This window comes from Schistocerca americana, chromosome 4 (assembly GCF_021461395.2).
Source record: "Schistocerca americana isolate TAMUIC-IGC-003095 chromosome 4, iqSchAmer2.1, whole genome shotgun sequence".
Taxonomy (NCBI): Eukaryota; Metazoa; Arthropoda; class Insecta; order Orthoptera; family Acrididae; genus Schistocerca; species Schistocerca americana.
In genome coordinates this window covers 523,176,367-523,248,455 of record NC_060122.1, presented here as the reverse complement: position 1 = coordinate 523,248,455, position 72,089 = coordinate 523,176,367, and the positions used below count along the sequence as shown (strand labels likewise).

Genomic DNA, 72,089 nt, shown 5'->3' with positions numbered 1-72,089 from the left:
TTCTGATTGGTCAGTTTTATTTAAAGCCAATAGAAAAATATTACTCTCCCGCGTTAGTCCGCGCTTTTCATGACTAACCAATCAACAAATAACATACTTTCGTTTTATCGTGCACTCGAATTAGCTTTCCTTTAACCATAAAGTTACTTAACATATTATGATACAAAATTGCCCGTCGTCTACATTCACACTGTCTTAAAAAAATTTCTCACTCTAGTTCGTACAGCGTTTGTCAGTATAACACAGTATAACAATGATCTACATATTTACTTTAGACCACATTCACACATCTTTCACACTACTAAAAACATATACAAAACTGTACAAACATAAATAATCAAAAAAGTCTTCAAGAAATTAACATATCATTTGACAAAAACGTTCTCTTGACCTGTTGTTTGAATGTGTTTCTCCGTTGCTGTAAGTCAGTAGATGAAGATTAGAACTTCGTACTCGACTGAACCCGCTTCAGATCATCTGACACTGTGCACGCATGTGTCATTTTCCCGATGTACAGGCTCCAAACAGGAGCGATATAAAGGCGCCACGCCTCACACCCCCTATGATCATAAAGTTTTTCTACAAAAATTTTAGAATTATACAAAATTATCGATCCTGGTTTCAAATTTTAAACCTTTCAAAACATCATAAGAATGAGAAATACAATTTTCTTACACCAAACTTGGCAGTTTACAACTAACCTAGCCTAATCTATTGATTTCTTTATGAAAAATCATTTCGTACTTGACAAAACTGATACAAATTTTCAACATTTTAATAACTTTTTCATGAAAGTCTTTTGAAGTTACCTTCTTTTCCGCTTTTTTATTTAAAGGCAAGGCGATCTGTGTCCTTCCATTTAATAAAAGGGGCGATATAAAGGCGCCACACCTCAGTAGAACCAACTTAACTACGTATAAAGTCATTAAGAATCGACTGGCGTGATTAAGTATCTCAGGGCATAGGGAAATTATTCTGGATGAACGTAGGTGTGGACACACCAACTTATATTTTGTGTGTGGTAGTGCCACTGATAGACAATGACGAAATAGGAACATTGTACACATGCAAGAAGAAAATGCGGATCATATGATTACTGTTAGTGTGGATAATTTCTGTGCCAGTGAAGTGATTTTGGCAAAAGGCTTGCTAGTTGCCAGTTTGGACGTTCTGGATGTGAATGATTTAGACAGGTTAGTTGTGGACCTCAGCCATAAGTAAACCACCAATACAGCTGCTTTACAGGCAAAAGTTGAGCATCTGGAAAGAGAAGACAGGATGGCCATGAAGAAGCTATTGGTAAATTTGGCAGATTTATTCAGTCCTAGTGGACTGTTGCTGGCTACCCCCCTTAACACAACACAGGATTCTGATTGGGGAAAAATGTCCTGTGTATTGGAAACCATACAGAATAGCACACCATTTACTGACAATAGTGGAGGAATTTATTAATCAGCAATTGAATGATGGCATAACAAAAGGGAGTAATAGTACCTGGGAACCAACAGTCATTATTGTACCTAAAACGTCATCAGATGGTGAAAGGTGGCTACACTGAGCCACAGCGCCAGAGATTGCGCCAAAGAGTATTATTCCGCCGCCTCCACTGGCAGTGCTTGTCGAGAACTCGTAGTACTCAGTGCTTGCTGAGATGTCGTAGTGAAGAGTTCTTGTCGAGAAGTCGTGGTGGAGAGTGCTTGTTGAGGTGTGGTAGTAGTGAGTCGGTGTTGATATGTTGTAGTAGGGAGTGCTTATTCCATGTTTTATGTAGTTGTTTGATGGGCTAGACAGCAGATGTTGTTCGAATGGAGATATTGTAATGATCAGAGTGCTTTTCGTCAATATATATATCAAGGTAAAAAAAAAATTTTCCTTTTCTTTTTATTATCTCAATGTCATAAATAATGCGTCATTACAGGTTCAGTCAACAAAGCATCTGGCTTAGAGTGTAATTCTGGTTTCCTTGCGCAATTATAGTATTTCTATTTTTTTTAATTACTTCAGTATAAATGGTATTTAAAATTTCTTGTCTTGTTGAAGAAGAACCGTGCCAGATGAGTACGTTGAATCACACTCCCACACACAGAACAATTACACTTGTGTTTTGGTTTCGTGGGTTTTATAGTTGCTGGGGACTTAATTAATTAATTGTGTTAACGAAAATTTTCTTTCATTCTTTGTTGTTATTCTATGCAGTCAGATTGCGTACAAATACTAGTCAGGGCCAACCGGTTACGAGATCTCGTAATCGGACAGACAGCTACTAAATCAAAAAATTAAAATTATTTGCATAATACACTCCTGGAAATGGAAAAAAGAACACATTGACACCGGTGTGTCAGACCCACCATACTTGCTCCGGACACTGCGAGAGGGCTGTACAAGCAATGATCACACGCACGGCACAGCGGACACACCAGGAACCGCGGTGTTGGCCGTCGAATGGCGCTAGCTGCGCGGCATTTGTGCACCGCCGCCGTCAGTGTCAGCCAGTTTGCCGTGGCATACGGAGCTCCATCGCAGTCTTTAACACTGGTAGCATGCCGCGACAGCGTGGACGTGAACCGTATGTGCAGTTGACGGACTTTGAGCGAGGGCGTATAGTGGGCATGCGGGAGGCCGGGTGGACGTACCGCCGAATTGCTCAACACGTAGGGCGTGAGGTCTCCACAGTACATCGATGTTGTCGCCAGTGGTCGGCGGAAGGTGCACGTGCCCGTCGACCTGGGACCGGACCGCAGCGACGCACGGATGCACGCCAAGACCGTAGGATCCTGCGCAGTGCCGTAGGGGACCGCACCGCCACTTCCCAGCAAATTAGGGACACTGTTGCTCCTGGGGTATCGGCGAGGACCATTCGCAACCGTCTCCATGGTGCTGGGCTACGGTCCCGCACACCGTTAGGCCGTCTTCCGCTCACGCCCCAACATCGTGCAGCCCGCCTCCAGTGGTGTCGCGACAGGCGTGAATGGAGGGACGAATGGAGACGTGTCGTCTTCAGCGATGAGAGTCGCTTCTGCCTTGGTGCCAATGATGGTCGTATGCGTGTTTGGCGCCGTGCAGGTGAGCAACACAATCAGGACTGCAGACGACCGAGGCACACAGGGCCACCACCCGGCATCATGGTGTGGGGAGCGATCTCCTACACTGGCCGTACACCACTGGTGATCGTCGAGGGGACACTGAATAGTGCACGGTACATCCAAACCGTCATCGAACCCATCGTTCTACCATTCCTAGACCGGCAAGGGAACTTGCTGTTCCAACAGGACAATGCACGTCCGCATGTATCCCGTGCCACCCAACGTGCTCTAGAAGGTGTAAGTCAACTACCCTGGCCAGCAAGATCTCCGGATCTGTCCCCCATTGAGCATGTTTGGGACTGGATGAAGCGTCGTCTCACGCGGTCTGCACGTCCAGCACGAACGCTGGTCCAACTGAGGCGCCAGGTGGAAATGGCATGGCAAGCCGTTCCACAGGACTACATCCAGCATCTCTACGATCGTCTCCATGGGAGAATAGCAGCCTGCATTGCTGCGAAAGGTGGATATACACTGTACTAGTGCCGACATTGTGCATGCTCTGTTGCCTGTGTCTATGTGCCTGTGGTTCTGTCAGTGTGATCATGTGATGTATCTGACCCCAGGAATGTGTCAATAAAGTTTCCCCTTCCTGGGACAATGAATTCACGGTGTTCTTATTTCAATTTCCAGGAGTGTATTTAATTAAGCCCCCATGCACATGGCGACCGCTGCTTCGGATCGTCCCTTGGAATTATTCTGATTGTAAAAATAGCAGACAGTAGTATTGTCGTAGTAATTTGTAGTTTAGTAATTGTAGTCTGTTTTGCATGTGTAGATTTGGTAATTGTCATTCTTCTAATGGTATTTCAGAATTTAATTTTGTTGTCTTGTATACGCGTTTGACAATTTAGTGCAATTATTTCAATTGTTTGTTAATCGTGTTTGAGGGAAACATTTAGTGTGAATGGTATTGTTGGAGATGAGGAGTCATTGTGTGTAATTTTCGTACAGTGTCGAGTTTTGTATGTTTTGTAAATGATTACGCGATAGATGAAAAAGGCAAAAATAGTCAGAATGACGAAATTGTTGACATGGCGAACTCGCCAACACAGGAGAACAGGATGATGAATAATGAAGTGGAAAACAATTTAATAAGTCGGGAAAATAGTCCGGAACCATTTCAAAATTTTTCTCAATCAGAAAATTCACAGAATACGATATTAACGACAGAAGATTCTGGAGTAGTATCGAACACAGATAGCTTTACAGCGATGACGAAGGAACCTGGTTTTGCGGGAAATGTTAGGGGCGAAAAGAATTTCGAACCAGTTACTATGGAGCAGTTGATGAGTGCAAAATTAAATTTGGGATCACGGTTAGAAACCGAGATGGAAACAATGGAAACACAGTTAGGCTCACGAATAGGGACATGTGTCAAAAACATGAAAGATGAATCAAACAAAGAAATTAGAGAAGAAGTGCAACCAATTTTGAATGCTCACAACAATAGTTTAATTTCAATAGAAATTAGACAAGAGGAACAGGACAGAGAACAGGCAGAAAGAGATCGCGTGATAGTACAGAAATTTTCAGAGTTAAATTTACAACGTGCACACGATAAGGAGGAAATATATGAGAGAATCGAGGAATCCGTACCAAATGACAGGATAAATAACCTAACACAACAGTGTGAACAGTTAACTACTAAATGTGACAATACTGAAACCCGAGTCGCGACACTTACGAAAGACGTAAATAAACAGAAAGAACAATTAGGTGACTTATCGGAAAGAGTTGAGGAGATTTAAGATAAACTGACAAGTCTTAGCTTAAATGGGGACAGAGATTCGGATGATACAGCTCCATTACCATTTGCAGAAACTGAAGAGTATCAGAACATAAATAAACATGTTGAAAATCAGGGAAAATTTAATGAACGCGTTAAAAGGGAAGTTGAGGCATTACGAAAGCAAGTCAAACAAATTGAAGGCGAAATCGTAGGAAAAGACAACAGAAGAAATTTAGAATCGCATATAGTAGAGGGCTTTGAAGAAAATAATTTATTTCATTTACGGGATGCAACAAGAGAGCGCCAGGCGCGCGAACTTGACAATAATCGACATTCGGACTGGGACAGACGCGGTAGGTCTTTGTCGCCACGAGGAGAAAACTATAAACACTTCTTAACTGTTCGGAAATTTAAGATCTTTCGCAATTCTAAGAACGACATACATCCATGTGCATGGTTAGATCAATTTACGTACGCACTTCCACCAAATTGGCCACTAAGTCACAAACTGGAAATTATGTGCGGCTATTAAAGTCCTCAGGGGATTCACTACACTAAGTGAATATGTGCCGTAGCGCGCATAGGGCCCCGAGATGTAGTGGTGCTATTTCCCTTTTAGTTTTCTGCACCGCTGCCTACTCTTTTACTATTCTTTGCATCGGTCAAAACAACTCTTCGACTATCAATCTATCTAGAGAGTCGGTAAAGATTGACCGGATATGACTATTTTACCCAAAAGTGATTTCGGAAATTACCATTTGGACATACTATATCTTAATCAGCATTCATTCGTAGTTTAAACGAAATTTTACCTGTCTATCTTCGTGACAATATTACTTCATATGTTGATGTTCACGATATTCTTATTGCTAAACGTTCTTGGAATGAACACAACAAAATTTTGGATTCATTATTACGTATTTTTGTAAGAGTTGGCATTACAGTGAACTTGAAAAAAATCTGAATTTGGTCGTTCTCAGGTGAAATTTCTCGGTCACATTATTTCTACAGAAGGTATTCTTCCTGATCCAGAGAAACTAGACGCTATTCCTAATTATGCTGTTCCTACCACAAAACGTGATGTTCGTAGTTTCCTTGGTGTCTGTAATTTTCTTAGACGCTTTGTTAGATTGGACAATTTGGCCACACCTCGTTTTTGCGAACTATCTGGAAAGTTCTTTTTGAATGAAAATCGGTTGACAACTCTGTTTGGTTAGTTTGTATTCCTGATGAGTGGGTTAATAAACTGATTTGGTGTACACATTTCAGTTATGCACACTTTGGTCCCAGAAAATGCTTTCATAAATTACGAGAAAATTGCTACTTCAGTAATATGGAAAAACGTATTCGATCTGTTCTTGCCAAATGCAAATTATGTCAATAGGCTAAGCCACCAACTATTTCTCACAGAGCACCGTTGTTTCCTATCATTCCAGCGAAATGAAAGGAGATGGCTGCAGTCGATTTGTTCGGTCCAGTGGTTCGTTCTACTAATGGTTTTGCGTACATTTTCGTAGCAGTGAAACTGACGTCAAAATATGCGTGTTTTACACCTTTACGCAAAGCAACAGCTCGTTCAGTATCTAATGCTTTCATCAAACATTTTCTTAAAGAAGTGGGTCATGTTGATAAGGTTATATCAGATAATGGATCACAGTTTCGCTCTAAAATTTGGCTTCGTACTCTACGGCGTCGTAAGATTAAACCAATCTTCATTTCACTTTTTCACCCTCAATCTAACGCTTCAGAGAGTTGGATGAAGGAAATCAATAAATTGCGTCGTCTTTATTGTCATCAGAATCACAGAACTTGGGACCAGTATCTTCACATTTTTCAAAACATTCTGAATGAACTTCCTAATGACTCAACTTCTTTACTGCCTATACTGATATTAAAAAACAAAGCACTGACAAATCGCATTTCTGAAATCGTTCCTTTTCCGCCTACACGGAAACTGCGGCATTCTGAAGTTGTGAACCTGGCTCTGCAAAATATTGCATCTGCGGCTGCTAGAAGAGAGAAATCAGCTAAGCGTCCTAGTCGTTTAAAAATTTTGTCAGTTGGTCAAAAGGTGTCAATTAAGTCTCATCGTTTGTCTCACAAAGGAAAAGGCTTGTGTCGCAAATTTTTTCTGCTTTATAACGGTCCATATAGAGTTCGCAAAATTATTCATGATAACACTGTCGAAGTAGAAACTCTTAAATCTCGACGCTCTAAGGGAATACATCATATATCTAACGTTAAAATTTTTGTGGAATGACATATTTTCGAGAAACCAATATACGAGGGGCGTTCAGAAAGTAAGCTCCGATCGGTCGCGAAATGGAAACGACTACGAAAATCCGATAAAGCTTTGCACAGATGTGTTGGGTAGTGTCTCTAGTATAACCCCAGTTAGCATCACGTCGCTCTTCTCATTTCTGAGCTCGCAGTGAGTGCGTAAAGATGTCTAGAAAATAGTGTCTGCCGCCAAGTACGAGGGCCTGGTGAGAAATTTCGCCTGAAGCTATGCAGCTAACATTACATAACTGTCGTGCTGTTTCTTCTTCAAGACAATTCTCAGCCGCATTCTGCAGGGGCAATGAAGATGCTCCTGCATCGTTTTCAAATGGAAATGTGAGATTACCCACAATACAGTCCGCAATTGTCTCCCCCTGAGTTTCATCTCTGGTCACATGAACCGCTGTCTTTGAATACAACATTTTGACACAGACAACGAGGTGTAGGCCAGCGTGGAGAATTGGCGGAAAGCACTGGCGGCTGCCTTCTATGATGAGGCTATTGAAAAGTTGGTACAACGCTATGACAAAAGTCTAAGTCAGAACGGCGACTACGTAGAGAAGTAGCTGAAAGGTGTAGCTAATTGTTACAAGTAAAACATTTCTGATGTTCACTGTGGTTTCAATTTGGCAATCAATCGGAGCTTACTTTCTGAACAGGCCTCGTATACGTAAACATGCAGAGAATACAAGGATACCGCGCTGTGTTTTGGCAGCGGCACATACTCAAAGCAACAGTCAAGTCTGCGCGCCGCAAAAGGCAGTCGTTGACCGCAAACAATTACTTCCTACGTCACGCGCCTACAGCTGATTGAGCGCTCAGTGCGAATGCACTGACAGCCGTAAACAAATACACAGTCTAATTTCTCCGATTAAATGCAGTATAAAGCTATAGTGACTTGATAAATTATGTTATTAACATTCAGTATTTTTCAGGATACGGTTCTATAAAATATTTAAGAACTTCAGGTAAATTCTGTGCGTGTCCGACGTTAACACGACTTGCTATCGAGAAAATTTCAGGAAGAATGTAATTTCGAAGAAGAAACTAATATACTAAAAAGGTAACTATTAATTGAGTTTATTTTTCAGGTAACATATTTCCACTTAGGTACGTACTTTAGACGTAATTTGCTGCTCGCGATTACGTGATTCAGACTTTGTGCTAAATTTCATGTTCTATGAATTTACGTGTGAAGCGACGTGCTTGCGTACATTAACTGATTTTGACAGTGATTGATTAATGAACAGGGTTGTTAATTATGTATATTATGCATCGCTTGGCTGCTATGCTTTTTCACTGATGTCACATTATTTTTTTGTTTTATTATGTGCCTGCTGTGCTTATTTATTTAAATTATAATTGTCACCTGATTAATTGTGCTGACTGTGATTATGTATGTAGGTTACACTTTGTGATTTATCTGCTTGCGCCTTTATGTTTACTTATTAAGATTACATATGAACATTTATTTGCTTATGCTGATATGATGCTAATGATCTGTTTATTATGTAAGATATATGTTTGCTGCTGTGTGTATGGATTGCATATTTATACATTTCTGTTTGTTGTCATAACTATTCCTTAATTTACTATATATAGAAATGCTGATATACATTGTACGAACATGGAGTTTAAGTTACACTATGGTATTAATTATTGTTCGCTTGGCAGAGCCTCGTTGTAGGGATTGCGCTGCATCCACTTGTTGACATTCTGTTCTCTACTGGTATATTTACTCGCTATTGCATGTTTTGCTTACGCTCAGTGCCTTATATTTTTAGGATAAGAAAATGAACTGCTATAATTCGACGAACGACATTAGTACAAGAAACTTCATAGAAGTCACATGAGCTGGAGGTTTTATGGAAGCTGTATAAATTTATGCTAATAGGAAGGAAGCTAACGACATGACATACCAACACTAGGCTTAGACCATTGACAGTTATTACACTGCATTCTTCGTGAGCAATTGAAATAGGAAGTGACACTTGACACAAGAAATACTCCACATGTATGTTTCTGATTTGCCATGATTCTTGAAGTGGTGTACACACTATGAAATATTACTATCACTCATACTACGTAATCGTACTTAATTACTGAGAGTTATTCGAACTAAAGGCTGTTAGAGGTCATGTATGCATTTCTTTTGTTTAATGATGGACAAGGTAACTAAAATGTATTTTATAATTCATAATGAGTAGAAGATTTGGCTCAGGTGGACTACACAGAGGTTGTGTGTGGACATTGTGTCTTCGGATTGTATGGGATGATGAACTGAAGTTTGCACTAGGTTTTTATCTGTACTTGTTCGAGGAGACTGACTAGAGGAAAGAGTTGTTATGGAAGTGAAATGATATTGGTAATAAGGTTTATATGTATCGACGTATTGAAGAGGTATTGAGATTATGTGAAGTTGATGATTATTGAAGTTTTGGTGGACAAGAGGTAAGGTAAATGATATTGATGATAAGATTTATATGTATCGACGTAAGAGGTATTATTGAAGTATTGAGATTATGTGATGCTGATGATTATTGGAGTTTTGGTGGATAAGAGGTAAAGTAAGTGAGGAGCATATTTTTTTTGTTGGTTTATATGGAACAAGGAGGATGAAGATGGCATACTAGAACACTCAAGTAGAAGGAAGATTGTCTACACACACACTTTGTTAAATCACTAAGCAGTATATACTTTTTTTTTGAGAGAGGAAGCAATTGCATATCTTGGCTCACTGACAGTTGTTCAGCAACCGTACATTTTGATCTGGCTTGGCAAACATTGGTCTTGACATGATGACTATGACATTGACTAACTATTATTGACTGTTGTACATTGCTGCCACTACTACTTGATACACATGATGAACATCAAATTTTGACAGAATTGCACTTACACAGTTAACACTATTCAATTACACATTAGTACTTAATGTGGATGAAAGATGAGTGAGTGTGTATTGTGTGTTTTCCCTTCCTAATCCCAGAAAAGTGGTACCGACTTACCTCCTAAATATTATTTTACTTGTTTGTTGTGGCTTGCACTGACACCCATAAATATTATAGGTTTACTGATATTTGTGCATTTGTAATAGTTAATATGACAATTATCTGATATCATTTGTGTGTTTCTTATAATTTGTATGTTTAGTGTAAGAGTATTGATAGTAATTTTGTAGAAGCAATTGTGTGTGCATTCAAACTGTTGTTCACACCTGCACCTGTTCAACATTGATGTGTGACACTTAGAAATGTTTAATTTCTGCTGATGAACTGTGTGATTAGTGATAGTGAATATCATGTCTGTTACCTGCACTTTTTCAACATAATGGGTGCCACTTAGAAATGATTAATTTCTGCTGATGAACTGTGTGATTAGGATAGTGAATATTATGGACTGTTACTTGCACTTTTTCTACATGATTGGTGCCACTAGGACATGTTTAATTTCTGCTTATAAACTCTGATGAACAGTGTGATTAGTGATAGTGAATATTATGGACTGCTGTCTGCACCTGCTCAACATTGCTGGGTGCCACTGATGAAACTGTTTCTACTGACATAATGTCACTTGTTGCTGTCTGCACCTGCTCAACATTGCTGGGTGCCACCGATGGACTGCTTCTACTGAGATGATGTCACTTGTTGGTGTCTGCACCTTTTCAACATTGCTAGGTGCCACTAACGGACTGATTCTACTGAAATAATGTCACTTGTTGGTGTCTGCACTTGTTCAACATTGCCGGGTGCCACAGATGGAATTGCTTCTACTGAAATAATGTCACTTGTTGGTGTCTGCACCTACTCAATATTGCTGGGTGCCACTAATGGAACTGTTTCTGCTGAATGATGTCACTTGTTGGTGTCTGCACCTGTTCAACATTGCTCAGTGCCACTGATGGAACTGCTTCTACTGAAATAATGTCACTTGTTGGTGTCTGCACCTACTCAATATTGCTGGGTGCCACTAATGGAACTGTTTCTGCTGAATGATGTCACTTGTTGGTGTCTGCACCTGTTCAACATTGCTGGGTGCCACTGATGAAACTGTTTCTACTGACATAATGTCACTTGTTGCTGTCTGCACCTGCTCAACATTGCTGGGTGCCACTGATGGGCTGCTTCTACTGAGATGATGTCACTTGTTGGTGTCTGCACCTGTTCAACATTGCTAGGTGCCACTAATGGACTGATTCTACTGAAATAATGTCACTTGTTGGTGTCTGCACTTGTTCAACATTGCCGGGTGGCACAGATGTAATTGCTTCTACTGAAATAATGTCACTTGTTGGTGTCTGCACCTACTCAATATTGCTGGGTGCCACTAATGGAACTGTTTCTGCTGAATGATGTCACTTGTTGGTGTCTGCACCTGTTCAACATTGCTCAGTGCCACAGATGGAACTGCTTCTACTGAAATAATGTCACTTGTTGGTGTCTGCACCTACTCAATATTGCTGGGTGCCACTAATGGAACTGTTTCTGCTGAATGATGTCACTTGTTGGTGTCTGCACCTGTTCAACATTGCTGGGTGCCACTGATGGACTGCTTCTACTGAGATAATGTCATTTGTTGGTGTCTGCACCTGTTCAACAATGCTGGGTGCCACTAATGGAACTGCTTCTACTGAAATGATGTCACTTGTTGGTGTCTGCACGTGTTCAACATTGCTGGGTGCCACTGATGGACTGCTTCTACTAAAATGGTGTCACTTGTTGGTATTTGCACCTGTTGACCATTGCTGGGTGCTACTGCTGGAACTGTCAACTACTTGTTTTTTTTTTAATCATTGAAAGCATTTTATGTGAACATTTGTATAAACTGATTTTTTGTGTATTGTGTAAACTACTATGTAAAGTCACATGTATGAAGGTATTTGTATTGCTTACTGTATTTTATATATTAGGTTATTGAAAGGTCAGTGCAAAGCCAAAATTTTATCTAATTATGTGATATTTACGTATTAATATTATCTTTTATTTTTGTCTGTATTTTTGTGGACGAATTTGGTGGTATTTTCACCACCAATACTGGCAAAAATACCATCAAATTCTGGCCTGTGGAGGAGGATCATACGAAAGGTGGCTACACTGAGCCACAGCGCCAGAGATTGCGCCAAAGAGTATTATTCCGCCGCCTCCACTGGCAGTGCTTGTCGAGAACTCGTAGTACTCAGTGCTTGCTGAGATGTCGTAGTGAAGAGTTCTTGTCGAGAAGTCGTGGTGGAGAGTGCTCTGTTGAGATGTGGTAGTAGTGAGTCGGTGTTGATATGTTGTAGTAGGGAGTGCTTGTTCCACGTTTTATGCAGTTGTTTGATGGGCTAGACAGCAGATGTTGTTCGAATGGAGATATTGTAATGATCAGAGTGCTTTTCGTCAATATATATCAAGGTAAAAAAAAAAAAATTCCTTTTCTTTTTATTATCTCAGTGTCTTAAATAGTGCGTCATAACAGGTTCAGTCAACAAAGCATCTGGCTTGTGTTCTTGTATAAGAGTGTAATTCTGGTTTCCTTACGCAATTATAGTATTTCTATTTTTTTAAATTACTTCAGTATAAATGGTATTTAAAATTTCTTGTCTTGTTGAAGAAGAACCGTGCCAGATGAGTACGTTGAATCACACTCCCACACTCAGAACAATTACACTTGTGTTTTGGTTTCGTAGGTGTTATAGTTTCTGGGGACTTAATTAATTAATTGTGTTAACGAAAATTTTCTTTCATTCTTTGTTGTTATTCTATGCAGTCAGATTGCGTACAAATACTAGTCAGGGCCAACCAGTTACGGGACCTCGTAATCGGACAGACAGCTACTAAATCAAAAAATTAAAATTATTTGCATAATATTTAATTAAGCCCCCATGCAATGGTTACAGAAAGTACAGATTTTGTTTGGGGTTATCTTTGTTTAAATGCCACAATGATTATTGATGCATATCCAACAGCAAAAATTACTTAGATCCTGGACAACCCGGGACAGTGCAAATACTTTTCCTTGATAGACATGGAAAGTGCTTACCATCAATTGGAGGTAGTGGCAGCAGAGCAGCCAAAGGCGGCGTTCATAGTCCCTTGGGGCCATTACAAATACTGGCGAATGCCATGTTGTTCAAAAAATGCACAGGTAATGTTTCACGATTGCTAGCTGGACTGTTGAAAGTTTTAATGCCTTGTCTGTGCATGCTGTCATCTAGGTGCAAATGCATCTGGATGACAGTACTGTGTTTTCCAGAGATAAAAAGGAGAACACACAATGGTCGCATTCCAGGTGCCTAACTTAGAATATCTATAAGTGCCATTTTGTCTTAACCTAGGAAAATGGATGGCTGAATGTCAATCGGTGTTCAAAAAATTGTAGGAGATATGAACAACCAGCCCCGTATTAGTATTTCTGAATTATGATAAATAATTTATTTTGCCCTGTGATTCATTCAACTGGGCAATAGGGCATGTTTTAAACCAGGAAATGAAGAGGGAAGAGCACCCAGTGGCTTACTGATGAAGACAATAAAAGAAAGTTAAAAAATTATTCGACCACAGAAAAAGAAATGTTAAGTTTGATGTATGGTGCACATATTTTAGGTGCTATCTGTACGGCAGGATGTTTGAAATATTAACTGACTGCATGGCACTGAAATGGCTATTATGTTTAAAAAATCCTTCAAGCAGGTTGAGTCAGAGGGCGTTGAAGTTAAATAAATTCGGCTCTGAGGTTGTTGCTAAACTGAGTAGAAAGCTTGGTAATAAATATGGACTAAGCAGGAAGATTGGTGTCATATGAATACTTGGTGATAGCCTTGCAGAATGTCAGAATGCATACTATGTTTAGGTGTGAGCTATTAAAAATGTAGCCTCAGTTTTCTGATTACAATGACTTATTATTGGAGAACAAAGCTTGGACCACACACCATGGTACCTACTGCACTAAAAGATGAAGACTGTTAAAGGAAGAGCACGACCACAATTTATCAAGACATGGAGGAGCCAGAACAATGGATCATAGGGTAGTCGAACAACACTGGTGGAGAATGAGGAAACAGGAGGTGTTCCAGTAGGTGGGAAGTTGAGTGCCATGTGTACAATGTGCAGACTTGAGTCATCAGCATGTACTGCTTCAGGGATTACCAGAGGCATTCAGACCAACTGAAATGATTGGGATGGACATTATGGGTCCATTTAGCCATATGCTGGTGGGTAACTGATACCTTTTGACTATTAAAGACCATTTTTGCATTATATCAGAATGACTGCCATTCGAAATCAGCAAGCGATTACTGTAGATTAAATGATGGTGAATAACTGGTTTCTGAAGTTTGGCATCCATGACAATAATTACGGATTGTGGCACCAATTTCATGTCAAACCTAATTAAACAACTGTCTAGTAGCAGTACAGTATTCTGCCTTATGGCAGGTCTTGTCATGGGTTAAGTCACTACCACTTTTGTCTGTCCATAGCCAGTCTTTTCATTTCTGAATATTTGTCTCCTTTGATATTGTCCATCATTTCTCTTCTTAATACTTCCTCATTCCTTATTCGGTCTTCCCATTTCACTTTTTTCATTCTTCTCCATATCCAGATCTCTAGTGCTTCCAATCTTCTTTCATCTTCCTTCCTCAATGTCCAGGTGACTGCACCATACATTGCAGTGCTCCAAATGTAACATTTGGCAAGTCTTTTCCTCAAAACTTTGTTTAGTGGTCTGCAAAATAATTTCTGTTTCCTCGTGAATCCTCCTTTTGCCATTGCAATTCTTTTCCTAATTTATGTTGAGCAGTACTTATCATTCATTATTACACTTATGAGGTAATTGAAGTTATTCACTTGGTTTCCTCTCAACCTATTTTCATATGTATTTTCCCCCCTTTCCTCCAATTACCATGCTTCTCGTTTTCTTCTTGTTAATCTTCATTCCATATTCTTCTAATTTTGTGTTTAGATCATCTAACATTTGTTCCATCTCTCTCGCACTCTCTCCCATCACAACCATGTTGTCTGCAAATCTTATACGTCCACCCTCTGACCCCCTATACAAACTCCTCTACCTCCATCATTAATAGTTTCCTTCAGATAGATTTTGAACATTGTTGGTGATAAACAACAACTTTATCTTACACCTCTACTCAGTTCAATTTCTTCACTTATCACACCTCCTATTCTTACTCTTGCTCTCTGGTACAAATATAAATATCTAATCAGCCATCTATCCCTCCAGTCAACTCCATGTTTCCTTAAGATTTCCATCAGTTTGTCCCATCTGACAAAGTCAAAAACCTTCTCAGGATCAATGAACACAACATGCACTCTCCTTTTCTTCTCCATGTACCTCTCCCCTATCACTCTCAGTAGCCCAACGGCATCTCTAGTTCCCACTCCTCGCCTGAAACCAAATTGTTCATCTCCTTTTACGCAATTCAGCTTCCCATATAGCCTTCTGTTGAGCGTCCTCAACAAGACTTTGGCTGCATGCAATATCAGGCTCACTGTTCTATGTTCCTTACACATTTTTCTGTTCTTTTCCTTTCTACAGGTATTAAGATACTTTCTGGAAAGTTTTTAAGTCATTTTCCTGTCATGTATTTATGATTACACAATTCAATCCACACCCTTTACCCTTCTTTCTCCAATGACTTTAACAGTTCCGCAGGAATCTTATCAGTTCCCATTGCCTTTCCATTTTTCATCTCCTTCATAGATGCTTCAATCTCACTAGTTAGTATTGCATTTCCTTTGTCATCATCTGCAACTTTATCTTCGTCTTCTACCCCAAGCTCTTCTTCACTTGGTCGTCTGTCTGCAGCGTATAGACATTCTATATATTCTTACCATCTTCTCATTATTTATTGGGGTTCATTCACGATTTTACCGTCTGCTGCGTCTACTTCCTTAAGTCTGTTGTTGTTTCTCTTTTCCCTGAATGTCAATTCCATTACTTCTTTGTACACCAAATCATATTTTCCTTCTTTCTCTAATTTCTCTATCTTGTCACATTTATCTGTCAGCCATTTCTCCTTTACTTTTTCTGTCTCCCTTTTTAATTCAACTACAGGAGGTTAATCCTGTAGTTGCGCTTCCTTTCTTCTGCGTTTACAGTTCTCCATTTCTTGCAGTCATTCATCTTGGTTATCATATCTGGTGTTACACATTCTTTCTTTACCTTTTTCCTCTCCTTGACTCTAAGCGTTTCCTTAGCTGCCTTTCTGATCGCATTTTTAAAACGATCCCATCTTCATTCTGTGCATTCCGCTTCATATCCTTGCATCATGATTTCACAATATGCGTTCTCTAATTTCTCACAGTTACCTTTGTCTTTCAGTTTCTCAACATTAATGTGCTCTCTCTTCTATCCTCTCCAAGTTATTTTCAATTTAACTAGAACCTCAGCTACTACTAATATATTAGCTGAATAAATATCTGCTCTGGATAACTTTTGACACTCTTTAGGCAATTTCAGTACCTTTGTTGTATCATTATGTAATCAATTTGATATCTTTTGTTGTCAGATCGAGATATCCAAGTATACCATCGTCTTTTGTGGTTATAAAATAGAGTATTTCCAACTACCATTAAATTTTCATTGCAGTTTTCCAAGAATATTTGCCCTCATTGACTTCTTTCTCCCATTCCAAATTTTCCCAGACCTTTTCCTTCTGGTCCTTCACCAAAACCATGTTACAATTCCCCATTATAATAATTAATGCATTTCTTTTCTCTCTCCCTAAGTTTTCTATCTTCACATAACATTCTTCTACCTCTTCATCTGAATAATTACATGTTGGCATATAGATCTGGCTGATAACTAAGTCTTTTTTTCCTCTCAGTCTCTTCATCATTATTCTTCCACTAACATATTCAACCTTGATAACTGTGACCTTCAGTCTTTTACCTATCAAAATTCCAACCCTATACATTCAATTTTTATCTTCACCTGAATAGTAGAATCGTACGTCGGCACTTTCTAGTTCTTCACAACCACCCCCTCTCATCTCACACATTCGGAGTACATCCAATGTGTTTCTTGTCATTTCATGTTTAGCGTTTTCTACTTTCCCTTCCTGGAGAAGGGTTAAAACGTTCCAAGTCCCAATCCTCAATAAGTCTTCCTTCTTCTTCTCATTCCTTCCTTTTCCATTAGCCATAATCTCTGGAGTCCTCGTTGTATTCCCTTCCTTGAGATCCGATTGAGGGGAAGCTTTACCTCTGGAATATTGTACAAAGAGGTCCATCCCATGAATGTCTAGGGAAATAATTCCAGTGGTGGTTTCTCATTGCCTTTCACTGTCCTCCACATTCTGTCAGCTCGCTGACCCAGTTTCCCGCTGGGTTGGTTACCCAACCTTCCACTGAGTTGCTCAGTAACATGGGTACCACGTGTTGGTAGGATTGTGGAGAATTGAGATGAGAGAGGCTAAGAGAACTGTCTTGTTGAGTTCTTATATCCGCACCTCACCCCAATTTTTAGCCTGAGCTGTAGCAGCGACTGGCCCAGGTCATCTTCCGTACACAACTGTGTAATCTGTTACATATCTGAAAACCAAAATCTAGTCCATTGCACCCACAAGCTAAGGACTGAATGCACTATCAAAACCATTCGTAAGTTGCTGTGCTATTACATCAACAGTCACCAAAATTACTAAGATGTTTATCTACTGTACTTTGTAGCTAGATATACTTGTTCTCTCGCCATAAGAGGTGGTGTACAGAAGGAAGAGTAACTGATTAGGAACTTTCCCTAAACATTAAAAGAAGTACAGTAACGAGTGATAAAGGCAAACGCTAAGATAATAGAGTGCCAAGAGGAAATGGGACAGATTAGCCATAATTTGCTAAAGTATAAGATTGGCCAGCGGATGATGTTAACAAGCTCCCATATTTTTTACATGATATCAAGAACCATTCGAGGTTCTGGAAATGGAAGAAGAGGACAAAAAGCGTGTACAGAAGCTGGTACATTTGTGCAGGCCATACATGAGATACCTCTCACACTGATGTCACGCAGTTAAGTGGGTAGATTGATTTGTGTACTTTGAGGACATTTGTTGCGTGTAACAAATTATGGAACCCATGGTGAACATGAAAGTAGGTTATGTTGTGTTCATGTAGTGTTATTATTTTGCTGCTTTTTCGGCATGTAGAGATTGGTGTTTTCACTTTGATGTATTTTGTAGATGTAAGCATGGTCGGGATAGGGAGGGGGGAGGAGGAGGAGGAAGAGATTAATATTTACGTCCCGTCGACAACGAGGTCATTAGAGACGGAGCGCAAGCTCGGATTAGGTAAGGATGGGGAAGGAAATTGGCCTGCCTGAAACCATTTAGGGAAATCACGGAAAACCTAAATCAGGATGGCCAGAGAACCGTCGTCCTGATAGGGAGGGTATTGTGTAAGTAAGGCGAGGGTATGTTAGCGTAACAGTGTGGGTTATATCGTCGTTGGTGTGTAACGATGAGGCACGATCATCTAGTCGTTTCAAGAGTGGGCGGGAGGATGAAGTGGTTTCATTTTACCTGGTGGCGTTCCCACCAAGGCTGACCGCGGAGGTGTTCAATGTGAAGAGTTTTATTTTCCTGCATTTCATTGTTGCGTGATGGTTAGCAAGAGATGTATGCGATTTAAAACAAATAGAGGATTTTCCTGTTGTAATGTGGATTCATGAGGAGCAATGATAACTGTTACATTTGATTTTGTGTATTTCTAAGGTGAATATGCTTGTTTTGCTTCACCAGTTTATCTGGAATGATGCTTGTTTCGTTGAAAGTAATTGTGAAGACGGGCATATAGTGACGTGGGAGTAATAGGGAACAGATTCTGTATATACTGATCCAGGTGGACCGCACTGACCCAAAGGCGTGCGAGATACAGTGGTTTTTACAAAAAGCAGATGCAGTAGGATGCCAAATGGATATCCTGGGACCGCGCATTTACTACCAAAGGGTTGGCATGCAATGGATCTATTCCGTGTCCATCTGCAAAACAGTTGTTGTAAACTGTTACGAGCAGGATCGCCCTAAAGGGATGATGAGGCTAAAACTATGAGGCAGTAGTTTACTGATTAATGGTACAACCTGTGACGTAGCAGGAACAGCTTTCCGTGTTCCAGCTACTATCACTGCGACAATTAAGGTGGATGTTACGTAAACCCTTGCTCTACTGGTCGGATAATCCTTTGGAGGTACTAACAATCCAGAAGTTAACTTACCTCACCAACGTCTTGTAACCTGATCTTCTCCATTCACTGGATGAACTTCAATAAACGGAAAAAGGACGCATTATTGCTGTGCAGATGCTCCAGAATGTACAGCAGTACCATGAGGAGCAACGCTGTGAAGTCATGACAGTGGGGTGTTTCGGTATCTGGTGCCATTGCTGTTCTGAGTCTACTTTGTGTAACGTGTATCTACTTTAGGCGGAAAACTGGCTGACCACTTGAATTTCCAGTGCATCAGTTGGCAGACTGGCCTTAATATTGGCAAGTACTCCCTCATTTAATAAGCGCCAATGAACAACAGACTTCACACTGAATTAGAGAGAAAAAAGAAACAGAGAATATTGTATGTGTAGTTTAAATCATGAATTTTTCAGAAATGTAAGCAGGCTGCAAGGTGAGAGGAGTGTTGCCTGATGCTTTCATCTTGTTAAGCGCACAGATCCTGTGTCTATTCTGCAGAATGATATCGCAAGGAGTATGTCGCAAGTGAACTCGGTAACTAGGTGCATGGTACAAGTACACATATCCAGTGCACAAGAAGACATATTCAGCGCACTAACATGACTGAAGACGCCATCCAGTGTTTCTGAAAGCACTGACACAGTTTCTGGAGAAGCTGACAAATAGGAAGGCGACGGGAAATATTGTCATGCTTTTCCAAAGATTATGTCCAATAGCTCCGACCTTTTATGATTTAGTGGCCAAGAGCATTACCGTTTGGAGAAACACTACCCAGCCCAGTTCATATGTTCACTCTCAATCTGAGCAGTACACAGTCGGTACCAGCCGCTAGTCACTAGTAGAGTTCCATGTCTGCTCGCAATCCGAGACTGACAGCAAGCTGCCACCATGGAACTTTGCCACCATCAGCTGCTGGTCACTGTCTTAGCCAAGTCTGAATATTGTCGACTTGGCACCTTTCCACCGTCGGGCCACTCACTGGAAGAGTACCGTCTGCTGACGCCTGCCTTCCTGGTGGGCCATGCGTTCGAGTCTGGGCCACCTATTTGCCCAGTCACCACCACCTGTTCAGGCACACTGTCGCTGTTCATCATCCTGTACAGGTATTCACTATTGCTGTTCACCATCCAGTGCAGGCTTATGCCATCATCCCAGGCATGCCAGAGGCTGGTGTTTGACTCCACCTATTACACTGTATGTTCTCTCAAGCTGCAGAAGCAGGTCCACAGCCGTGACCACTTTCCTCTGTCCACCATTGGTAGCGTCCACCCCACGTCAGTGCCTCTGTCGCCACTGTGCTGAGTACAGCACCCAGCTATAAGCTGTGATATTCCAATATTTTCGTGTAGTGTGGGAGCAGACGACATTGTGCTGATCAAAACATCAATTTAACTGAAAGTATTAGCCATCTGAAGATGGGCATTGTAGCCCTCACCAGGCATATACCATCATTCCAGCCATGCCGGAGGCTGCTGTTTGACTCCACCTGTCCCAATGTATGCTCTACCAAGCTGCAGAAGCAAGTCCACGGCTGTGGCCACTTTCCTCTGTCCACCACTGGTAGCCTCCACCTCGCATCAGTGCGTCTGTCGGTACTGTGGTGAGCACAGCAGCCAGCCATAAGCTGCGATATTCATATATTTTCGTGTAGTATCGAAGCAGATGACATGCTGCTGATCAAAAGATCTATATAACTGAAAATATTAGTCATATGAAGATGGGAATGATCTACATCTACTTACACACTCTGCAATCCACCATACGGAGGGTATCTCGTACCACAACTAGCATCTTCTCTCCCTGTTCCACTCCCAAACAGAACGAGGGAAAAATGACTGCTTATATGCCTCTGTACGATCCCTAATCTCTCTTATCTTATCTTTGTGGTCTTTCCACGAAATGTTAAGTTGGCAGCAGTAAAATTGTACTGCAGTCAGCCTCAAATGCTGGTTCTCTAAATTTCCTCAGTAGCGATTCACGAAAAGAACGCCTCCTTTCCTCTAGAGCAGGGCTTCCCAACCTTTTCAGCTGGTGGACCCCTTCTTCAGTCGAAAATCCATGGCGGGCCCCTAGTCAGTCAAGAGCATAGTAACTTATAAATTTCAGAGCGAAACCCAAGGGAACTGAAAGCTTCTTAATACAAGTTCCATGTTCCCAATGACCCCCTCCCCCTCCCGCCCCCCCTCCCCCGAAGTATCAATAGTCTTTGGTTTAGAGATGAATGAAAACAACTTGAAAGTCAAAAACCGACTTATGAAATAGGTAGCGCACTGACAAAGCAAGTTTAACATTCTATGATGCCTGGGACCGCATACGTACCAGCGAGCTCTGTGATTGGTCGACAAAGCTCGCTCCTCGCATTCGTAAAAGGTTTCAGCGCGTCTACCGCCGTGAGCCGGCGCACAAACGACCCCCGTATTGTTGCGAAACAATCAGAGAAGCCGCATTCTCCAGCACTAAACTGTGTATGCGTTCTCACTTAGGAACCGCAAAGGCTGCTTGGGAATACGTCCTGAAGTAAAAGTACACATGTTTTTCACACGAAAAAAAAGTGTTGAATTTGATTTTCACATTTTATTCAATAATTTTATTCATTATTTTACGCGAATAGGTGAAGGGAGGCCGCGGACCCCCTAGAAACAGCAGGCGGACCCTTTAGGGGTCCGCGGGCCACACGTTGGGAAGCCCTGCTCTAGAGACTTCCACCCGAGTTTTATAAGCGGTCTCCTTTACAGATGAACCAAATCTTCCCAAAATTCAACCAATGAACCGAAGACGACTATCCGCCTTCCCCACAACTGCCATCACATGCTTGTCCCACTTCATATCGCTCTGCAATGTTACGCCCAAATATTTAATCGACGTGACTGTATCAAGCGCTACACTACTAATGGAGTTTTCAAACATTACGTGATTCTTTTTCCTATTCGTCTGCATTAATTTACATTTATCTATATTTAGAGTTAGCTGCCATTCTTTACACCAATCACAAATCCTGTCCAAGTCATCTTGTATCCTCCTACAGTCACTCAACGACGACACCTTCCCGTACACCACAGCATCATCAGCAAACAGCCGCACATGATAGCCAGAAACCGGTTATGGCACTAAAATAAAACATCTAAAAAGTGTTTGACGCTGGCTGTGTCATTCATTAAATACACTACTGGCCATTAAAATTGCTACACTACGAAGATGTCGTGCTACAGATGCGAAATTTAACCGACAGGAAGAAGATGCTGTAAATTGCAAATGATTAGCTTTTCAGAGGATTGACACAGGGCTGGCGCCGGTGGCGACACCTACAACGTGCTGACATGAGAAAGTTTCCAACCGATTTCTCATACACAAAGAGCAGTTGACCGGCGTTGCCTGGTGAAACGTTGTTGTGATGCCTCGTTAAGGAGGAGAAATGCGTACCATCACGTATACAACATTGATCAAGGTCGGATGTAGCCTATGGCGATTGCGGTTTATCGTATCGCGACACTGCTGCTCGCGTTGGTCGAGATCCAATAACTGTTAGCAGAATATGGAATCGGCGGGTTCAGGAGGGTAATACGGAACGCCGTGCTGGATCCCAACGGCCTCGTATCACTAGGAGCCGATATGACACGCATCTTATCCGCATGGCTGTAACGGATCGTGCAGCCACGTCTCGATCCCTGAGTCAACAGATGGGGACGTTTGCAAGGCAACAACCATCTGCACGAACAGCTCGACGACGTTGTTTTCGAGTGAATCCAGGTTCTGTTTACAGCATCATGATGGTCGCATCCGTGTTTGGCGACATCGCGGTGAACGCACATTGGAAGCGTGTATTCGTCATCGCCATACTGGCTTATCACCCTGCGTGATGGTATGGGGTGCCATTGGTTACACGTCTCGGTCACCTCTTGTTCACATTGACGGCACTTTGAACACTGGACGTTACATTTCAGATGTGTTGCGACCTGTGGCTCTAACCTTCATTCGATCCCTGCGAAACCCTACATTTCAGCAGGATAATGCACGACCGCATGTTGCAGGTCCTGTACGGGCCTTTCTGAATACAGAAAATGTTCGACTGCTGCCCTGGCCAGCACAGCACATTCTCCAGATCTCTCACCAATGGAAAACGTCTGGGCAATGATAGCCGAGCAACTGGCTTGTCACAATACGCTAGTCACTACCCTTGATGAACTGTGGTATCGTATTGAAGCTGAATGGGCAGCTGTACCTGTATATGCCATCCAAGCTCTGTTTGACTCAATGCCCAGGCGTATCAAGGCCGTTATTACGGCCAGAGGTGGTTGTTCTGGGTACTGATTTCTCAGGATCTATGCACCCAAACTGCGTGAAAATGTAATCACATGTCAGTTCTAGTATAATATATTTGTCCAACGAATACCCGTTTATCATCTGCATTTCTTCTTGGTGTAGCAATTTTAATGACCAGTAGTGTATCATTAATGGCCACGGAATTCACAAAATCCGGCATGGATATTATTAAAAATAAAATTTTGTTATTTGTCATCCTTTGGGTGTTGCAATTTTAATAGCTAGTTGTGTGATATGGTATGTTTTTATGACATGAAATGGAAAGAGGACCGAGAGCCGTGCCTCCGCAGAATTAAGGCAGTGAAATGGTGCACTTGATGCTCGAGAAATGTTTCGTACAAGCAATGTTACATGCTGTGGAAGGTCTGACAGCTGCTCTTTCGTTTTCACGTGGCAGAGTAACTTATTTCGCGACTCGAGAGCCGCGTGTTCCTGACGCCAGAGTAATTTTCCCAGCAAGGAAGCAGTGACAGCGAGGGTTTCGCTGCGAGCGTCGTTCCGACAGTCGCGCCGCGCGCACAGCGCGCAAGCCGGCCAACGGGCAAGGCGCGCCCCCTCTTGTGCAGATCTCCCAGGAGGGAAGCGCCGCGGCGGGTCTGCGGTGCGCGAAAAATATGGCGGCGGCGGCGGCGGCGGCGGTGGCGGCGGCGAGGAGTGACGAGCTCTGACGCCGCCGGCGGCGCGGCCTTCTGGCCGTGACGTGGTTCGGTTCCTCCCAAGGAGCGCAGCGCAGCGCAGCCCTCCCCCCCCCCCCCCCCCCTGCCGCCGCGGCAGCCTCCGACGCCGGCGTTCACGCGCCACTGGTCCTACAAAGGCGGCCTCCGGCCGGTCTTAGGGCGCGCGCAGCTTAATACGGACCGGCCCGGCGCGGCCCGACTTGAGATAAAAGAGCCAGCCAGCCGGGCACAGCCCCGGGGCCGCAAGCCCTTTTGTAGCAACTCAATCCGCCGTCACCGCCGCCGCTGCTGGAATTAGTCGGTGTTAGCGGCTGCTCTCTGCCAGCAGCGGCGCACAGTCGACCCTCCCGCCAGATAACTTGCAAACTACGCGCTGCTTCTTTGCCGCGCCCGAGGAGTCGCGCGCCAGATCCGACGCCGCCAGCGCCGTCCTGCCAACTCTCGTGCAAGAAACAGAGACAAAGAGAGAAAGAGAGAAAGAGAGAGAGAGAGAGAGTTCGGCAATGACTTCGCTTCGTCTCGTGTGCAAAGTATCCGTCGAAAGCTGCTGCCTGCGACGATGTGGACAGAGCAGGCGGAACCGCTAGTTTCCTACTCTGTCGCCGCGACCCCGTAAAGTGGGCGCGCCGCAAGTCTCTGGAACGCCGCTTGTTTCTTTGAAGGCGAATAAATGAGCGAAGCAATTCCTCCGAGGCTGCGGCACAAAGGGCGACACGGAGGAGATGAGCAGCGGCAGCAGCCGAACAGGTTGCGAGGCGAAACCGCGCCGCGGCAGTCGCAGTGAGGAGGCGGTTTCGTAAAAGATGGTCGACTTCGTTTGCAAGTCAGATTCCCGCTCGCTGCTGATGGCTGCTGTATATTTATAACGCGGAATTCAGGCAGTGTTTCCCTCTTCCGTCGACTTGTCTTTGACAACTTGTGTGTACTACCAGTTCGCTTTGTGTTTTCTTACTTCAGACGGAACGGATTTGACTTCCGCCGTGCGACAGTCTTCATTATGCTTGCAGACGCAACGAAAGAAAAGTCACGGCTTGTTAAGCCAGCGTACGCATAATTTGACTTAATTAGTGAATGTTAGAGAGAGTTCGGTTCCGTCCCGCAATTATGTGATGGGAGCGAGACAATTCTGTTTTAAGAAACAGTTCAACTTATTTCAATTTTCTGACACACCTACGCTTACAGCGAGCCCATGACTAAGGCTGAAACTTTATGCTTAAACTTGATTACTGGAAACCGTGTGAGATAAAACCTCTCTCTACCAGTATCAAATCAAGTACTTTTAAATTCCGATTATAGCACCGCCATCATATTCTGGTCTACAGAACTGCATTAGCTATTGTACTTTTGAATACGAACATCAGTTGTGCAAGTTACTTTTAAAGTGTGTGATTCCAGTTACACTAATCTGAATCTGACTATATGTAAATTAAATTAAATACAAATAAAATAAGGATATAAGATGAACATCAACAAAAGCAAAACGAGGATAATGGAATGTATTCGAATTAAATCGGGTGTTGCTTATGCAATACGATGCGCCAGAACCATACACCGAACATAGTGCTCTTCTCTGTCGGTAGTGCCACTTGTCGGTCCGGAGCCCGATCTTGTTGCGACCACGCTTTCTCGTAACCACATCTGCTAGAAATTATGTACAGTGTCTCCATTCCTGCAAGTATTTCTTCAATATCTCAGAAGGAACATCCAGCCCTATTACGCTACCTCGTACAAACTCAGTGAGGTGCTGATAATGACCTCTTTTACGCGTTACCGGTAGTCTTGACTAACATCAACTCACCACGTTCAATCTCAGAGGTAAAAGTTACAGCGTGTATTTAAAACAATCCTGATTTGCATCCGCATACTGGCGCCGCTAGCACCACTCTTATGCGACTGGCGCGAAATATAAATAGACATCGTCTTTCACATGCAGAAACAGGACTACCAGCTTTCATTTATCTCGCACAACCCGTTCTTGGTGCTGTGATGTTTTTCATCAGTGTAATGCTTAACTTACGTAGAATTTACTCTTTTCCTTTCTGATGAAACGCTTTTTACTGAATGTGGAGCGTGAAGAATAATAATTAATATTCTGATAACATCACTGATAATTCGCGCTGAGTACCGAAACGTAAATATTGTTACACACTATGTAATCTTTACTTGGCTAGCGCTTGCAGCAAATAAAAATGTAATGTAAGTTATCTTTTCCCAAAAGTGTCATCTCCCTGTAAAACCATTTCAAAAATGCAGCCTCTATATTCAATCACTCCAAGCATCTCAAGTAAAATTCATTCTCAAGTCCGTCGTCGAAGCTTCTCACTCAGCGGCGATTCAATACTCTCTCTTCACCCGACTCACTCACTCGCTCGAGCTCTAGTAATAACACAACCACTAGTAGGCAAAGGACCTACGTATCACTCATGTTTTCAGGCATCCAAAGACGCTCGTAGTGACAAACGTTTCAAACAAACTGCCATTTATTATGACAGGTACACCTTACACAGTGTGTTTGACAAGAAAATTGATATACATTCCCACCGTAAATAACCTTACAATGCCAAATAAAGAAAAACCGTTTACAGAAACATAAAATAGTTATCGTTTCAACACTAGTCCAGGCATCCCAAGGAAGATCAGAGGACTTATCCAAACAACAGATGTGCACTAAGCTGCTATAAATCAGCAGTAGTGGATTTTTTTTGTTTACTACCTTCTGCGCGCATATACATGTAAGTTGCTAGGCAGATGAATGTTTCTCACAAGGGTCTTATTTGTAACGTATTTTAATATATACCTATATCGCGGTTAAGTTAAAATTACACGTTCCGTAGCAGTAGTCAACACGATTTGTGAAGACCACTGTGATACTGTGGTATTTAAGAGGTGGGAACAAAAGAGGGGGAAGATAGAGGCGGGTAGAAACTGGCAGATTTACTGCTATATCTGGTCCACCCACATTAATGTCACACCATCTATGTTCGACGTCAAAGTGCAATAACCACTCACAGACGACAGGTGGCAGCGCTAGTAATGGGAGGGATATATTAAGTGTGTCGGGTGACGTGGTGAACGGTGCAGTCACTGGCGTAACGGCGATTTAACTGACGTCCATAAGGACATGATCACTGCCTTTTGGGCCAGCGAGTTGGGGGGGGGGGGGGGGGCAGTATTTTATAAGCTGTTCGCGTGCCGCCATGGTTAAAGTACACCGTGGATGGCAAAATGGCGCTGTGCAAAACTGGTACTGAGGCAACTGTGGTGCACCATGGGCCATAGCTGATTGTGGTTAACGACGGCTGCGAAAATGTGTACAAGCGAACAGACGTGCAACTGTTGAACGGTACAGTCACTGTCCAGATGAACCAAGGGGCTACCAACAGTGTCTCCTCAACCAACCTTCAGCGAACATTGATGTGGGTGGGCCCCACAGCAGGTATCTGATTCATGCTCCCATGCTGTTCATCAGCAACGAAGGCTAGAACTCTCACGTCAGTACCGCAACTGGACGTCCACTGAGTGGCGACAGGTGGCCCTTTCAGATGAATCACGTTTTATGCTTCATCCAACAGGTGGCTATTGGCGTGCATTGTGCGAAACGTCTGAAGGCGAAAACTGTCAGAAGGGCTGTCGTCTGGGGAGCGTTTCAGTGGCATTCTCTGGATGATCTACTCATTCTGGAAGGCACAATGGTTCAACACAAGACTGCTTCTGTCCTTGGGGACCGTGTCCACCCCTACATGCAGATTGTTTTTCCTTAGCACGATGGCATCTACCGGCATGGCAATACAACACGTCACACAGCTCGCAGTGAATGTGCATGTTTCGAAGAGCAAACCGGGATGCGTTTATCGTACTCCCCTGGTCAGCAAACTCCCCGGATTTAAACCCAATCGAGAATCTTTGGGACCATCTCGACTGGGGTGTTCACGCCAAGGATCGACAACCAAGAAACCTAGTGCAGCTGTCCACGGCAGAGGTGCTGGCATGGCTCCATTTCCTTCTCAATATCTTAAAGAGTCTCACTGACTCGTCTTCTGATTGTCTCACAGCGGTCTGCGCTGCAAAAGGTACTTACTCAAGCTTTTCACATATGCTCTCATTAATGTGACTTGGTTGGGTTGTTTTCCGGGAGGAGACCAGACAGCGACGTCATCGGTCTCATCGGATTAGGAAGGATGGGGAAGGAAGTCGACCATCCTCTTTGAAAGGAACCATCCCAGCATTTACCTGGAAATCCTGCAGGGAAATCACAGGAAACCTAAATCAGGTTAGCCGGAAAAGGGATTTAACCGTCGTCCTCCCGAATGCGAGTCCAGTGTGCTAGCCACTGCGCCACCTCTCTCGGTTAAATGTGACTGCACAGTGTATTAGGGTGATTGATAAAAAAAAAAAAAAAAAAAAAAAATAAAAACCTGAACGCTTTCTGATATAGCCACCATAGAACTAGCATCATCATAAATACACTACTGGTCATTAAAATTGCTACACCAAGAAGAAATGCAGATGATAAACGGGTATTCATTGGACAAATATATTATACTAGAACTGACATGTGATTACATTTTCACGCAGTTTCGGTGCATAGATCCTGAGAAATCAGTACCCAGAACAACCACTCTGGCCGTAATAACGGCCTTGATACGCCTGGGCATTGAGTCAAACAGAGCTTGGATGGCATATACAGGTACAGCTGCCCATGCAGCTTCAACACGATACCACAGCTCATCAAGAGTAGGCGTATTGTGACGAGCCAGTTGCTCGGCCACCATTGACCAAATGTTTTCGGTTGGTGAGAGATCTGGACAATGTGTTGGTCAGATCAGCAGTCGAACATTTTCTGTATTCAGAAAGGCCCGTACAGGGCCTGCAACATGCGGTCGTGCATTATCCTGCTGAAAAGTAGGGTTTCGCAGGGATCGAATGAAGGGTAGAGTCACGGGTCGCAACACATCTGAAATGTAACGTCCACTGTTCAAAGTGCTGTCAATGCGAACAAGAGGTGACCGAGACGTGTAATCAATGGCACCCCAGAGCATCACGCCAGGTGATACGCCAGTATGACGATGACGAATACACGCTTCCGATGTGCGTTCACCGCGATGTCGCCAAACACGGATGCGACCATCATGCTGCTATAAAAAGAACCTGGATTCATCCGAAAAAATGACGTTTTGCCATTCGTGCACTCAGGTTCGTCGTTGAGTACACCATCGCAGGCGCTCCTGTCTGTGATGCAGCGTCAAGGGCAACCGCAGCCATGATCTCCGAGCTGATAGTCCATCCTGCTGCAAACGTCGTCGAACTGTTCGTGCAGATGGTTGTTGTCTTGCAAACGTTCCCATCTGGTGACTCAGGGATCGAGACGTGGCTGCACGATCCGTTACAGCCATGCGGATAAGAAGCCTGTCATCTCGACTTCTAGTTATACGACGCCGTTGGGATCCAGCACGGCGTTCCGTATTACCCTCCTGAACCCACCGATTCCATATTCTGCTAACAGTCATTGGATCTCGACCAACGCGAGCAGCAATGTCGCGATACGATAAACCGCAATCGCGATAGGCTACATCCGACCTTTATCAAAGTCGGAAACGTGATGGTACGCATTTCTCCTCCTTACACGAGGCGTCACAACAACGTTTCACCAGGCAACGCCGGTCAACTGCTGTTTGTGTATGAGAAATCTGTTGGAAACTTTCCTCATGTCAGCACGTTGTAGGTGTCGCCCCAGCGCCAACCTTGTGTAAATGCTCTGGAAAACTAATCATTTGCATATCACAGCATCTTCATCCTGTCGGTTAAATTTCGCGTCTTTAGCACGTCATCTTCGTGGTGCAGCAATTTTAATGGCCAGTAATGTATATTACTGCATCTGAAAACTGCAGAATCATGAAGGAAGTATACCAATCTGCAGTATATTTAGAGACGTGTAGAATAAGGATACAAGTAGAGCTTTTCGTAATTTGCTTAACAAAAATATCAAGATGATTTCTTTGAAAGGGCACAACCGGCTTCATTCCATCCTTCCCGAATTGGAGCTTTTGCTCTGTCCCCAAAACCACAATGTTGAAATGTAAACGTTTTTCCTTCTTACAGGAGTTCCTAGGTTTTGACTCCTCTGTCAGGTCTATTTTAAACAGAATATAAAAACACCGAGATTGTAGGCTTTTGTGGTACGTAAACAGTTAACAGCATAGCTTACTATTTGTTCCCTGTCCTGACAGTGCTCCAGGTGTTGGAGCCAAGGTGTTAAAAAAGAGCTTTTGGAACTATCTGCTATAAGAATTCGTGGTGGCCCGGCTCCTGACTGAGTTATAAATAAAGACAGCTATTTTCAGATCAGTAAAGTAAGAGATCAATTTCTCAATCAGTTCAAACATGATATTAATCAGTTCGATGAACGACTCATGCCACGTTAACTGAAAAAAACTAAGATAATACCATGAAGAAGAGCCTCCTCTGCAGCAGTAGAGTCCCGTGCACAGCGGAGGCGGCAGCATAGAGGACTCAAGCTCATGCCTGATTGCGCTCTTCCCATCCACTTCTACAACGAAGCCGGGTCTACTGCTGTAGATCGTCACAAGGATGCCTCGGATGCATGAGGCTATACTCATATACGGGCATTAAAAATCGTATCAGAATGACAAGGAATCAGCTTGCCGAAATGTTGGACCAGTTGGACAACAGCACCAGGCTGAAGAACTGAGAGCAGTTCATGATCATTATACTGAAGTGCTCACCCTTCGAGTCAGGATTTTTAGTGTGCATAGAAGCTCAGCAGATGAGCTCGTGACGCTACTGTTGCAGGAGGATGAGCTCGGCAGCTAGTGCGGATGGCTGCCACATGTCCTCAGGCAGCGGTTCCCAATCATTTTAGCTATGCGGACCACCTATTTTGTGAAAAAAAGCTAAGAGACCCAGTAACTAAATAATCAAGTAAAAATATATGCACACACGAATGTTTAATACTTATGACAGTAGCCTAATTTGTAAACTATACTGTACAAGGATTGAAATATACCGGTATATATATATATATATATATAGAAAGATAAATTTTTATTGCATTCATAAAACTCAAAATTAAGTGGTAAGAGTTAAAAAGAACTCAGTCGATGTTTGGCCCCGCTTGTCCCCACTACCGAATCTGTATCTGGATTCAAACTGTTAATTTTAACCTCAAATCAATATATACTACATGCAATACCTTCCTGTACTGTTTTTTGAAAGTAAAGTTGAAAAGTCTCGTTCAGACAGATAGGTTGTCGAGAATCTCATCAAATGTCTCAGAAGAAGTTTGGCATTGTTGGGCACTCTTGCCGAACACTTATAGATCAATCGTGTTGTTTCAGAACACGATTTTAGAGTCTGGTCATGTGACATTTCAGCTAACGAAAGTATTCTTCACTAGATGACATTTTCAGTTTTTTGAAGGAATCTTCTTAAAGGGATTTCTGATACATTATATTTCGTTCTCATTTTTAGGAAAGTAGTTCCTAAAAAGAACATGAAAAGTCTTATAAACAGCTTTAGTAAGTCTAGTTAGTTGATTTCTCATTCGTATGAACCAGCAATAAAATGAATGATCAAAGTTTAGGACAAATACCTAAAGAAATTTATTATTAGTTTTAAAAACGGAAGTGTTTGAAAAAGTAACTGTTTTGGTTAAAGCTATTGTTGAAAGGAAATTAGTACTTGCTATTAAGCCTATTAAAATATTTCCATAAAATTTAGAGAAATATATAATTTTAAATTACCTGAAGATTGACGTCAAAGATATGAGGAGATCTATTATGGATGTAGCTGTTGTTTTATCGATTTTAACTGCGCTGATTTCGCGAAAATCGTGTAAGACTGAAAATACGTCGAAGGAATCTTTTTCCACTTTCAGCCCATCGTTGAAATTTCATAATCGTTGTTTTTTCACAAATAACTTATGAACGTCCTTGCTCTGCAGAGTTAAGAACTTTGAGGTCATCGAAAATATCCTCCAAATATTTCAACCGTGTGAAACAGTTTTCATCGGTCACACACTCTAAGTAGGGACTTGCAAGTTTTCCATCACAGTCTACGCCCACATGTAAAAACCTGAGATTACTTTACGCTTCGGCAGCCACCGACCTTCACAGTGAAGCAGAATCTGTTAATGTTTACTGTGTATTGCATTATGCAAAAAAACCAACAGTCTCGAGATTTTAGGCTTTTCTATAATAAAATTGGCGATTTAAACTGCTTCATCATGAGCTTTTTGGGACACTCGTCTAAACATTTAACATCAAGAGCCTGTCTGTGCATACTTTAATGTGTCCATTGAACCAAGGAAGCGAGGAAGCAACTGACCTACTTTGCCGCCTAAGTTAATTAAAATACGAGGCATAGCACGTATCCCTACAATTCTCAAACCTACACACTTCGACCAGTCTACAAGGGCGTGCTAAAAAGTAATGCCTGCGAACTATTTGTGTGAAAATTCTTAAGGCTTTTTAAATAAAACAAGCATCATTAACATTCCACATCTATTTCTTCATGTGTACATGTTTATTTCTTAACATAATCACCCTGGCGAAGAACACATTCCTCCCAACGAGAGACCAGTTTGTTGATACCGTCGCTGTAGAACGTTTGACTATGTTGACGGACCGACAACCTAACCTCTGCTTGCACCGCTTCATCACTATCAAAGTGAAATTCTCGAAGGTGTTCTTTAAGTTTTGGAAACAGTTGAAAATTGGATGGCCCCAAGTTGGAACTGTGTGAAGGATGATCGATGACAGTGCGCACAAGGCGTCAGATCGTTGCAGATGTCGCAGCGTACGAGTGTAGTTTTGCACTGTCATGCTGATCGGTAGGTTGCTCCATGTGTCGGCGAATTCTTCGAATTTGAAACTTGATTAGACAACACTTTTTCTCACACATCGACATTGTTTTGTTACACACTGCCATTTTACACTCTACACTTTCAAATCCTATAGCGGCAGAGGGCTGTAAATATATAGACACGAAGAATAAATATGTAGAATGTTTAATAACGTTTGTTTTATTTAAAAAACTTTAAGAGTTTTCACATAAAAAATTTGGAGGCATCACTTTTCAGCACGCCCTTGAAGATTGTTAACACGTCTGTTTTATTAAAAAAACTTTACGAATTTTGCTTTTTCAGCAAAACCCTCGCAATTGTAGAAGTGTGCCACAGTTGTTAGAAATTATTTCTGTCTCCATTGTTAATGATTATCCGTCAGAGTTAGCCATTTTTAAACGAAATGTACAGAGCGAATAGTACACTCCTGGAAATTGAAATAAGAACGCCCTGAATTCATTGTCCCAGGAAGGGGAAACTTTATTGACACATTCCTGAGGTCAGATACATCACATGATCACACTGACAGAACCACAGGCACATAGACACAGGCAACAGAGCATGCACAATGTCGCCACTAGTACAGTGTATATCCACCATTCGCAGCAATGCAGGCTGCTATTCTCCCATGGAGACGATCGTAGAGATGCTGGATGTAGTCCTGTGGAACGGCTTGCCATGCCATTTCCACCTGGCGCCTCAGTTGGACCAGCGTTCGTGCTGGACGTGCAGACCGCGTGAGACGACGCTTCATCCAGTCCCAAACATGCTCAATTGGGGACAGATCCGGAGATCTTGCTGGCCAGGGTAGTTGACTTACACCTTCTAGAGCACGTTGGGTGGCACGGGATACATGCGGACGTGCATTGTCCTGTTGGAACAGCAAGTTCCCTTGCCGGTCTAGGTTGCCGGTTGCCGACCACTGGCGACAACATCGATGTACTGTGGAGACCTCACGCCCCACGTGTTGAGCAATTCGGCGGTACGTCCACCCGGCCTCCCGCATGCCCACTATACGCCCTCGCTCAAAGTCCGTCAACTGCACATACGGTTCACGTCCACGCTGTAGCGGCATGCTACCAGTGTTAAAGACTGCGATGGAGCTCCGTATGCCACGGCAAACTGGCTGACACTGACGGCGGCGGCGCACAAATGCTGCGCAGCTAGCGCCATTCGACGGCCAACACCGCGGTTCCTGGTGTGTCCGCTGTGCCGTGCGTGTGATCATTGCTTGTACAGCCCTCTCGCAGTGTCCGGAGCAAGTATGGTGGGTCTGACACACCGGTGTCAATGTGTTCTTTTTTCCATTTCCAGGAGTGTATTTACAAATCACTACAACTTCAGTCATTGCAGTCATCCGTACAGCTTCTATTATGTCGCTGCAGTTTCGAATTTTATCACCCAGTGGTATAGCGATAGGTCATTTCTGCGTTTCAACTCTTACAATACTGGCCATTAAAATTGCTACACCACGAAGATGACGTGCTACATACGCGAAATTTAACCGACAGGAAGACGATGCTGTGATATGCAAATGATTAGCTTTTCAGAGCATTCACACAAGGTTGGCGCCGGTGACGACACCTACAACGTGCTGACATGAGGAAAGTTTCCAACCGATTTCTCATACACAAACAGCAGTTGACCGGTGTTGCCTGGTGAAACGTTGTTGTGATGCTTCGTGTAAGGAGGAGAAATGCGTACCATCACGTTTCCGACTTTGATAAAGGTCGGACTGTAGCCTATCGCGATTGCGGTTAATCGTATCGCGACAATGCTGCTCGCGTTGGTCGATATCCAATGACTGTTAGCAGAATACGGAATCGGTGGGTTCAGTAGGGTAATACGGAACGCCGTGCTGGATCCCAATGGCCTCGTATTACTAGCAGTCGAGATGACAGGCATATTATCCGCATGACTGTAATGGATCGTGCAGCCACGTCTCGATCCCTGAGTCAACAAATGGGAACGTTTGCAAGACGACAACCATCTGCACGAACAGTTCGACGAGGTTTGCAGCAGGATGGACTATCAGCTCGGAGACCATGGCTGCGGTTGCCCTTGACACTGCAATACAGACAGGAGCGCCTGCGATGGTGTACTCAACGACGAACCTGGGTGTACGAATGGCAAAACGTCATTTTTTCGGATGAATCAAGGTTCTGTTTACAGCATCATGACAGTCGCAGCCGTGTTTGGCGACATCGCGGTGAACGCGCATTGGAAGCGTGTATTCGTCATCGCCATACTGGCGTATCACCCGGCGTGATGCTATGGGTTGCCATTGATTACACGTCTCGGTCACCTCTAGTTCGCATTGACGCCACTTTGAACAGTGGACGTTACATTTCAGATGTGTTACGACCCGTGGTTCTACCCTTCATTCGATCCGTGCGAAACCCTACATTTCAGCAGGGTAATGCACGAGCGCATGTTGCAGGTCGTGTACAGGCCTTTCTGGACACATAAAATGTTCGGCTGCTGCCCTGGCCAGCACATTCTCCAGATCTCTCACCAATTGAAAACGTCTGGTCAATGGTGGCCGAGCAACTGGCTCGTCACAATACGCCAGTCACAACTCTTGATGAACTGTTGTATCGTGTTGGAGCTGCATGAGCAGCTGTACCTGTACACGCCATCCAAGCTCTGTTTGACTCAATGCCCAGGCGTATCAAGGCCGTTATTATGGCCAGAGGTGGTTGTTCTGGGTACTGATATCTCAGGATCTATGCACTCAAATTTCGTGAAAATGTAATCACATCTCAGTTCTAGTATAATATATTTGTGCAATGAATACCCGTTTATCATCTGTACTTCTTCTTGGTGTAGCTATTTCAATGGCCAGTAGTGTATATCACTCTGTACTCGCAGACCTCGACGACTAAAACCCCTGTCTGACGAGCCATGGGTTGGCAACCGCTGCCCTAATGCATCAGTGAAAAAAAAATGGCTCTGAGCACTATGGGACTTAACATCTGAGGTCATCAGTTCCCTAGAACTTAGAACTACTTAAACCTAACTAACATAAGGACATCACACACATCCATGCCCGAGGCAGGATTCGAACCTGCGACCGTAGCAGTCTCGCGGTTCCGGACTGAAGCGCCTAGAACCACTCGGCCACCGCGGCAGGCAATGCATCAGTGAAACAGTGTTGTCTGGAATCTTATTTACTGCTAGTAATTTATAGTACAGGTTGTCTTCCCCAGCATGGCAAAAAGCAAGCTGATTCGCACACTGGAATGTGACAAGGAATGCGGACACAGCAGTTCGTTTGCTGCAGCTGTTGTGCAGTCCAGGACCGCGCGCGGTGTCGTGCAGGTGGCTGGGAAAGGAGTCTGTAGGCGCAAGAATTCTGCGGAACGCCTTCAGCTATAGCCCGTGTCACCTAGGGCGGCGCTTCCGCGCATAGAGGTGGAGCGGAAAGGAAGCTTGGTAGGATGAGAACTGCGCTTTCACAGCAGCAGAGAGCGGTCAAACAAAGTCCACACTGCCGAACTGCGTTGCTGCGGACAGCACCCAGGCTCGTTTGCCAACGGTACATCGTATTATACGTTCATATCTATGAGGGGAATAATAAATATTAGAACCAATTTCATGAGAGAAATATTAATTCACCTCTTGACGACGTTGCATCCACTGCTCCACAAATTTACTCTGTGTAACGTTGGGAGGCGAGAACAGCTGACACGGCTTTGTGAAAACCTGAAATACAGTTTTTCTCAAAATGACAATTGTCCAGCGATAAGATCATTGAAACTGCTTGCAATAATTATCATTTATTGCGATTTGAATTGTATTGTAAATAAAAATTGAATATACAACAGAATTAACTTCAAGCACAAATCTAAATTATTATATCTGCTTGACAACTGCTTCTACTCAATAGAATTTTTAAAAATGTGTGTGTGTGTGAGTGGATGTGTTTGACTATAGTTAAGTGTAAGTGTAATCGCTGCTTGTAGAAAAGAATTAGTGGTATAAAAGACTAATTTAAATGACTACAGTAACAATTGTCAGTAAGTTGTCATACTTTTCGTCGGCCGGAGTGGCCGAGCGGTTCTAGGCGCTACAGTCTGGAACCGCGTGACCTCTACGGTCGCAGGATCGAATACTGCCTCGGGCATGGATGTGTGTGATGGCCTTAGGTTAGTCAAGTTTAAGTAGTTCTAAGTTCTAGAGGACTGATGACCGCCGAAGTTAAGTCCTATAGTGCTCAGAGCCATTTTTTTGTCATACTTTTCGCTTTTAACAGGCAATATGAGAGTAAACTAACACATTCGATATTGCAGTGGGAGACAGCATTTCTAATCCGTTGGACAAGCAAACAATTAAGCATCTCTGCGTATAACTCCAGGGAACGCTTACTGATAACATCGAAAACGACCGATATCTCGACAAGTAACAACTACTGTGATTTTAGGGCCTTACAAGTTCGTGCCTTGGAATTGACAGAGATTTGCATGTGGAAATATTGGACTTCTGACGAGTTTATTCAGCTGCATTTTCGCGTGTTATTGAAGCATACAACATGATGGGAGAAGCTTAACTTCTCCTTGGGCAATATTTTGAATATTATAGTCTGCATAACTAGAAGAATACAAAGTCCTAATCAAAAAGTCTAGGAAGTTCTCATTATTATGTATGCAACTGATATGTTGACAAACACATTTTTTAAACCACATGTCTTTAAAACTAAGAAATATTATTACTTTGTTTCAAAGTCTGTATCGTAATACCATCGTCACTTCTGCTTGAGTCTGTTTCTGAACAATCTGATAGTAAATTTACGATGATAGGTTCAAGTCTTACATCCATCATCACTTCCCTGTCAAGTTCTTCTTCCTAAAACTTTTCAGCATGCCGCACGTACAGCGCGCACACTGCTAGTGGAATGTTGTCTATTGCTTCATTGTCTATTGTCTCATGCACAAGCGATTCACTGAATCTTGCTTGAATGTTTGGTTTTTTTCTACCACGTAGCCTTAAAACCGTTTGCCCAAATTAATTCTATGGGGCACCATTGACAGTGACACGGGAGTGAACACAAAACTGTGTGATCCCATTTACGTGCAAGGAAGTCAAGTTTGTACGTTCTGTCTCGTGACGTGTATAACTTAACGAGCTGCAGGAGATCGGCGTGAGTCTGGTTTATACGGTGCTTGATATTTTAATTTCTAGGCAGGGGAAAAATCCGCTTTTCTGGTGTTTTTACTTGATGTTTTCTTTATTACAGTTGAATTATAATTGGCAATGACCGATTTCGAAGCAAGGTATGACAAGAATTGTGAATCACGTCACGAAAATTGCAGCGGTCATTTCCGAATTGTAATCACTACTGTTTTTCTTTCACGTAAATACAAGTTTATTCTCAGAAACAAAACCAGAAGAAGAGTCAGCATGCCGAATAATTATCCGAGAACCTATTATTACGTGAACTTTGAAACTACCAGAACCATCACTCATTTTCCAGCAGATCATCTTCGAATGATTCTAATTGACCCATATTTCATCAAGTAATACACTGTTGAACTACCTCCTTCTCTTGTATCATGAATCTTTATGTGGAATATAGTTCGTGCTGCACTTATGTTTCTTCTTTGAACTGAAAATTCTCTTCTTAATGTATTTGGAACCAATGTGTTTTAAAATTCTTTACACTGTTGAAGCTGCATAACTGTAACTCGTTTTTGTGATGTCGGGCATTCACCATTCACATGAAGCACTTCAAAATATCGCTGTTAAAACCACCCATTTATGTGACAAGTTCCTTGCGATTTCGATGCTTTCCAGGCGACATGAAAGCAACTGTTTATACGGTTCCTACAGCTCTGACACTTTCGTTTACAGTTCTTTTTACAGTTCCCTTGCCGACACCACATGGTTCTGCAGTCCGGTTTGTGTTTTCAGATGTCAGGAGTAGGAGACCTGCTTTCAAATTCACGTTTGAAAAAGTTATAAATGCAGTAAATAATCCGTCTCACGGCTTGTGAAGCACTTTACGTTTATTGCTGTCACCTGACTTTTTTTTTTAAATCACACTTAAACATTTATAGGTACACATTCACAGTCATACTGCTTCAAGACAAAAAAGGAAACGAAGGAAATTGACATTTGAATGAACAATTCGGTTGCCGCGAAGAACGGTAACAGTGCAGCATGTAGGAGCGAGAGTCTTGCTCTCTAGCTGCAACTCTCTGCTAGCCGCCTGGAAAGAGAATGAATATTATTGGGTGCCAGTGGGTAGTGGAGGGGGATGAGCAGAACGGCTGAAAATTGGGCCGCCTTGTTACATAACGCGAACCTTAATGTAACCCACCCCAGCACTCTCGAAGATGTACGTTCGCGTAAGCAAATGCCGACAGCATGCCACGGACTGTGGGCGTCGTTCAAAATGGTTCAAATGGCTCTAAGCACTATGGGACTTAACTTCTGAGGTCATCAGTCCCCTCGACTTAGAACTACTTAAACCTAACTAACCTAAGGACATCACACACATCCATGACCGAGGCAGGATTCGAACCTGCGACCGTAGCAGCAGCGCAGTTCCGGAATGAAGCGCCTAGAACCGCTCGGACACAACGGCCGGCTGTGGGTGTCGTGAAGGCGGAAACCCACGACTCAAACCAGCAACACTGCATACAGCCAGGGAGACAGTACTACGTACATCCATGGAGGCGGTACTCACATGTCTCACCCAATAGGTAGTACACGGTAGTCTGCAGTCATTTGGTACAGCCCTTCACCAGAGGAAGATCCACATTCGTCCACATTTTCAGACATGGGTGTCGCTCTCTTTACATCCTTGGTCGATATGAAATGAATGATATCTTCGAATCTTTGGCTTAATGATAATCTTTGGATTGTAAAAAAAAAATCAAGGGTACAGTATTTGTGTGATGCTCAACACTGATATTAAGAATGTTATGAAGTGTACCACTGTAATTTATTCACAATATATGTGCTGTTTGCAATTCAACAATACATACTCCGACCTCGAAAACCACAAGGACGACAACAGAGCAAATCGTCATCTACTAGAACTCATGTAAGGGAGTATAACTATATCTAAATAAATGCAAGATTTTAGCGTGTTTTAACTAATGAAACAACTTATAAAATGGTACTAAATATTCAAATGTTCTTGTGCAATGTTGGAGCAGACGACATGCTGTTGATCAAAACGTGTATGTAACTGAAAATATTAGCCATCGGAAGATGGATATAATATACCGAAACTGGTTATGACACTGTGATAAAACATTTAAAAAGGACTTGTGACTGGTTACGTTATTCACCAGCTAAAATTTTAATTATTGTGCACATGCAGTATGGTAAAAAAAGTAAAGTCGTGTGGTATTGTTGGCTGGGAGACACTGAAGGGCACGTTCAGTAATCTGATTGGAAAGATTTCTTGGTGTTTCGCAATCAGTGAGATCTTTCCTTCACGATGTCTGACAGAATGGCAAACAGAGAACTGAATGTAATCTTCCGCAACAAAAATTACAACGTTTGTGACACCCAAATATTTGGGTGTGACTCGACAGGTCCTTGACATTTAGGAAACATCTAGAACTAATAAGGCAGAAGCTACAATAGAAAAATAACGTGTTAGGAATATTGGCTGGTGCTAGATGGGGGTATGACGCAAATACCTTAAGAGCTACAGCTGAAGCACTTGTGTGCCCTGTCGCCGAATGCTGTTCGCCTGTTTGGAGTAGAAGTAGCCATGTCAACAAAGTACACATCCATGTAAATGACGCGACGAGAACTGTGATAGGGCCTCTTAAATCGACACCAACATCATGGCTGTCAGTACTCCCTATTATTGCCCCTCCAAATCTCCAACGACAACAAGCAGTAACAAATGAATGCATGAAACGCAAAAGATCCAGACATTTAGCAAGTCATGAAACACTGAACAATCTACCCCGCATACGATTAAAATCTATAGAATCAGTGTAGGTAAATCTAAGAGATGGATGGAAAAATCGGTGAACGTCCTTCCATGGTCCAAAGCAATTAGGTAATATAGATCCGACCATCCAACTGCCGGATGCTAACCATCCAAGAAAAATTTGGAGCTCCCTCAACCGTATGAGAAAATGACACACTGTGACGAGTTCTGTACACAAGTGGAAATTGCCGATGGTCACCAATGCGATGAAGAAATATCACAACACATCCTGGAGCTCACGATGCACTACTGCCCCCCCCCCCCCCCCGCCTCCCAAAAAAATCGTGAGTACCTAGGAAGACTTCGTCGGGGCAACTCTTACTGTAGTTAACTGCTTTTAATATCCAACTAGGATGGAAAATGAGTATCTCAACTTCTTTTACCCACTGCTGGTTCTTCAACTATCATTGTTACCTGTGCATACAAACAATTTAAGACAACGAAAAAACGAAACGGGACACCGAAAAGGAGTTTTGTCAATTGGTCACAAACTGATATTCATACAGGTATCGACAGAAAACGCATACTTGTGACCTTTGGTGGCCGATGGATGAATGTGTGACGCTGCGGTGAAATTTCGCCGCACAGCTGCATAGAGATAGAGGGTGACACACGGGAGACAGACGGTTTTTAATGATATAATACTCAGCCAAATTTAAAATTAATGCATGTTTATTTGCACACAATCAAAGCTCATTATTTGCCATTTTAGTTAACAAAGTTATTTGTGAAAAATAATGTTGTCAAGGTGATGTCCATCATTTCGAATACAGGCTCTAGTCTTTTCTCAAAATCCTCCATCACACGGACTAAAATCTCTGCAGGGATGGCAGCAATTTCTTGAATGATTGCATTCTTCAACTCGTCCAGATTTCGTGGTTTGTGGTTATAGACACAGTTCTTAAGGTACCCCCACAGAAAAAGTCACATACTGACAAGTCGGGAGACCTGGGAGGCCAAGGAACATTACCAAAACGTGAGATAATCCGGCCAGGAAACATGCGTCTAAGACTGTTATTGAAGTGTTTGCGGTGTGCGATGTTGCCCCATCCTGCTGGAACCAAACGCGTTTTAAAGGGATTCGTCGTCTTCTTAGTTCTGGTTCCAAGAATGTTTCAAGAATACGAATCTAACGAACCAAATTAACAGTAACTGTGGCCCTGTTCTCTTAAAAAAAATAAGGTCCAATAATGCCAACAAAGGCAAGAGCATACCAGACTGTTACTTTTTCTGAGTGTAGAGGACGCTGGTGGATAAGGTGTGGATGCATGAATAAAATTTCATTTTCATTCGATCCCAAAATCACTTGCATTCTGTAAGCGAAGTCTTCTCGTACAGCACAATCAGTTTCCTTAAGTTGTTGGACAATGAGCATTTTTTAGGGATGGAATTTTAATTCTTTATGCAAAATTCGTCTAACCTATTCACGACTGATTCGTAACTCACTGGCATGACGCCTAGCTGACCGTCCTGGGCTCCTGACTGCCGCTTGCCTTACCGTTTCAACATTTTCTGGTGTCGTTACTGTGCGTCTCGAGCCAGGATGCGTCTTATCCAGTATGTTTACAGTTGATCTGAAGGTTTTCACTCATCTGAGGATTGTGTTACGGCTCGGAACAGCTCCATGTCGAGCGACATTTAACAGCGCACTAAACAATCGCTGCATAACAATAATAGGCTCACCACTTTTCACGAACTGTCACAGACAAACACTCGACGTTGCACGTCCCACTGATCCTTAGTGACTGAGTAAATGAAATGGCGTCTTGTGTGGATCAGAACTATCCCCACCACGACCACCTCCCACCCACCGCGCCCTCAGTACTACGCAGTTCAAAACCGTCCGTCTCCCGTGTGTCACCCTGTATATCAGGACAGAGCATATGATTACTCAGGCATCGAAGACAGAGCTATCCAACGGCCTTAACATATCCGAAATGTAGCGCCTGCTGCCCAGTTTACCAGCTGTACGCGCCACAGCAACGCCTCCCTGTGTCTGCACGCCAGCTACTGGGGCAGAATGACGGTGAAAATTCAGTCTGGCAACATCTATTCCGTTAAGACCCCCCCCCCCCCCCCACATACACACAGATACGTCCCTCGTGATGCTATACGCAGAACGCGGAACAGCCCGAAAAGACGACGCGGAGACGTTCCGGTGTCCAGTGTTGTGGCTGGACGCACAACCCTCATCCGCCTCTGTCAGTATGAAGACTACACTGCAAGAAGCCAACGCAAGTTCACTAGCAGAAGAAATAACCACACATGAAGTTGCCTACACTATCTCTTGCTATCACTGAGCAATCTGCCAGCAGAGTTCATAAATCGCACTACAGATCGCTGGAACTACCGTAAAATACCTAGAAGTAACCAGCCAAAGCGGCCTAAAGTGGAGTGACTGAATAAAACAAATAGTAGAAGTATATGGCCACGCGGGTCCCAGGCGCTGCAGTCATGGACTGTGCAGCTGGTCCCGGCGGAGGTTCGAGTCCTCCCTCGGGCATGGGTGTGTGTGTTTCTCCTTAGGATAATTTAGGTTAAGTAGTGTGTAAGCTTAGCGACTGATGACCTTAGCAGTTAAGTCCCATAGGATTTCACACACAGTTGAACATTTTTGAGAAGTAGATGTCAGGGTGAGTTTCATAGGGAGAATCTTAAGGAAACATAATTCATCATCGAAAGAAGTCGTTCACGAAGCAATTGTTAGACCGGTTCTGGAATATTCCTTATTGGTCGAGGACCCTTATCAAGTTGGATTAATGTAAGAGACAGACGTTATCCAAGAAAGGGGGTCGCGTTTCGTCACATGATCGTTTAGTCTACGCGAGAGTGTTACAAAGATGCTAAAGAAATTCCAGTAGTACGCTATAATAGAGGCACTGTCATCACAGAGAGGTTTTATATTGCAGTTGCAGGGCAGTACATTCCAATAAGAGACAGACGTCATATTACTCCCTACTACAGAGTTGTGTCTTGTATTATGATCACAACTAAAGAATCTGAGAAACTGGAGCTTATACGGAGATTTACCGACAATAATTTTTCGCACGAGCCATTCGCGAATGGAGCAGAGGAGGGAGGATCAGATAGTGGTACTAGAAGTACCCTCCGCCACACACTGTGAGATATCTTGCGGAGTACAGGTGAAGATGTAACATCGGAGCTCCAGCATAAAAAAACGGGTTAAAGCGATTTGCTGATTATTCGGTGCGGAACTAACCTGGTTACCGGATCTTAAAGTCTTATAAGGAGCGTGCATAAGATGACTGAACATCTTGGTATGTCTCATCGGAAAGAGATTAGGTGAAGGCAGTTTCATATAGTTTCTGTGAGATTCAGATTAGATTATGGCATCGCTGCTTACAGATCAGCTCGATTATCCTACGTCAAGACACTAGGTGCTGTCCACCATGAGTGTTTCAGACTACCGGCAGGGGCCTGTTGAACCAACGTATTTTTGAGTCCGTGGGTAGAGGCAGGTGAACGATAGCTACGAATTCGGTGACGTCTCCTCATAGGTAGACAGGCGCTGAGACATTAGCATTGCCTCAGTCATTGTGATTTAGTGTGGTGGACCGTTCTAACTGAAACATTAGCATCGTCTCAGTCATTGCGATTTCGTATAGTCTTAATTTAACTTTGAGTGGATGTTCAGAAATTGGCCACATACAGCAGAAGCATTTGGGATGTGTGGTAAAGAATGACACTTGTAGAAAGAGATGAAAACACGATGGCCACTTGGCGTCTTAAGAGATCCAAAGCAATTTTAAGCTTGAGAGAGAGCAATAAGTCTCGTACTGAATTCTACTTCTTTAAATGTTTGTTTTCTTCAATGTTAAGAATATCGAGATTTTATCGTTTTATATGTAGTTGGATGGAGCTAAGCAGGAGAATAATTTGATAGTTTAGCTGTTCTTCCTGATAGCGTATTGAAAATTCGTGTTCTGTAACAGCTAACAAATTACGATGACAAAGTACACAGAGTCCTGAAGGCACTGGAGCAAATACGACGCCATTTCAGTAGAAAGCATCTCACCTGCTCTGACTACCTCAACGCCTTGCAATGTATACAACAATTATATCAGGTCGAAAAATGTTCAAACAATCGAAGATGCTTTACCTCAGATCAATAAACACAAAGAAGAGATGGTATTGTGATTGATGTTGGGACACGTTGGAGTGAACTGATGCAGCCAGAAAAGTAGTCAAGCATGTGGAGGAGGCAATGTTATTCAGAGTTTCGATTCCATGCACGCTGTCATCTCCTTTGTTGGTAATTTATAAATGGCTTTTGGCACTTTTCCTCACAAGCGACTTCTAATCAAGTTGCTTATGTATGGAGTATCGCCTCAGTTGTGGGTCTGGACTCGTGAGCTCCTGTCAGAAAGGTCACAGGTCACAGTTGGTGGTAACTGGCAGAAAGTGATCGAGTAAAACAGAATACTACCTTATGTTCTCCAGGAAGTGTTATAGGCCTTCTGCTGTTCCTGATACACATAAACTACATAGGAGGCAATCTGAGCAGCCCTCTTAAATCTTTTGCATAGGATGCTTTCATTTATCGTCCTGTAAAGTCACCAGATGATCAAAACCAATTGCAAAATGATCTAGACATCTGTAAAGTCGAAAAGTGGCAATTGACTGAAAATAATGGAGAGTGCGACGTCATCTACATGAGTACTAAAAGATAAATAATATAACATATGAAGGCTGTAAATTCATCTAAATACTTAGAGAATCCAGTTACGAATCACTTAAATTGGAAGGATCACATACACAATATTGTGCTCAAATCCAACCAAAGATTCCCATTTATCGAAGTAACACTTAGAAAGTGCAGCAGGTCTACTAAAGCGACTGCTTACACCTCGCTTATCTGCCCTCTTCTGGAACGTTGCTGTGCGGCGTGGGATTCGCATCAGATGGGACCAACAGACGAAACCGAAAAAGTTTAAAGGAGGGCAGCTCGTTTTGTACTATCGTGAAACAGGGAAGAGAGAACCACGGACATGACAAGCGAATTGGAGTGGCAATAATTCAAAGAAAGGCGTTTTACGTTGCTGCCGGATCTTCCCATGAAAGTTTGATCACCAACTTTCTCTTCTGAGCGCGAAAATATTCTGTTGGCGTCCACCTATATAGGGACTAATGATCATCATATTAAAATAAGAGAAATGAAAGCTCGCAAAGAACGATTGCAGTACTCGTTTTCACCGCGGGCCTTTCGGGAGTGAAAATGTAGAGATATAGCTTGAAGGTGGTTTGGTAAGCCCCCAACTAGGCACTTAACTGTGAATTTCAGAGCAGTCATGCAGATGTAGACTTGACACGTACTAAGACAGGTCGAGTTATCACACTATTACATTGTACGTATCAATAACATGAAACTTATCTGAGTTTTAGTTATTTTAACCAAGTTTAAACAATGTTGCAACTTTAAATATTGTAAACTTGAAACTAATTAGTTAACAAAAATTATTAAAATTAATAATTTAAGTATTAAGAAGATAAGAAAATAGGACAGAGTTTAGATCTATGGAGTGCCACCATCGATACTGTCTAGGAGAGACTACCTTAGAAATATATCGAGCCTCTTGCTGCTGGACAGCCGCCGCCTGATGTACTATTACTCGGCATCCGAAGGCGAGGACATTAGCCATTCTTTAAGCGTTCTCTATTTCTATATTTCTCTTGTTGTTGTTGTTGTTGTGGTCCACTGTCCGCTCTGGTTTGCACCTCACCATGCTACTCTATACTGTCCTAGCCTCTTCATCTCCGAGTAACTACTGCAACCGACATCCTTCTGAATCTGCTTACTGTATTCATCTCTCGGTCTCCTCCAGGATTCCCCTCCCCCTCCCCCCCCCCCTCACTTCCCTCCAGTACTAAATCGGTGACTCTTGATGTCTCAGAATGTGTCTACAAACCGATCCCTATTTCTAGTCAAGTTGTGTCACAAATTACTGTTCTATTCCTCAATTCTATTCAGTACCTCCTCATTAGTTACGTGATCCACCCATCTAATCTTCAGTAGTCTGCTGTAGCACCACATTTCAAAAGCTTCTGTTCTCTTCTTGTCTAAATTGTTTAACGTCCATGTTTCACTCCATACATGGCTACATTCCATACAAATACTTTCATAAAAGACTTTCTGACACATACATCTGTACTCGATGTTAACAAATTTATCTTTTTCAGAAAGGGTTTTCTTGCCATTTCCAGTTTACATTTTATATCCTCTCTACTTCGACCATAATCAGTTATTTTGTTGCCCAGGTAGCAAAATTCATCTATTACCTTAAGTGTCTCATTTCCTAATCTAATTCCCTCTGCATCACCTGATTTGATTTGATTACGTTCCATTTGCTTTTTTGATGTTCATCTTCTATTCCCCTTTCAAGCACTGTCAATTCCGTTCAACTGTTTTTCCAAGTTCTTTGCTCTCTCTAATAGAATTACTATGTCATCGGCAATCCTTAAAGTTTTTATTTCTTCTCCCTGGGCTTCCATCCCTAGTCCAAATCTTTCTGTTGTTTCCTTTACTGCTTGCTCAATATACAGTCTATGTCACCGTCAATCCTTAAAGTTTGCCGGCCGCGGTGGCCGTGCGGTTCTAGCGCTGCAGTCCGGAACCGCGGGGCTGCTACGGTCGCCGGTTCGAATCCTGCCTCGGGCATGGATGTGTGTGATGTCCTTAGGTTAGTTAGGTTTAAGTAGTTCTAAGTTCTAGGGGACTGATGACCTAAGATGTTAAGTCCCATAGTGCTCAGAGCCATTTGAACCATTTTTTTTGCCTTAAAGTTTTTATTTCTTCTCCCTGGGCTTCCATCCCTAGTCCAGATCTTTCTGTTGTTTCCTTTACTTCTTGCTCAATATACAGCCTGAATAACATCAGGGATATGCTACAAACCTGTTTTATCCCTTTCTCAACCACTGCTTCCCTTTCATGCCCTTCGACTCTTATAACTGCCGTCTGATTACTGTACAAATTGTAAATAGCCTTCAGCTCTGCGTATTTAACCCCTGCCTCCTATAGAATTCGAAAGAGAGTATTCTAGTCAACATTATCACAAACTTTCTCCAAATTTACAAAAGCTATAAACGTAGGTTTCCTTTTCCTTACCCTATCTCCCATGAGAAGTCACAGAGTACTGTACTGCCTCACGTCTTCTTCGTTTCGCCGGTATCCAAACTGATCTTCCCCGACGTCGGCTTCTACCAGTTTTTCCATTCGTCAGTAAAGAATTTGTGTTAGTATTTTGCAACTTGACTTATTAAACTGATAGCTCTGTAATTTTGACACCTCACAGCACGTGCTTTCTTTGATACTGGAATTATTATATTCTTGAAGTCTGAGGGTATTTTGCCTTTCTGATACATCTTGTACGCCAGATGGAAGAGTTTTGTAATGGTTGGCTCTCCCATGGCTATCAGTAGTTCTAACGGAATGCTGTCTACCAGTGTGCCCTTGATGACAGGAAAAAATAAAAAATGCAATAAATGAAGCAGACGAAAAGGAATACAAACGTATAAAAATGATATTGACAGGAAGTGCAAAATGACTAAGCAGGGATGGCTTTCAATGCTCTGTCAAATTCTTCACGCAGTACCGTGTCCCCCATATCATCTTCTTTACGACCTCTTCCATTTCCTAAAAATTGTCCTCAAGCACATCTCTTCGGTATAGACCCTCTATATACCCCTTTACCTTTCAGCTTTCCCTTCTTTGCTTAGGACTGGTTTACCATCTGATCTCTTGATATTCATACAGGCGTCCTCTTTTCTCCAGAGGTGTCTTTAATTTTTCTGTAGGGCATTTATCTTTCTCCTAGTAATATATGCTTCTAAATCCCTACATTTGTCCTCTAGCCATCCCTGCTTAGTCATTTTGCACTTCCTGTCAATATCATTTTTATACGTTTGTATTCCCTTTCGTCTGCTTCATTTATTGCATTTTTTATTTTTTCCTTTCATCAATTAAACTGAATATTTCTTGTGTTACCCAAGGATTTCTACTAGCCCGCGTCTTTTTACCTACTTCATCCTGTGCTACCTTTATTATTTCATCTCTCAAAAGTACATATCCTTCTTCTATTGTATTCTTTTCCCTTGTCCTTGTCAACCGTTCCCTAATTCTCCCTCTGAAACTCCCTGCAACCTCTGATTCTTGCAGTTTATCCAGGTCCCATCTCCTTAAATTTCTACCTTTTTGCAGTTTCCTCAGTTGTAATCTACAGTTCATAACCAATAAATTGTGGTCAGAGTCCACATCTTGCCCGGAAAATGTCTTAAAATTCAAAATGTGGTTCCTAAATCGCTGTCTTAGCAGTATAAAATCAATCTAAAACCTTCTGGTGTCTCCAGGTCTCTTCCACGCATACAACTTCCTTTCATAGTTCTTAAACCAAGTGTCAGCTATGATTAAATTATGTTCTGTGCAAAATTCTACCAGGCTGTTTCCTCTTTCATCCCTTTCCCCTACTTTCGCCTACTATTTTTCCTCCCTTCGTTTTCCTACCATCGAATTCCATTCCCCCATGACTATTAAATTTTCGTCTCCCTTAAATATCTGAATAATTTCTTTTATCTCATCATGCAGTTCTTCAATCTCCTCATAATCTGTGGAGCTAGCTGGGAAGCAAACTTGTACTAGTGTGATAAGTGTGGGGTTCGTATCTATCTTGGCCACAATAATGCGTTCACTGTTCTGTTCACAGTAGCTTCCCTGAGTTGTTATTTTTATACATTATTAAACCTACTCCAGCATTATCCTTGTTTGATGTTGTATTTATCTAATATTACTATCTACTGAACACTTGTTTTCGTGGCAATCTGGTGACTATACATTTTTTTCTTATTCTATGATTCCCCATCTTCGGCTGTGCCGATGTCACACAGAAAGCTTAGGCGGCGGTGGTAAGATGAACGATTGGACGTGGTAAACATCAAACTGCACTCAGTCAAATCGACCACCGAGGTTTGGCTAACCTCATGCCAGTCACACCAATACAAGTGAGTGCTTTTTATTGGGTAACGATTAGGACATTGCCCATTGATGCAAGATTTCCTCTTCCAGTGGGACGATTCAACAATATGTGATACTTGTATAATGTCATTTACAGCAGAACAGATTTTAAATACGTATATTTCATGTGCTGACATAAAGGCAACGATCTGCTTAACTGGAGACCTGTCCATCATCCTAGCTGCTAACGGGAACAATGTAACACTCATTTTACAATTTTGTGAAGTGTCACGTCTCCTATCTAAAGCGATGGGGAGAGGGAGTCAGCGAGCTCTGAGTGGACGGCTCGGTCCAATTTTTTTAAGTATTTGGCCTCCATTTAACTGGCAAAGGGTAATTAAAAAGCTTTCCATAAATATCAGTGGGGAACCACATTCAATGCCGGAAAAAATACCAGCGCCAAGAACGAGTTGTGCGAGATAAGCGAAAGTTGGCAGGTGTGTTTCTACATATGGAAGATGGTGTCTATTCCAATTTCGCGCCAGCCGCTAAGAGCAGCTCTAGTAGCATAACTAAGAGGACGCAAATCAGGTTTGCTTTAAATACACGCTGTAATGTCCGTGAGCGTTTGTTACCTTTGAAACTGGACGTGTTGAGTTGACGTTAGTCAAGTACATCTTTAAGGCAAAAAAGAGATCTTTATCAACACCTCACTGAGTTTGAACGAGGGCATGTAATAGGGCTACGAGAAGCTGGATGTTCCTTCTGCGGCACTACAGAGAGACTTGGCAGGAATGTAGCCACTGTACGTGGTTGCTGGCAAAGGTGGTGACGAGAATGTACGGTCGCAAGAAGATGGCCGCATGGCACTGCCGAGAAGGAAGACCATTGTGTTCGGTGCGTGGCTACGGCGCGTCGTACCTCATCTGCAGCAGCAATTTGAGCAGCTGCTGGCACCACAGTGACGCAGCAGACTGTGACAAATCGGTGACTTCAAGGACACCTCTGAGCTAGACGCCCTGTAGTGTGTGTTCCACTGGGCACAAACAACTGCCGTCAGCGTCTTCAGTGGCGTCAAGCGAGAGATCATTGGATGGCAGGATGGACGTCTGCTATGGTTCAAATGGCTCTGAGCACTATGGGACTTAACATCTGCGGTCATCAGTCCCCTAGAACTTAGAACTACTTAAACCTAACTAACCTAAGGACATCACACACATCCATGCCCGAGGCAGGATTCGAACCTGCGACCGTAGCAGTCGCGCGGTTCCAGACTGTAGCGCCTAGAACCGCTCGGCCACCCCGGCCGGCCGTCTGTTACGTTTTCTGATGAAAGCTGTTTTTGTTTCAGTGTTAGTGATGGCTGTGTGTTGGTTAGCAGGAGGCCAGTTGAGGGCCTGTAGCCAACCTCTCTGCATGCTAGACACTCTGGGCCTACACCTAGAGTTATTTTTTGATGTGCGATTTCGTATAACAGCAGGAGAACCCTCGTGGTTATCCCACGCGCCCTTACTGCAAATCTGTACGACAGTCTGGTGACTAGACCTGTAGTGCTGCCGATCATGAACAGTGTTTTCCTAGAGGATAACGCTCGCTCACGTACGGCTGTTGTAGCCCAACATGCTCTACAGAGTGTCGGCATGTAGCCTTGGCCTGCTCGATCACCAGCTTTGTCTCCAGTTGAGCACTACGGGACATCATCCGACAACAAATCCAGCGTCATCACCAAACAGCATCAACCGCCCCTGTATCGACCGAGCAAACGCAACAGACATGGACTGTGTCCCAAAAACTGACATCCTGGACCTGTGGAACAAGATGGCATGTACGCTTGCGTGATTACATTCAACACTCTGGCGGTTACACCGGTTATTAATATACCAGCATTTTACATTTGCAATGGCTTTTCTCGCGCTTACATTATCCTGTGAACTTGCAACGTTAGTCACTTACGTACACTACTGGCCATTAAAATTGCTACACCACGAAGATGACGTGCTGCAGACGCGAAATTTAACCGACAGGAAGAAGATGCAGTGACATGCAAATCATTAGCTTTTCAGAGCATTCACAGAAGGTTGACGCCGGTGGCGACACATACAAAGTGCTGAAATGACGAAAGATTCCAACCGATTTCTCATACACGAACAGCAGTTGACCGGCGCTGCATGGTGAAACGTTGGTGTCATGCCCCGTGTAAGGAGGAGAAATGCGTACCATCACGTTTCCGGCTTTGATAAAGGTCGGACTGTAGCCTATCGCGATTGCGGTTTATCGCATCGCGACACTGCTGCTCGCGTTGGTCCAGATCCAATGACTGTTAGCAGAAGATGGAATCGGTGGGTTCAGGAGGGTAATACGGAACGCCGTGCTGGTTCCCAACCGCCTCGTATCACTAGCAGTCGAGATGACCGGCATCTTATCCGCATGACTGCAACAGATCGTGCAGCCACCTCTCAATCCCTGAGTCAACAGATGGGAACGTTCGCAAGACAACAACCATCTGCACGAACAGTTCGACGACGTTTGCAGCAGCATGGACTATCAGCTCGGAGACCGTGGCTGCGGTTATCCTTGACACTGCAATACAGACAGGAGCGCCTGCGATGGTGTACTCAACGACGAACCTGGGTGCACGAATGGCCAAACGTCATGTTTTCGGATGAATCCAGGTTCTGTTTACAGCATCATGATGGTCGCATCCGTGTTTGGCGACATCGCGGTGTACGCGCATTGGAAGCGTGTATTCGTCATCGTCATACTGGCGTATCACCCGGCGTGATGCTATGGGTTGCCATTAGTTACACGTCTCGGTCACCTCTTGTTCGCATTGACGCCACTTTGAACAGTGGACGTTACATTTCAGATGTGTTACGAGCCGTGGCTCTACCCTTCATTCGATCCGTGCGAAACCCTACATTTCAGCATGGTAATGCACGACCGCATGTTGCAGGTCCTGTACGGGCCTTTCTGGCTACATAAAATGTTCGACTGCTGCCCTGGCAAACATATTCTCCAGATACCTCACCAACTGAAAACGTTTGGTCAATGGTGGCCGAGCAACTGGCTCGTCACAATACGCCAGTCACAACTCTTGATGAACTGTGATATCGTGTTGAAGCTGCATGGGCAGCTGTACCTGTACACGCGATGCAAGCTCTGTTTGACTCAATGCTCAGGCATATCAAGGCCGTTATTACGGCCAGAGGTGGTTGTTCTGGGTACTGATTTCTCTGGATCTATGCGCCCAAATTGCGAGAAATGCAATTACATGTCAGCTCTAGTATAATATATTTGTCCAATGAATCCCTTTTTATCATTTGCATTTCTTCTTGGTGTAGCAATTTTAGTGGCCAGGAGTCTATTTATGCTGATGTGTGTTCCTGGGGAGTAGTCGTAGCAATGTTGTTTGTGAGAACAGACGCGGTTCAAAACATGAAATGTGTTTGTTGATAGCAGGTATGGGCGATGATGAACACTGCGCTGGACACTGTAAATCCGACATCGTCATAATCTCAACGGACTCGGGTAAAAGACTTGCGAATGCGAGTGTGTGTGCGGATGGGGGACTCTCTTCTCTTATCAGCACAGACCTCCCTAGACGCGCCGCAGCGCCCGGGCTGCTGGAGACGCCGGAGCCCCTGAGGCGGTGGTCACTCGGGGTGGGCGACCGCACAGCTGAGCAACGTGACCGCGGGGGGCAGTAAAAGCGCCCGAGGCACCGGGGCGTCTCCGTCGGCATCGCCGCCGGCGTCGGCGTCGGCGGGGCTAAGCGCGTGAAATAGCGGCCCTAACTCTGCCGGCCGGGCTTTATGTGGCGCGGGCTTTTAGGAGGCGGACCGTAAACCGCGCCGCGGATAATAACTCGGAGGCGCCTCCGAGCCGGCGTTTACTGCCCCGACAATCATGCGGGAATGCAAACAGCTCGCCCGATACCGCACTGCTGCCGGCTGCGCTAAATCCACCCCTAATGACGCCGCGCGGACCCCTTTTACGCTCGCGAGGAATCACACGATAACTCGCGTCATCGGCGTTCAGTGATAGACGCCTGTCTGCCGTCTACGTACGCCTTAATATGCCCGCCCCCCGACGGTGACGGAAATCTTTCCGTTTAGATTCTTGGTTAATTATATTGCAACGCTGGGATCTTCTCTCTGAAATTACACACATCAAAAAAAGTTCTGCATCACCTCAGTGCCGAAAGTTCCGGAACCTGCACAGAAAATTGGAACGGAGATCAACATAAACATCATTTCCGCCCTTTTTAATGCTCATGTAAAATACACATTGAACGTTATACCACCATGCAGCGAGACCTCCAGGGGTGGTGCTCCAGACTGCTGTAAACACCGGTACCTCTAATACCCAGTAGCACGTCGTCTTGCATTGATGCACGCCTGTATTCCTTGTGGCCTACTATCCTCAAGTTCATCAAGGCGCTGTTGGTCCAGATTGTCCCACTCCTCAACGGCGATTCCTCAGTGGTTGATGGGTGATGTCATCCATTAACAGCCTTTTTCAATATATCCCAGGCATTATCGGTGGGGTTCATGTCTGGAGAACATGCTGTCCACTCTATTCGCGCGATGCCGTTATCCTGAAGGAAGTCATTCACAAGATGTGCACGTTGTGGATGCGAATTGTCGCCCATGAAAACTAATGCCTCGCCAATATGCTGCCAATATGGTTGCACTATCGGTCGGAGGATGGCATTCACGTATCGTACAGCCGTGCCGGCGCCTTCCATGACCACCAGCGGCGTACGTCGGCCCCACATAATGTCACCTCAAAACAGCAGGAAACCTCCACCGTGCTGCACTCGCTGGACAGTGTGTCTAACGCGTTCAGCCTGACCGGCTTGCCTCTAAACACGTCTCCTACGATTGTCTGGTTGAAAGCATATGCGACACCCGTCGATGAAGAGAACTTGATGCCAATCCTAAGTGGTCTTTTAGGCATGTTGTTGGGCCCATCTGTACCGCGCTGCATGGTGTCGTGGTTGCAAAAATTGAGCTCGTCACGGACGTCAGGAGTGAAGTTGCGCATCATGCAGCTTACTGCGCACAGTTGGAGTCATAACACGACCTCATGTGGCTGCACGAAAAGCATTATTCAACACGGTGGCGTTGCTATCAGGGTTCATCCGAGCCATAATCCGTAGGTGGCGGTCATCCAGTGCAGTAGTAGCCCTTGGGTGTCCTGAGCGAGGCATGTCATCGATAGTTCCTGTCTCTCTGCATCTCCTCCATGTCCGAACAACATCGCTTTGGTTCACTCCGAGATGACTGGACATTTCTCCTGTTGAGAGCCCTTCCTGGCACAAAATAACAATGCAGACGCAATCGAATCGCGGTATTGACCGTCTAGGCATGGTTGAATTACAGACGAGACGTGTACCTCGTTCCTGGTTGAATGACTGGAACTGATCAGCTGTCGGACCCCCTCCGTGTAATAGTCGCTGCTCAAACACGGTTGTTTATATCTTTGAGCGGTTTTAGTGACATCTCTGAACAGTCAAAGGGACTGGTCTGTGATACAAAATCCACAGTCAACGTCATCTTCAGGAGTCCTGGGAACTGGGATGATGCAAAACTTTTCTTGATGTATGTAGTTCAGGAGCCTACTTGACGTTTTGCGAAAGCATACTAGCAACAAATAATACTGAGCGAATACGGAGCATCATTACGCATGTGGGAGTTAGTGACCGGAAGTATGCTGTAGCGAGACTAAACACCGCAACATCAAAATCTACCAAAAGTAAAAGCAAAACATATCTAGTTAAAAAAGCAAATAAAAATTCGCTTGGCGCCTTAGTAAGACACAGTCTCCAAAGCTTCCCAACTAACTACGTAACTGTTGACCAGATGGGGGTTAAGCTCAAGGAAACAGTACCTGCGAAAGTTGAGAGGTTCATACGGAATAAATCAACGAAAGGTGGTATTGATCCCCCATCGTACACGAAACATGTAAGAACACTGTTGCAGAAGCAATGAAAAAAGCGCCCAGAATTCATAAGAACATAAAATCCCCAAGATTGATGATGTTTAACTCAAGATCGAAACTTATTGTGGACTTCGATGCAAGACGCCTTTAATAGCCTCCACAAGGAAACTCTGTCTCTAAATCTGACAGAAAGTCCAAAGAGATTCTGGTTGTATGTAAAGTAAAGCAGCGGGAAAACACAATCAATGCTTCCACTGCACGATATCAGTGTAATACTACCGATGACTTGGTCACTGAAGCGCAGTTTTTGAACACAGTTTGCCGAAATTTATCCACAAAAGTAAATACTCCTGAATTCGAATCAAGTACAACTGCCAACATGAGTAACTTAGAAGTAGATATCATCAGAGTAGCGAAGCAGCTTAAATCAATTAAGAAATAAAGATCTCCGAGGCTAGATTTTATACCAGTTAGGTACCTTTCAGACAATAGTCCCGATATTTAGCAATCATATACAATCGCTGGCTCGACGAAAGATCCATGCCAAAAGACTGGAAAATTGTACATGTCACATCATTTCTCAAGAAAGGAAATAGGAGTAATCCGATTAATTACAGACCCATACCACAGACAACGACTTGCAGTAGGATTATGGAATGTATACTGTGTTGGAGGATCGTGAATTACTTTGCAGAAAACGACCTATTGACACATATTCAGCACAGATTCAGAAAATATCTTTCTTGTGAAACAGAACTAGCTCCTTATTTGCATGAAGTACTGAGTGCTATCGACAGAGGATCTCAAATCGATTCCATATTTCTACATCTCCAGAAGCATTCTGACACCGTTCCTCACAAAAGATTTCTAATGCAATTGCTTGCCTAAGGAGTATCACTTCAGTTGTGCGACTGGGTTCGCGATTTCCTGTCAGAAAGGTCACAGTTCGTAGTATGTGACGGAAAGTCAAAGAGTAAGACGGAAGTGATATCTCGCGTTCCCCAAGGAAGTGTTATAGGTCCTCTGCTGTTCTTGATTTATACAAACGATTAAGGAATTAATCTGAACAACCCTCTTAGATTCTTTGCAGATGATGCTGTCATTTACAGTCTTTTAAAGTCATCAGACGATCAAAACCAACTGCAAAATAACTCAGACATGATATCTATTCTCTCTGAATAAGGAAAAGGGTGAGGTCATCCACATGACTACGAAAAGAAATACGTTAAGTTACGATTACACGATAAATCACGCAAATTTAAAGGCTGAACACTTAGATGATGCAACAAGTCTAGTAATGAGGCTGCCTACATTATGCTTGTCCGCCCTCTGCTAAAGTTTTCTTATCACCAGATTAGATTGACGGAAGACATCGAAAAAGTCCAAAGAAAAGTCTCATTTTTTATTATCATGAAATAGGGAAGAGAGTGTCACGTACATGATAAGCGAGTTGTGGAGGCAGTCATAGAAACAAAGGCGTCAGTAATTGCAGCGTGATGTTTTCACGAAATTGCATTAATCAACTTTCTCCTCTGAATGCGAAAATATTTCACTGCCGCTAACCTACATAGCGAGAAATGCTCATTGTAGTTAAATTAGAGAACTCAGAGACTATCAAGTTTTTCCACGCGGTTGGAAAATAAAACGGTAGTAAATTAGTCTGAAGGTGGTTCTAAAACCCTCTGCCAGGCACTTAAATATGAATCATAGATAATCACGTAAATGTATATGAAGACCAAGGAGGATCTTGTTTATCGTGTACATATCGCTGCTGCCAGCATTTTCTTAATTTGTCGCCTCGGAAACGGAAGAGAAATTAAAAGTCACGTCCTTAAGTTCGCGCGACAGGAACACACTTACCGGGAATTTGTTCTAAACAGGCGTTAATGCGCCATATCGACATTTGTATGAAAAACTATGAATAAGTTAGAGATGGGTCTATTTAATGTAATAGTATGTTCAGAGTTCATTATTTTAGTATTTTATTAATCAGTTTTGGCGTTAGAGTACTCCCCTAAAGTTAACTAAATTTTCCGTCTGTGGGCTTGGCAGAACATGGTAATATTATTATATAGGGAACGTTTCCTAATGTTCTGCAAAACAGTATTTATTTGTTCACGAACAGACTTTCAGCTTCTTAGGTCATTTTCAGGTGACAACTGAATGTTGTAAACATCAATAAAATAACGTGTGTCTTACATAGATAAGCAGAAGATACAGAAGTGACATGTAGAGTGTTCACGTATGGAAACATTTCATTTTTGTCGTGCAGAAATAGTTACATTAATTGTAAAAGGAAACAAGGTTTTCAAAGTGAAGATACTTTTAACAACTGATGAAAGATAAAGTTGAATTCACAATTTTAATTTAGTGTTTGAAATTAAAACTTAATCTAACATAGGAGGAAGAGAAACTGAGTTTAGTCATTTAATAATAAGCTGGTATTCTGCGCCATTTTTTGTTGATTTCCATTATTTCCAGTAGGACCAGCTTTGCGCTTTTGTTAACAGAATGTGAAACTTCACACTCAACATCACATGAGTGATTTTCTGCTAAAAGACTATTGGCAAAGTTTGAATATTTCTTTCTAAATCTTCAGTTCTCTCACGTTCAGATAACATAATTGCTACAGCTCTGGCGGAATGACCCAGTCTGTGTTCATCGTTCGAAAAACATCTCGTAGCCCTTCCAGGTGAGGCTTCTTTTGTCTGCAAGCATTAGCATTACGGATTCGTGTTTCCCTTATTTGGCTGTGGATGGTTTCATGATATTTCGACCGCTAACAGAGGTACTTTTAAGAGCTTTTCAATTTTGATTAAGTCTTCAGAGGCTTTCCCATGACATCAGCTACTTTTTATGAACGTTAACTGATGAAATGCAGGTGGAGGTGACCTTGTCGGATGCAATACAAAACATGAATTTGCTTTAGTGAATATGGGGCCTGAAGCGCTGGGATAAAGCTGTCAGTCACTATACAGTGCTGATTGGTAAAAAGGGGTAAAATTTTTAAAAATTGAGGATGTTGCTTGGAACTAATTAAATCAAGCAGTCAAATCGAAGTCAACAGGGCAGGATCTGCTGTCCTGTAGGACACCATTGTCTGCTATTTTATCAGTTTCTTGCGGCGGAAATTGCAACCTATTGATTCTCAAAGCTACTTTTACGTGGACATGGAAATTTGTCGACAGAACATATTGAAAAAACATAACACATAATAATGTTTTATACTAGCATTAATATATTTAAATGTGATATTCTATCTACAGATTCTTGGTGAAGTGGAGATCAAGGATGCGAAACAAAAAATCCATACATACGTGTTATAAAAATGGATCTACACTGGTGTGATGAAAAAAAAACAGAACACCCTAAGTGACAAGAGACAGGACGTTCATATTCACAGGACATGCACATTAGTATGTTATATGTTATGCAGAAACGGTTAGCATTTCAATCACCTCGATTCAGCATGTGTCCTGCCGCCTAGTAGGCAAAGGGTCTGCCTTGGGTCCTGATAACTTGTTCCATGCGTGATGGCATCGATGTGTACAAGACGTGAATGGCGTCCTGTGGTATAACCATCCATGTTGCATTCACCTCATTCCAAAATTCATCTGCGGTGGTTGGCATTGGGTCACCCGTCGTTTCATCGTATCCCACACATTTTCAATTGGCGATAAGTCTGGTGGCCTGGCGGGCCAGGACAAAAGGCTGACAGCCTGTGACACCAAGAAGGCATGTGTTCATGCAGTAACATGTGGTCGTGCAGTGTTAAACTGAAAAACGGCGTCTGGTGTGTTATGCCAAAAGGGTATGGCTACAGGTCGCAGGATGTCATTCACGTAGGTCACAATGGTCACAGTGCCCTGGACACGCACCAGCTGTGGACTGTGACTGTGCGCAGTAGCACCATACACCACAAGGCCGTGAGTTGGCACTGTATTTCTTGTGCAAATGAAGTCACTGTGATGAAACTCCCCCTGTCTGTGGCGAACCAAAATTCAGCCATCGTTTTCAAACAAAAAAAACCTGGATTCGTCAAATGGTTCAAATGGCTCTGAGCACTATGGGGCTTAACATCTCAGGTCATCAGTCCCCTACAACTTAGAACCACTTAAACCTAACTAACCTAAGGACGTCACACACATCCATGCCCGAGGCAGGATTCGAACCTGCGACCGTAGCAGTCCCGCGGTTCCGGGCTGCAGCGCCTAGAACCGCACGGCCACCACGGCCGGCTGGATTCGTCCAAAGATGAATTCCTTTCCCCAGCCACATCGTTCCATACACCATTGCCGTTTAGTATGTTTCTGCACATTCGTCAAAGGTAGATTGAAAAGTGGACGACGTGAACATAGCCCATGCGCTCTCTCTCTCTCTCTCTCTCTCTCTCTCTCTCTATATATATATATATATATATATATATATATATATATATATATATATATATATATACAGGGTGAGTCACCTAACGTTATAATGGCATCCGTCCATCCTTGAGGGATGATGGTGTAGCATGCTTGGTTCAGAGTCTGCAGCGTCTGCTGTGGCTAAAAAGTCCCACTCGAGAGTGGCAGTCCCTACTGCAGTTTGGACATGTGAAATTTGAGGGACTTCGAACAGAAGCCGCTCTGTCTCTTCGCTTTGTCCTCTTCCTGATTTGTTCCTGTGTGCGTTCGTCCTCTGAGAGCTTGACGCCGTTGCGCACAGTTACTCGCCACTTGACACGGTCATCTGCAATGCTTTCCCAGCGACTTGGATTGATTCTGGTCTTGGTCAGGTCTCTCTTGCACACATCCTTGAAACGAAGATGCGGTCGTCCCACTGGCCTCACACCTTCCTGAAGTTCGCCGTACAGCAGCTGTTTCGGTATCCGCTCAGGATCCATGCGCCTGACATGTCCCAACCATCTTAGACGTCGATGACTCAGAAGTGCAAAGATGCTGGTTATGCTTGCACGATGAAAGACTTCGGTGTTGGGTACTCTATCTCTCCAAGAGATCTGAAGGATCTTCCGGAGACAGCGGAGATGGAAGCTGTTGAGTGGAGATTCATGCCTAGAAAGAGTTGTCCATGTCTCACAGCTATGGAGAAGGGTGCTTATAACACAAGCGTTGTAGACTTTTAATTTAGTTTTTGTGGTAAGCAGTCCGTTGTTCCATACTCTGTTTTTCAATCTAGCCATGACAGATGATGCCTTTGCGATTCTGTTAGTAAGTTCAGTGTCCATGGACAAGTTGCTACATATTGTGGATCCCAAGTAGGTAAAGTCATCAACTATCTGGAGAGGATTGCCATCAATGCTAATGGATGGAAGGTTGGTAGTGCTCTGCGCCATGATCTTAGTCTTTTGAAGGCTGACGAGTAGACCAAACTTTTCACAGGCATTTGATAATTTGTTGATTATATACTGCAGCTCATCTTCTGTGTTCGCTACTAGAGCTGCATCGTCCGCATATAACAACTCACGGATAACGACTGTATTTACTTTGGTCTTGGCCTTGAGGCGAGCAATATTGAAAAGATTTCCATCAGACCTCGTATGTAGATACACTCCCTCCTCACAGTCTTCAAAGGCAAATCTGAGCAGAAGGGAAAAGAAAATCCCAAACAATGTAGGAGCTAACACACACCCCTGTTTCACACCGCTATTAACAGGGAATGCTTCTGATGTTTTACCGTTGAAGCAAATTGTTGCTTGTGTTTTCTCATGGAAAGAGACAATTATCTGCAGTAGTTTAGGTGGGCATCCAATCTTCTGCAACAGTTTGAAAAGCCCATTTCTGCTCACTAAATCAAATGCTTTAACAAGGTCAATGAAAGCAATATAAAGTGTCCTCTGCTGCTCACGACATTTCTCTTGTGGCTGTCTTAAGGAGAAGATCATATCTACGGTTGATCGGCCGGGCCTGAAGCCACACTGAGATTCTGGGTAGATTCTGGAAGCTAAGATCTGTAATCGCATTAGGATGACTCTTGCATAAGCTTTCCCGGCTACAATTAGTAATGAAATGCCTCGGTAATTGTTACAGTCACTTCTGTTCCCTTTCTGTTTATATAGAGTAACTATCCTCGAATTCCGCATACTCATCAGGAAATAACCTTCTTCCCAGCTGGTTGTGATAAGTGAATATAAATGTTTGAGAAGAACATACTTGTTATACTTAATAACCTCTGCAGGGATCCCATCTTCACCTGGGGCCTTTTCGTTAGCAAGAGAATCTATTTCTCTACTAAGTTCTTCCATAGTAGGCATTGCATCTAGTTCTTCCATAACTGGCATTTGTTTGATGGCGTCACATGCATCCTTGCTAACTTCATTCTCGGCTGCACACAACTCGAGGTAGTGTTCATCCCAGCGTTCCATTAGTTTGCCTTCATCAGTAATGACTTCACCCGTCTTGGACTTCAGAGGAGCTGTTTTCCTGACAGTTGGTCCAATTGCTTTCTTAATACCATCGTACATTGCCTTAGCATTTCCAGAGTCGGCCGCTTTCTGTATACCTACACATAAATTCAGCCAGTAGTTATTTGCGCATCTCCTTGATGTTTGCTGTGCCCTGTTCTTTGCTTTTCGTAGGTCATCTCGGGTTCTTTCATTTGGGTTTCTTTTGTAAGCAAGCAGGGCTTTCCGTTTGGCCTCAGTGACTGGTTCCATTTCTTCCAAATTTTGCTCGTACCAGTCCTTATTTCTTTTTCCTTTTATTCCATAGGCCAATACCGCTGAGTTGTAGATTGCACCCGAGAGTTTTGCCCATTTCTTATCAACGTTCCTTTCTGCTTGCACGTTTCCTGGGAAAGCACTTTCAAAATTACTGGCAAAATCCTGCTTTCATTGTGTGTCATGAACATGATCTGTGTTGATACGGGGATGACCTCTCGGTTTAGCGTGGTGACATTTCTTAGGAGTGAGCCTCAATGTGCACGTCACTAGGGCGTGGTCTGTGTTGCAATCAGCACTATGATAACTTCGTGTCAGTAGCACATTTTTGAGACCAGTACGCCTAGCTATGACTAAGTCAAGTTGATGCCAGTGATGAGAGCGCGGGTGTCTCCAAGACACCTTGTGCTGATCCTTAAGCTGGAAATATGTGTTTGTGATACAGAGTCCATAAAAGCAGCAAACTTCAAGCAGTCTCTGGCCATTTTCATTCATTTTTCCCACCCCATGATGTCCCAGGCAATTCGGCCATATGTCGTTATCTGATCCAACTCTAGCATTAAAGTCCCGTAGAATATACAGTGTCTCGGTGCTAGGTACCTTGGCTATTCTGTCACTGAGTAAATCATAAAACAGATCCTTCTCTTCCATGCTGGATGATAAGGTAGGAGCGTACACATTTAGGATGTTGACAGTGCCACTTGAGGAGCATATTTTCAAATCAATAATTCGCTCTGTTCCACCGGATGGTGGCACAGTCCAGTCCAGGAGGGCGTTTTTAACAGCAAATCCTACGCCATGAAGTCTTGGCTCGTCTTGAGACTTCCCCTGCCAGAAGAATGTGTAATTATCCTCCCTGATAGAGCCCGCATCTGGAAGCCTCGTCTCCTGCAGTCCCGCGATGTCAACATTCAAACGATGGAGCTCTCTGTCAATTACGGCAGTCTTACGGATGAAATCAACCTCTTGGGCATCGTCAATGTACCTTGGACACATGGTCCTAACATTCCAGGTGGCAATACGAAATAGTGATTTCTTTATTATTTCATTTTTGTTGTTGGTAGGTGTACTATATCAACCCGCTTGTCGAAGATTACTTCTAAGCTTCACACACCCCGTGAAGCAGGCGGATAGTGGCGGGACAGCACCTTATTGGCTGGGGGCTGCCCAGCTTGAGGCGGGCGGTAGCTGTCCAATGAGATGCAATGATCTCTCCCACCGTCGGAAGTGGCCCCTGGCACTCGAGTCTTACGCCAATCAGACAGAGCTTATAACCGGTAACTGCCTCTTCCCGTGTTGTGCCGAAGTCCTTGGACGTGTCGGAAGTTCCATGCGGCTTTTCGCGGATGATGCTGTAGTATACAGAGAAGTTGCAGCATTAGAAAATTGTAGCGAAATGCAGGAAGATCTGCAACGGATAGGCACTTGGTGCAGGGAGTGGCAACTAACCCTTAACATAGACAAATGTAATGTATTGCGAATACATAGAAAGAAGGATCCTTTATTGTATGATTATATGATAGCGGAACAAACACTGGTAGCAGTTACTTCTGTAAAATATCTGGGAGTATGCGTGCGGAACGATTTGAAGTGGAATGATCATATAAAATTAATTGTTGGTAAGGCGGGTACCAGGTTGAGATTCATTGGGAGACTGCTTAGAAAATGTAGTCCATCAACAAAGGAGGTGGCTTACAAAACACTCGTTCGACCTATACTTGAGTATTGCTCATCAGTGTGGGATCCGTACCAGATCGGTCTGACGGAGGAGATAGAGAAGATCCAAAGAAGAGCGGCGCGTTTCGTCACAGGGTTATTTGGTAACCGTGATAGCGTTACGGAGATGTTTAATAAACTCAAGTGGCAGACTCTGCAAGAGAGGCGCTCAGCATCGCGGTGTAGCTTGCTCGCCAGGTTTCGAGAGGGTGCGTTTCTGGATGAGGTATCGAATATATTGCTTCCCCCTACTTATACCTCCCGAGGAGATCACGAATGTAAAATTAGAGAGATTAGAGCGCGCACGGAGGCTTTCAGACAGTCGTTCTTCCCGCGAACCATACGCGACTGGAACAGGAAAGGGAGGTAATGACAGTGGCACGTAAAGTGCCCTCCGCCACACACCGTTGGGTGGCTTGCGGAGTATCAATGTAGATGTAGATGTAGACGCCGCTGAAGTGTCCTCTCCAGGATGCTACAAGCCTGAGCAATAAATATGAAGACACGTGAGTTGCCCGATCATCACGGTCTCCCTCTCGACCTAAATGATACAATCCAGAGGAAAGGCAAGCCAATACGTCTGGTATCACTTCGATTGCAGGAGCTGCCGAAAGGGGACGTAGTACGCCTTCCAACCGCCTTTGGGGCCCCACTCCAGATTTTCTTTCAGGGTTTTCTCCCTTAGCCTTCATCCCTTTCGAGACCAACCACAAGGCAGTGGTGTGTTAAGGTAATTAGAGAAAGAGAAGGAATGCTAACTGAGGAGACAGTTGGGAATAGTATATACAGGATATAGGATATAAGACGGGTCGTTGTGAGGCACACTTTGTCTGGCTCCTCTGCTGAGACCTGCCCGGCTAGGTTGGACCTGCCAGTAGCTACGCTACCGCCGATATAGTTCTCAGCTTCCTTGGAGCACACTAACTCTCCCGCCCACACGGACAGTGCTACGATAAGGCGGTGCCTCATGGGAGAGAGGCGTTACCGCTGGATATATTTCGTAAGCCACATCAAATACTGACGAACCGATTCCACAGACCGAACGCGAGGAGAGGGGCTAGTGTAATTGTTTAATACAAACCATACAAAAATGAACGGAAGTATGTTTTTTAACACAAACCTACGTTTTTTAAAATGGAACCACGTTAGTTTTGTTTGCACATCTGGACATATAAACAAATACATAATCAGTGCCGTTTGTTGCATTGTAAAATGTTAATTACATCCGGATATATTGTAACCTAAAGTTGACGCTTGAAACCTCCGACGTTCAGTTGCGTGTTGTAACAATCACGGGCCACGGTCGGCGAGCAGCATCTGCAGGGACATGTTTACGATGACGACCGTGTTTACGAGTGTCGCTGTAGTGCACTGTTGCGGTTTGGTCTAGCTGTCGCAGTGTCCGCATGTAGCGCTTGCTGCTATTGTTATTCTGCATTCGTCTCCGCACGCAGACCAATTGTAGTGCACCGTGTTACCAGACGTCTGTGATAGTGTAGTGTTGTAGGAACTGTGACCATGGTGTATTCGAACTCTGAAAAGGCGGAGATGATACTCATCTATGGCTAGTGTCGACGAAATGCAGCTGAAGCCTGCAGGGTGTATGCAGAACGGTACCCGGACAGAGAGCATCCAACGTGCCGCATATTGCAAAACATCTACCGCCAACTGTATGCAACAGGTATGGTCGTAGCACGCAAACGGGTCCGTAACAGGCCCGTCACAGGAGAAACGGGTGCAGTTGGTGTGTTAGCTGCTGTTGCCATGAGCCCACACATGAGTACACGGGACATTGCGAAAGCCGGTGGACTGAGTCAAAGCAGTGTCATGCGCATACTGCATCGTCACCGCTTTCACCCGTTTCATGTGTCGCTACATCAGCAATTACATGGTGATGACTTTAATCATCGAGTGCAGTTCTGTCAATGGGCATTAACTGAGAATGCGTTGCAGTTCTACCTGTTTATCGATGAAGCGGGTTTCACAAACCACGGGGCAGTGAATCTATGGAACATGCATTACTGGTCCGTGGACAATCCTCGCTGGCTCAGACAGGTAGAGCGACAGCGATCGTGGACTGTAAGTGTATGGTGCGGAATCATTGGCGACCACCTCATTGGTCCTCACTTCATTGCAGGGGCCCAAACAGCTGCAACATACATCGCGTTTCTACAGAATGATCTGACCGCAGCTCGTGGTCGTGCGGTAGCGTTCTCGCTTCCCACGCCCGGGTTCCCGGGTTCGATTCCCGGCGGGGCCAGGGATTTTCTCTGCCTCGTGATGACTGGGTGTTGTGTGATGTCCTTAAGTTAGTTAGGTTTACGTTGTTCTAAGTTCTAGGGGACTGATGACCATAGATGTTAAGTCCCATAGTGCTCAGAGCCATTTACAGAATGATCTCCCAACGTTGCTCGAAAATGTCACACTGGAAACGCGTCGACGTATGTGGTATCAGCATGATGGTGCACCTGCACATTCCGCAATTAACACTAGGCTGACCCTTGACAGGATGTTCGACGGGCGTTTCATAGGACGTGGAGGACGCATAAATTGGCCAGCCCGTTCTCCTGATCTTACACCTCTGGATTTCTTTCTGTAGGGTACGTTACAGGAGAATGTGTACCGTGATGTGCCTACAACCCCAGAGGATATGAAACAACGTATTGTGGCAGCCTGCGGCGACATTACACCAGGTGTACTGCGGCGTGTACGACATTCATTACGCCAGAGATTGCAGTTGTGTGCAGCAGATGATGGCCACTACATTGAACACCTATTGGCCTGACATGTCGGGACACACTCTATTCCACTCCGTAATTGAAAACGGAAACCACGTGTGTACGTGTACCTCACCCCTCATGGTAATGTACATGTGCGTCAGTGAAAAAGACCAATAAAAAGGTGTTAGCATGTGGACGTAAAGTGCTGTTCCAGTCTCTTCTGTACCTAAGGTCCATCACCGTTCCCTTTGGATCCCTACGTAATTCGGTGCTCTCCGATACACACGATCGAACAGCGGAGGATTGATACTCAAGCGTCAACTTTAGGTTACAATATCTCCGGATGTAATTAACATTTTACAATGCAACAAACGGCACTGATTACGTATTTGTTTATACGTTCAGATGTGCTAACAAAACTAACGGGGTTCCATTTAAGAAAACCTAGGTTTATGTTAAAAAACATACTTCCGTTCATTTTTGTATGGTTTGTATTAACCAATTACACAAGCCCCTCTCCTCACGTTCGGTTTGTGGAATCGATTCGTCAGTATTTGATGTGGCTTACGAAATATATCCAGCGGTAATGTTAGGTGACTCACCCTGTATATATATATATATATATATATATATATATATATATATATATATACACTCCAGGAAATGGAAAAAAGAACACATTGACACCGGTGTGTCAGACCCACCATACTTGCTCCGGACACTGCGAGAGGGCTGTACAAGCAATGATCACACGCACGGCACAGCGGACACACCAGGAACCGCGGTGTTGGCCGTCGAATGGCGCTAGCTGCGCAGCATTTGTGCACCGCCGCCGTCAGTGTCAGCCAGTTTGCCGTGGCATACGGAGCTCCATCGCAGTCTTTAACACTGGTAGCATGCCGTGACAGCGTGGACGTGAACCGTATGTGCAGTTGACGGACTTTGAGCGAGGGCGTATAGTGGGCATGCGGGAGGCTGGGTGGACGTACCGCCGAATTGCTCAACACGTGAGGCGTGAGGTCTCCACAGTACATCGATGTTGTCGCCAGTGGTCGGCGGAAGGTGCACGTGCCCGTCGACCTGGGACCGGACCGCAGCGACGCACGGATGCACGCCAGGACCGTAGGATCCTATGCAGTGCAGTAGGGGACCGCACCGCCACTTCCCAGCAAATTAGGGACACTGTTGCTCCTGGGGTATCGGCGAGGACCATTCGCAACCGTCTCCATGAAGCTGGGCTACGGTCCCGCACACCGTTAGGCCGTCTTCCGCTCACGCCCCAACATCGTGCAGCCCGCCTCCAGTGGTGTCGCGACAGGCGTGAATGGAGGGACGAATGGAGACGTGTCGTCTTCAGCGATGAGAGTCGCTTCTGCCTTGGTGCCAATGATGGTCGTATGCGTGTTAGGCGCCGTGCAGGTGAGCGCCACAATCAGGACTGCATACGACCGAGGCACACACGGCCAACACCCGGCATCATGGTGTGGGGAGCGATCTCCTACACTGGCCGTACACCACTGGTGATCGTCGAGGGGACACTGAATAGTGCACGGTACATCCAAACCGTCATCGAACCCATCGTTCTACCATTTCTAGACCGGCAAGGGAACTTGCTGTTCCAACAGGACAATGCACGTCCGCATGTATCCCGTGCCACCCAACGTGCTCTAGAAGGTGTAAGTCAACTACCCTGGCCAGCAAGATCTCCGGATCTGTCCCCCATTGAGCATGTTTGGGACTGGATGAAGCATCGTCTCACGCGGTCTGCACGTCCAGCACGAACGCTGGTCCAACTGAGGCGCCAGGTGGAAATGGCATGGTAAGCCGTTCCACAGGACTACATCCAGCATCTCTACGATCGTCTCCATGGGAGAATAGCAGCCTGCATTGCTGCGAAAGGTGGATATACACTGTACTAGTGCCGACATTGTGCATGCTCTGTTGCCTGTGTCTATGTGCCTGTGGTTCTGTCAGTGTGATCATGTGATGTATCTGACCCCAGGAATGTGTCAATAAAGTTTCCCCTTCCTGGGACAATGAATTCACGGTGTTCTTATTTCAATTTCCAGGAGTGTATATATATACATATATATATATATAGGGTGTTACAAAAAGTTACGGCCAAACTTTCAGGAAACATTCCTCATACACAAATAAAGAAAAGATGTTATGTGGACATGTGTCCGGAAACGCTTGATTTCCATGTTAGAGCTTATTTTAGTTTCGTCAGTATGTACTGTACTTCCTCGATTCACCGCCAGTTAGCCCAATTGAAGGAAGGTAATGTTGACTTCGGTGCTTGTGTTGACATGCGACTCATTGCTCTGCAGTACTAGCATCAAGCACATCAGTACGTAGCATCAACAGGTTAGTGTTCATCACGAACGTGGTTTTGCAGTCAGTGCAATGTTTACAAATGCGGAGTTGGCAGATTCCCATTTGATGTATGGATTAGCACGGGGCAATAGCCGTGACACCGTACGTTTGTATCGAGACAGATTCCCAGAACGAAGGTGTCCCGACAGGAAGACGTTCGAAGCAGCTGATCGGCGCCTTAGGGAGCACGGAACATTCCAGCCTATGACTCGCGACAGGGGAAGACCAAGAACGACGAGGACATCTGCAATGGACGAGGCCATTCTTCGTGCAGTTGACGATAACCCTAATGTCAGCGTCAGAGAAGTTGCTGCTGTACAAGGTAACGTTGACCACGTCACTGTATGGAGAGTGCTACAGGAGAACCAGTTGTTTCCGTACCATGTACAGCGTGTGCAGGCACTATCAGCAGCTGATTGACCTCCACGGGTACATTTCTGCGAATGGTTCATCCAACAATGTGTCAATCCTCATTTCAGTGCAAATGTTCTCTTTACGGATGAGGCTTCATTCCAACATGATCAAATTGTAAATTTTCAGAATCAACATGTGTGGGCTGACGAGAATCCGCACGAAATTGTGCAATCACGTCATCAACACAGATTTTCTGTGAACGTTTGGGCAGGCATTGTTGGTGATGTCTTGATTGGGCCCCATGTTCTTCCACCTACGCTCAATGGAGCACGTTATCATGATTTCATATGGGACACTCTACCTGTGCTGCTAGAACATGTGCCTTTACAAGTACGACTCAACATGTGGTTCATACACGATGGAGCTCCCGCACATTTCAGTCGAAGTGTTCGTGCGCTTCTCAACAACAGATTCGGAGACCGATGGATTGGTAGAGGCGGACCAATTCCATGGCCTCCACGCTCTCCTGAGCTCAACCCTCTTGACTTTCATTTATAGGGGCATTTGAAAGCTCTTGTCTACGCAACCCCGGTACCAAATATAGAGGCCGGCGGAAGTGGCCGTGCGGTTAAAGGCGCTGCAGTCTGGAACCGCAAAACCGCTACGGTCGCAGGTTCGAATCCTGCTTCGGGCATGGATGTTTGTGATGTCCTTAGGTTAGTTAGGTTTAACTAGTTCTAAGTTCTAGGGGACTAACGACCTCAGCAGTTGGGTCCCATAGTGCTCAGAGCCATTTGAACCAAATATAGAGACTCTTCGTGCTCGTATTGTGGACGGCTGCGATACAATACGCCATTCTCCAGGGCTGCATCAGCGCATCAGGGATTCCAGGCGACGGAGGGTGGATCCATGTATCCTCGCTAACGGAGGACATTTTGAACATTTCCTGTAACAAAGTGTTTGAAGTCACGCTGGTACGTTCTGTTGCTGTGTGTTTCCATTCCATGATTAATGTGATTTGAAGAGAAGTAATAAAATGAGCTCTAACATGGAAAGTAAGCGTTTCCGGACACATGTCCACATAACATATTTTCTTTCTTTGTATGTGAGGAATGTTTCCTGAAAGTTTGTCCGTACCTTTTTGTAACACCCTATATATATATATATATATATATATATATATTCGTTTGCGTACTACAAACAATTTACAATAAATTCACACATTATGGAATAATTTGTCCTCTATAAAATTTACAATATTACAGTGCTAATTTATAAAATAAAATACATGGAACGTTATATACAGTATAATAAAATACACTCCTGGAAATTGAAATAAGAACACCGTGAATTCATTGTCCCAGGAAAGGGAAACTTTATTGACACATTCCTGGGGTCAGATACATCACATGATCACACTGACAGAACCACAGGCACATAGACACAGTCAACAGAGCATGCACAATGTCGGCACTAGTACAGTGTATATCCACCTTTCGCAGCAATGCAGGCTGCTATTCTCCCATGGATACGATCGTAGAGATGCTGGATGTAGTCCTGTGGAACGGCTTGCCATGCCATTTCCACCTGGCGCCTCAGTTGGACCAGCGTTCGTGCTGGACGTGCAGACCGCGTGAGACGACGCTTCATCCAGTCCCAAACATGCTCAATGGGGGACAGATCCGGAGATCTTGCTGGCCAGGGTAGTTGACTTACACCTTCTAGAGCACGTTGGGTGGCACGGGATACATGCGGACGTGCATTGTCCTGTTGGAACAGCAACTTCCCTTGCCGGTCTAGGAATGGTAGAACGATGGGTTCGATGACGGTTTGGATGTACCGTGCACTATTCAGTGTCCCCTCGACGATCACCAGTGGTGTACGGCCAGTGTAGGAGATCGCTCCCCACACCATGATGCCGGGTGTTGGCCCTGTGTGCCTCGGTCGTATGCAGTCCTGATTGTGGCGCTCACCTGCACGGCGCCAAACACGCATACGACCATCATTGGCACCAAGGCAGAAGCGACTCTCATCGCTGAAGACGACACGTCTCCATTCGTCCCTCCATTCACGCCTGTCACGACACCACTGGAGGCGGGCTGCACGATGTTGGGGCGTGAGCGGAAGACGGCCTAACGGTGTGCGGGACAGTAGCCCAGCTTCATGGAGACGGTTGCGAATGGTCCTCGCCGATACCCCAGGAGCAACAGTGTCCCTAATTTGCTGGGAAGTGGCGGTGCGGTCCCCTACGGCACTGTGTAGGATCCTACGGTCTTG

General features: G+C 43.9%; 1 protein-coding gene across 1 annotated transcript; it reads right to left on the bottom strand.

Moving 5' to 3' along the window:
- Nucleotides 1-24,564: 24,564 nt before the first annotated feature.
- Nucleotides 24,565-63,642, bottom strand: LOC124613594. Its single transcript, XM_047142310.1, has 4 exons — nucleotides 62,988-63,642; nucleotides 62,181-62,489; nucleotides 53,636-53,810; nucleotides 24,565-24,700 (listed from the first exon to the last, which is right to left on the bottom strand). Exons 1-4 carry the CDS (start codon nucleotides 63,640-63,642, stop codon nucleotides 24,565-24,567), a joined length of 1,275 nt encoding a protein of 424 aa, XP_046998266.1.
- Nucleotides 63,643-72,089: the final 8,447 nt, after the last annotated feature.

Excerpts from the sequence above, each read along its gene's own strand:
- LOC124613594 (XM_047142310.1), bottom strand. The coding sequence starts at position 63,642 with ATGTGTCCAAGGTACATTGACGATGCCCAAGAGGTTGATTTCATCCGT. Across the intron at positions 62,490-62,987 it reads TGACTTAGTCATAGCTAGGC|GTATACAGAAAGCGGCCGAC; the intron begins GTACTGGTCTCA and ends ATTTATGTGTAG. Across the intron at positions 24,701-53,635 it reads GCTGCGGCGCGTCTAGGGAG|AGTTGGCAGGACGGCGCTGG; the intron begins GTCTGTGCTGAT and ends TTCTTGCACGAG.